Raw genomic sequence first — 72,089 nt, 5'->3', positions numbered from 1 at the left:
AAGAGAAACAAAGTTAGGAAGCTTTTTATAACGAAGGTGGATTTTGCTCTAGATACAGGCAACTTACACTACTTGTAGTGCGCTGGATTCGCCTAAAGATGCGCTAAACAACGCATCAATTAGTTTGACAGATAAAACTTCGGAAGAAACTTCGGTTCGGAAGTCCCGATGTCCGAATTCTAATGTGGTGCTACGCCGACAATATCATGCTGTGTGGTTCGTCGTAGAGGGGTTAATCAATCAGAAACCAAGAAATATCTCTGAATTATGTCAAAATTGACGTGACAAAAAAAATGGATATTCAGAAACGATGAAAAATGACAACAAGTGAAGTTTTTATCCTTATAATGCTTGTTAAACGAGTGCTCAAAAGTATAATGCATTCAATAATGGCTTGGAAATATCCAAATTGGGTAAGCATAGACTTCAAATGTGGAGTCCCTTCTCAACGACATTTTGGTATCGAAAACAAAACCCTACGCTCCTTATTTATTAAATTTCCACCCAAAACTAAATCCGCATCGTTATGTAAATCCGCATCAAATCCGCGAGAATAGCAAAAACCGCGAAATCCTCGTAGTCGTAACAATCCTGCGCTTTATATACGGCGTTGCCTAAACGTATGCCCAAGCTTCGCTGTGTGGTCTGTCTGTGTGTCTCTCGATCCCGAAGTCCATGGTTCGAATCCACTCTGCCTTTCATAAGACGGCCTTGGAGCAATTTTTCAAACTTTATATATTTTGCTAACAGATTTACATTTGATTTGGTTGATGATAATGGTAGGTACAAATGAATTTTATTTTGAACTTTTTTTTACAAACGGTGGTGCGAAAATAGTGACTTTAGTGACCATTTTCCAAAAAATAGTGACTTTAGTGACTTTTGGATGCAAATAGTGACTTTTTAGTGACTAGGCTCAAAATAGTGACCAAGTCACTAAAAAGTGACTTGCTACCAGCCCTGCTATAAAAAGCTGTATGTATCCGCAAGTAGGCCCCACCAAATCGACCGTGTGCCGTTCAAAGCGCACAAGCACAAGTCCTGGTGTTAGGCGCGACGCTAAACAGCCCTGACACGACGGCCCTCCGACGAGACAGGAGGTTTGCGCAGGCCCAATAAGCCGCCTGGAATGAACAATATAAGAGATAATGCGACTCGATATAATCGGCAAAGACCTAGGCGACGAATAAAGGATCACGATTGGAAGCTTGGAACATGGAACTGCAAGTCGCTAGGTTTCGCAGGTTGCGACAGGATGATCTACGATGAATTACATCCCCGCAACTTCGACGTCGTGGCGCTGCAGGAGATTTGCTGGACAGGACAGAAAGTGTGGAAAAGCGGGCATCGAGCGGCTACCTTCTACCACAGCTGTGGCACCACCAACGAGCTGGGAACCGGCTTCATAGTGCTGGGTAAGATGCGCCAACGCGTGATTGAGTGGCAGCCCATCGACGCAAGGATGTGCAAGCTGAGGATTAAAGGCCCTTTCTTCAACTATAGCATCATCAACGTGCACTGCCCACACGAAGGGAGATCCGATGACGAAAAAGAAGCGTTCTACGCACAGCTGGAGCAGACATACGATGGATGCCCACTGCGAGACGTCAAAATCGTCATCGGTGACATGAACGCACAGGTAGGAAGGGAGGAAATGTATAGACCGGTCATCGGACTGGATAGTCTGCACACCGTATCGAATGACAACGGCCAACGATGCATAAACTTCGCAGCCTCCCGCGGAATGGTAGTTCGAAGCACCTTCTTTCCCCGCAAAAATATCCACAAGGCCACATGGAGATCACCTAACCAAGAAACGGAAAACCAAATCGACCACGTTCTAATCGACGTTAAATTCTTCTCCGACATCACGAACGTCCGGTCATTACCAAGATTTGGGAGGAGGAAGTTTTGCCGCAGGAGTGGATGGAAGGTGTCGTGTGTCCCATCTACAAAAAGGGCGATAAGCTGGATTGTAGCAACTAGCGCGCAATCACATTGCTGAACGCCGCCTACAAGGTACTCTCCCAAATGTTATGCCGTCGACTAGCACCAATTGCAAGGGAGTGGGGCAGTACCAGGCGGGTTTTATGGGCGAACGCTCCACTACGGACCAGGTGTTTGCCATTCGTCAAGTACTGCAGAAATGCCGCGAATACATTGTGCCCACACATCATCTATTCATCGACTTCAAAGCCGCATATGTTACAATCGATCGGGACCAGCTATGGCAGCTAATGCTCTTGGGTAGATTATAGAAGATTATTATTGATATGTCGGGTACTTATTCAAAAGGACGTATGTGATTTTGTAAACAAAGATTCAAACGTCGATTTGTCCAATCTGATAGCTCTGCCATGCAAACCATCACCACAGACAGGTTAGGGAAGTCTTCGGCTACCTGTTGGTGGTGTTGGTTTGCGTGGGAGTGCCATCAGACAAATCGACGTTTGAATCTTTGTTTACAAAACCACATACGTCCTTTCGAATAAGTACCCGAGATATATTGAACACAAAAATGAGAAACGAATCCAATACTCATTAATTGCTCTGTTTTTCGTGGTATGAATATCGGAGCTTTGAGATAAAGTCCAGGAGCAGTAACCCTACTTAATCTAAGAATTTTAGTAAACAATCATTTCTAAATTAGAGACTTAAATATATTAAATTTGCTTCCAGATTACTTTAATTCACAATTAATCAAAGCAAAGATTCTTACCAGAGGCCAAATAATCATTTTCAAACCTAAATAGTTTGTTTAGGTTTCCGAAATTCCTTAAAAAGAAGTATCTTCGGAGTATAAAATGGTAGCTCAAATTATTAAAAAAAAAATATTGAAAAATATTTGAAATTTCACAGTATTTTTAATTTTGAATATTTCACAAAATATATTCTTATTCTGATAATAAATAAAAAAAACTCACTTGTCATAAGACGAGTTTGTATAATCCCATTGAATTCCACCACTTAATTATATCTTGACAGATACGTATTTCGTCTAATTTCAAATATTTTGAAATTTTGAATTTGAACTACCATTTGATACTCCGAAGAAACTTCTTTTTAAGGAATTTTGGAAGCTTAAACAAATTATTTAGTTCATTTGAGGTGTTCCTTGCTCACTATTGATTTTTTTTAAACACCAGGAAATTCATGTAGAATTTAAAAAAATCAATTTTTAATAGTTCAATTGATTATGAAGTTTAATGTTTTTTTCAAAAAATTTAGACTAATAAAGTCTGCGTTAGGCTTAGAAATATGTATTTTTCCAAAAAAAAATTGTTCGATATTACACCAGATCTCGACGTTTCATGCATTTTTAAAACATTTGGCATCAAACAATTTTTTTAAATTTCGGTAATTTTTCTAAGTTCCAAAAATTTTCTAAGTCCCAAAAAACCAAATAAAAAAAAATTTTTTTTAGGCTACACCAGATCTCGACATTTCATGCATTTCTTAGACATTTGGCATAAAAAAAAATTTCGGTTTAGGTTGGGAAATTTTCGTGTTTCAAAATAGTCAAACTTTGACCGCTTTGGTCAACACTTAACGAAGTTCGATTGAGCTGAAATTTTGCATAGGGACTTTTCTCGAGGAGATGAAACTTTTGAGCATTTCCCCTTTTTTAGAAATTCGATGGTCAAATTTTTCCCATACATTCCATTGGCACCCTAGGCATGCAATCAGAGATGCATACGATGTGTGGTTTCGCGCGTGCTCAAACATGTGTAAATGTACACGTGCCACAACACGTATTTCAGGTACCTTTAATAATATGAAAGGGTGTTTTTCGACTGGATGGGATGTACTGTTCGGAGGATGGCTTTCTCAGTCTGAAGTATCAAAACGATGGTTTAGTTACTTGCCCGACGTTTCGGCCGATGGGTTGTAGCCTTTTTCAAGGGTCGTATAGTCTTGAAAAAGGCCACAACCCATCGGCCGAAACGTCGGGCAAGTAACTAAACCATCGTTTTGATACTTCAGACTGAGAAAGCCATCCTCCGAACAGTTTAATAATATGTGTTCGTTTTTCACGACAATCAATGAATTCTACACTACACAACCAAACGAATAATAAATCAGCCGAAAACTGAATGAAAGATCGATTCACTCATTGTACAATGTTCTGTGGAATGCACGGAAATAAAGTTTTTAACCCTCTTCCGCCCATGGTGTGTGTAGAGTACCATAAAATGTTGCACCTTCTAACCTTCATCAAATTGTTTCAACAACAAAAGCAATATTTGCCATATCTTTATAGTTCTTTTAGCCTGCAAATATAATCAATATTAAAAACAAATAATTAAACTATTGAAAACAATAAATTAACTTCAGTGTCGACCCGATTTTGTCACTCCCCCATTTTGTCTACCACCGATTTTGTCACGTTTTCGCCTCGATTTTATCACGTTCCGATTTTGTCACGTTTTCGACCAGATTTTGCCACCCCAAAAATTTTTGAAAATTTTAGTCGTTTTTTTCAATTTTTGTAAATAATACAGCAAACAACTTAGATTTTCATGAAAAAACTTTCACCGCCTGTGGTTTATTATAAATCATTTCTGAGTACCTGTCAAGGATTTTTAAGCCTTTTCGACAAGAAATAACGGGTGCCAATCACGCATTTTACCTTTCCAAGGCATAAACTGATTCATATTTGTGAAATTAATTTTTTTTTCGATCTTGTCACTATTGGTCCTATTTTATCACTCCAAAATTCACCAGGGGGGATGATAAAATCGGGATATTACTGTATTGATTTACAATCAAAAACTTTTTCTTTTCGTTTTCCACTAATTTAAGCAATGCCAAGTAACTTTTGTTCTAGCATTTTTCTCAAAGATGATTCCTTCCTATGGAAATCTATGAAAAAAGTCGTGGGCGGAAAAGGGTTAATAATAATTAATGTTCTGTGCAATTGTACCAGTTGCCTTTATTGCAATTTTTGCAACCTGTCGGTACAAATCTATAATCTGGGACTGGGAAGCAGAATAGCTACTGGAGCAGTGGAAGGAAGGGATCGTATGTCCCATCAACAAAAAAGGCGACAAATTAGAGTGAAAACTTCTAAGCGATCACCATTCTAAATGCCGGCTATAAAGTAATATCCCAGATAATCTTCCATCATCGTCTGCCACTAGTAGTGAGTTCGTGGGAAGTTATCAAGTTTGTGTATACGACTGGTACAAAACGGGGAGCGCATCTTTTGCCTTGAATTCTCCTTTGAGTTGTATTACTCTACATAGGAGAGATCGACTATGATGGTGATATTTGAGGTTATGGCTTTCAGTCTTCTTATGCTCAAAAACGGGTTTTACGTTTTTATCCGACGTTTCGGTTACATAAATTGTACCTTTATCAAGGAGTTAAGTCCCGTTTTATTGTTACATTGTCTTAGCATAGAACGTTTTGTCACAATTTTATGTTAAATCGCCCCTCTATTTTTCGGTAGGGGCTGCGAAATTTGAATTGATCCGGGCACCAGGAACTATCGTGTAGTACTTTTTTAGCGCCACTTCTATTCTGTATGTAAACGTAAAAACGTAAAACCCGTTTTTGAGCATAAAAAGACTGAAAGCCATAACCTCAAATATTACTCTACATATACACACAAAGACAAAATGCTAGAATTAATTTAGGTTGACAGTATTTTGTCGTTGAGCCAGCAAAAAAAAAACAGTCGTTTGCAAAACCATTTAAAAGAAATACATAACCTGTCCTAACCTTTCCGCCGTAAAACCGTTTCAATTTTTAAACACTGACTATGGCCTTCTAGTTTCAATTCTCTATTATTCTGGTCTTGTTAGTGACAATAGGATTTCGCGGTGTCAGGCCATTTGGCCGAACGCCATTTAATAGTGAGTAATGAGCAGTAGGAAGTCTGAGGTGAACCAACCCAGGGCTAAAAACCTCAATAATAAAGAAAAAAAGAAGTAAGAAGTGAGAAGTGAAAAGTGGAAAGAGAAAAGTAAACTGAGAACTGAGAACAAAGATCTTCTTTCTTCCTCCTCTCTCCTTCTTTCTTACTTCTTCTTCCCTCTTCATTGTTGCTTCTTTCTTCCTTTTCCTTCCTTCTTCTTTGTTTATTCTACATTCAGTCACTGCTGTGTACTGCTTGCTACTCGCTATCTAACTTATCACTCCTCACCTATCACATCTCTCTTCTTACCAATAGCTTCAGACTAATCATTTCTCATTTGTCACTTCTCACTTCTTGCTTCCCACTACAAACCCTTCTTACTTCTCACTACTCACTTCACACACTTAATAAGGAAACGTATTTCAACTCCTTAGCCGCCCTTCTTAGGGCCCTCCTTAGCCGTGCGGTAAGACGCGCGGCCACGCAGCAAGACCATGTCTAGGCATTTTTCGAATTGGAAATTGTCTCGACTTCCCTGGGCATAAAAGTATCATCGTGTTAGCCTCATGATATACGAATGCAAAAATGGTAACTTGGCTTAGAAACCTCGCAGTTAAAAACTGTGAAAGAGCTTAATGAACACTAAGCTGCGAGGCGGCTCTGTCCCAGTGTGGGGTGTAATGCCAATAAGAAGAAGAAGATTTCAACTATTCGGCTAAACGGCATTCGACCAAATGGCGTTCGGCCAAATTGCGCTTTCGGCCAAATGGCATTCGGCCAAACAACATTCGACCAAATTACCCTAAACCGATTTCGCTTTGCTGAAAATTTCGATTTATGGATTTTTTATGGTAAATACACGCACACTGCCTGGTTTGCAATCATCTACACATTCGTTGTACTAAAATCGGCTTCCCTTTTCCTAACAAAGTTGTATTGCACTACCGCTCATATGTACGCCCTTTGATGCACATTGCTTACCCTAACAAGCCGCGTGCCAACAGCTTCCGCGTTGGTAGACGAAATAGTTCTTATTATTATGTTCGGAAAGCAGACACGCGCTTACTCCAGCAGCCAATAACTTCTCGCTCATTATGGCCGAACGGTCTTGTTTTTCCCAGTGATTTACAACCGGGAAAATTGCTGCTGGTGAACGCTGCTAAGCGAACGCAATGAATCTGACGTTTTATTAGTCGTTTCGTAGTCAGATGGGACGGTAATAAGAGTTCGGAAAGAACAAACGACCCGAGTTGTTCCATGAAAATAATGGTTTTATTGGAACATTGATGCGTAAACAAATTTCATGGATTGAAAACATCGAAAACGGGTAGCGTTACCTGTGGGATGGCCAATAAAGCTTTCGGGACCGGAAAATTTTCAATTAGAAAAAAAGCGGTATGCAGTTATTGTATTCAGATGGCTTTTCCACATATGGTGAACGCCCAACTTGTTCATCTTCAAAACATGTACTGTGCATAAGGGAGTGTCCACAAATGACGTAACGCTTGAAGGGTGAGGGGGGTTGAGCGAAGTGTTACGATCCATACAAAATTTTCAGATGTTTCATACAAAAAGTGTGACATAGGGGAAGGGAAGTTGAAAATTTTTGACCAATTTTTGCGTTACGAAATTATTGGATCTCCCCTTAGTACAGCCAATGTTATTAATACGCCAACATGCAGTTACAAAGACGACTGATCGATTGATATGAATTTTAATGACCTTATTCTCATATGGCAATTCTCATTCCAACCTGACACAATTTGTCATAGCTATTACCCACCATTAGGTCAGCTCTTTCCCATTCAAAGTACCCATTATCGATTAGATTAGATCATACCGTGAGACAACGAAAGAGTGAACATTCAATAGTATCCGAAGAAATTACAAAACAAGATCCATAACCATATACAACACATCCATCCGTGTTTTACAATGTATCTGCTTGTGATTCGGCAATAATAATTGCTATTGATTCGAATGTATCTCTAGGATCGGAGCAGATTCCGCCGACCATAAACAAAACGTGAATTGTTCCGGGCGCATTTTCCTTTCTCGATCAATCATATCAAAGCCTGTGGTGGTGCAGTATTCAATTTCCATACCTCTTCATTCGATGTAGAAGAGTGTGGTTAAGATGCACTCATTGGGGATTCAAATATGTATAAAGTGACTAATCCTAACTCATAAAACTCCTCAAATTTGATGAATTACATTTTTTTCGAAACTATCTTTTTTACAACTCACTAAAATCAGTCAATCTGTTAGTATAATCACTAACGCACACAAAGCTCTAAATCATTTAATGACTTCCTAATAAAATCACTCTGCTTGTGCTACCTGCGTCAGTGAATGTTCAATAAAACCACATATAGTTCGATTTATTTCGCTCTCCCCAATGCATGTAACACATGTTACCTTTGTTGAATTAGACAGCAAGTCTCTGTTGAGTTTTATATTCAGGCTGCTCTTTTGCATCTCGTCTGTTCCTTGTTTTTCGATTACAACGGCAGTATTGAGGCAGGTAAGGTAAGTGTCTAGCTGAACAAAAGTGAAATAGGTATCGGAGGAACGCGACGAAGCATCACCCAAGACTAGAGTGAGCTTTTCCTTTTGGAACTACTGTTGCTTTCTTTTTCACCGAACCAAATGTTGAGTGTTGCGGAAGCGTTACCAGGCGGGATAGGGATTTCGTGCCGAGCTTTTTCATAGCAAGCGAGAAAAAAACATCAAAGATAAAAGTAATCAGCCTTTCGAGCGCACGCGAAAAGGATTATGAAGCAACAACGCCGGAACCGGACCTGGAGACTCGTCGAGACATGTGCATTGTTAGTGGGCACAAAAGATTTCAGTTTGAAAGAGAACAGGTTTGCTCTCATAGGTCGGGGTCTTCGGTTATGTGGCAACCATATTTTGTTGGATAAGTTTTTTTGTTACCGCTAATGATACTAGGGCACCAATGTTTATAATGAACTAGCAGAACGAACATTGCGTGGCTCGGATTGAATTTGGAGCTCGAAATGGCAAGCAATGAATTGTTTGCGATGCCGCATTCTAGATCAATTTTTGAACGATTGCATTGAGTTTCCGGAATTCGTGGAGGAACTTTCAGTGCAATTTCTGGAGGTATTTCTAGAAAAATTCCTGGGTGAATTTCCAAAGAATGCCTGGAGGAATTTCCGACGGAATTCTTGGAGGAGCTTCTAGAGGAATTCCTGAAGGAACTTCCAGAGAATGCCTGGAGAAACTTCCGGCGGAATTCCTGGAGGAACTTCCGGTGGAATTCCTGGAGGAACTTCCGGCACAATTCTTGGATGACCTTCCGGTGAAATTCATGGAAGATCTTCCAACGGAATTCCTGGAGGATCTTCCGGCGGAATTCCTGGGGAAACTTCTGGAGGAATTCCTGGAAGAACTTTCGGAGGATTTCCTGGAGGAGCTTCTCGGAGCTATTTCCGGAGGAATTACTGGAGGAACTTCTGGAGGAATTACTGGAGGAAATTCCGGAGGAATTCCTGGAGGAACTTCCGGAAGAATTCCTGGAGGAATTTTCGGAAGAATTCTTCAAGGAACCTTCTGATGAATTCTTGGAGGAACATCCGGAGGAATTCCCGAAGGAACCTCCGGAGGAATTTCTGGTGGAGGAGGAATTCTTGGAGGTACTTCCGAAAGAATTACTGGAGGAATTACTGAAGATACTTCCGGAGGGATTCTTGGAGGAACTTCCGGAAGAATTCCTGGAAGAACTTTCGGAGGATATCATGGAGGAGCTTCCGGAGCAATTCTTGGAGGTATTTCCGGAGGAACTTCTGGAGGAATTACTGGAGGAACTTCCGGAGGAATTCCTGTAGGAACTTCTAGCACAATTCTTGGATGAACTTCCGGTGAAATTCATGGAAGATTATCCGGCGGAATTCATGGAGAAACTCCTGGAGGAACTTTCGTAGGATTTCATAGAGGAGCTTCCGGAGGAATTCCTGGAGGTACTTCCGAAAGAATTACTGGAGAACTTCTGGAGGAATTACTAAAGATACTTCTGGAGGGATTCTTGGAAGAACTTTCGGAAGAATTCCTGGAGGAATTTTCGGAGGAATTCCCGTAGGAACTTCCGGAGGAATTCTTGGAGGAACTTCCGGAGAAAATTCATGGAAGATCTTTCGGCGGAATTCCTGGAGAAACTTCTGGAGGAATTCCTGGAGGAACTTTCGCAGGATTTCATGAAGGAGCTTCCGGAGGAATTCTTGGAGGTACTTCCAAAAGAATTACTGGAGAGCCTCTGGAGGAATTACTGAAGATACTTCTGGAAGGAATTCTTGGAGGAACTTCCGGAAGAATTCCTGGAGGATCTTCCGGGGGAATTCCTGGAGTAACTTCCGGGGGAATTCCTGGAGGAACTTCCGGAGGAATTCCCGGAGGAACTTCCGGAGGAATTCCTGAAGGAGATTCCGGAGGAACTCCCGGAGGAACATCCGGAGGAATTCCCAGAGGAACTTCCGGAGGAATTCCCGGAGGAACTTCCGGAGGAATTCCCGGATTAACTTCCGGAGGAATTCCCGGAGGAACTTCCGGAGAAATTCCCGGAGGAACTCCTGGAGGAACTTTCCTGGAGGATTCCTGGAGGAACTTCCGGAGGAATTCCTGGAGGAACTTCCGGAGGAATTCCCGGAGGAACTTCCGGAGGAATTCCCGGAGGAACTTCCGGAGGAATTCCCGGAGGAACTTCCGGAGGAATTCCCGGAGGAACTTCCGGAGGAGATTTCGGAGGGACTTCCGGAGGAATTTTTGGAGGAACTTCCGGAGGAATTCCCGGAAGATTTACCGCAGGAACTTCCCGAGGAATTCCCGGAGGAATTACCGCAGGAACTTCCGGAGGAATTCCCGGAGGAACCTCCGGAGGAATTCCCGGAGGAACTTCGGAGGAATTCGGAGGAAATTCCGGAGGAATTCGGAGGAACTTCCGGAGGAATTCCCGGAGGAACTTCCGGAGGAATTCGGAGGAACTTCCGGAGGAATTCGGAGGAACTTCCGGAGGAATTCCCGGAGGAACTTCCGGAGGAATTCGGAGGAACTTCGGAGGAATTCCGGAGGAACTTCCGGAGGAATTCCCGGAGGAACTTCCGGAGGAATTCGGAGGAACTTCCGGAGGAATTCCCGGAGGAACTTCCGGAGGAATTCGGAGGAACTTCCGGAGGAATTCCGGAGGAACTTCCGGAGGAATTCCCGGAGGAACTTCCGGAGGAATTCGGAGGAACTTCCGGAGGAATTCGGAGGAACTTCCGGAGGAATTCCCGGAGGAACTTCCGGAGGAATTCGGAGGAACTGCCGGAGGAATTCCTGGAGGAACTTCCGGAGGAATTCCTGGAGGAACTTCCGGAGGATTTCCTGGAGGATTTTCCGGAGGAATTCCCGGAGGATTTTCCGGAGGAATTCCCGGAGGATTTTCCGGAGGAATTCTCGGAGGAACTTCCAGAGGAGTTCCCGGAGGAACTTCCAGAGGAGTTCCCGGAGGAACTTCCAGAGGAACTTCCGGAGGGATTCCCGGAGGAACTTCCGGGAGAATTCCCGGAAGAACTTCCGGAGGAATTCCTGGAGGAACTTCCGGAGGAATTCCTGGAGGAACATCCGGGAGAACTTCCGAAGGAATTCCCGGAGGAACTTTCGGAGCAATTCCCGGAGGAACTTCCGGAGGAATTCCTGGAGGAACTTCCGGAGGAATTCCCGGAGGAACTTCCGGAGGAATTCTCGGAGGAACTTCCGGAGGAATTTCCGGAGGAACTTCCGGAGGAATTCCCGGAGGAACTTCCGGAGGAATTCCCGGAGGAACTTCCGGAGGAATTCCCGGAGGAACTTCCGGAGGAACTTCCGGAGGAATTCCCGGAGGAACTTCCGGAGGAACTTCCGGAGGAATTCCCGGAGGAACTTCCGGAGGAATTCCCGGAGGAACTTCCGGAGGAATTCCTGGAAGAATCTCCGGAGGAATTCCTGGAAGAACTTCCGGAGGAATACCTGGAAGAACTTCCGGAGCAATTCCCGGAGGAACTTCCGGAGGAATTCCTGGAGGAACTTCCGGAGGAATTCCTGGAGGAACTTCCGGAAGAACTTCCGGAGGAATTCCTGGAGGAACTTCGAAGGAATTCCTGGAGGAACTTCGAAGGAATTCCTGGAGGAACTTCCGAAGGAATTTCTGGAGGAACTTCCGGAGGAATTTCTGGAGGAACTTCAGGAGGAATTTCTGGAGGAACTTCCGGAGGAATTCCTGGAAGAACCTCCGGAGGAATGCCTGGAAGAACTTCCGGAGGAATACCTGGAAGAGCTTCCGGAAGAAATCCTGGAGGAACTTACGGAGGAAATCCTGGAGGAACTTCCGGAGGAATTCTTGGAGGAACTTCCGGAGGAATACTTGGATTAATTTCTGGAGGAACTTCCGGAGGAATTCCAGTAGGAACTTCCGGAGGAATTCCAGTAGGAACTTCCGGAGGAATTCCAGTAGGAACTTCCGGAGGAATTCCAGTAGGAACTTCCGGAGGAATTCCAGTAGGAACTTCCGGAGGAATTCCAGTAGGAACTTCCGGAGGAATTCCTGGAAGAACTTCCGCATAACAATTTATTATTCACTTGTTATTAAAATACCTAATGCTATGCCTGAAGTATTTTGCAAATTTTTGGTATTATTTTTTGGTATTTTACCTCTTATGCGATGCCAGTTCATACCAACTTCTGTTATCGAGTTTGTCGCTCCTGCTCGGTCTTTGACAGTGGGCTGTGATAAACTTATTTTAAAAAAAAACTGCAGAGCAGACTCCCCCAAAGCGGCCGCTCAAAGCGCAATAGCCTAAGTCCTGTCCTAGTGTTTATTGGGAAACAGACCTGACATGACGGCCCTCCGACGAGACAGGAGCTTTGCGCAGACCCAATAAGCCACCTGTAAAACCGATTTGACAGGCTCTATAAGGCGAGGTGTGCAGCAAGCAAAATGGATCGATTAGCTGTAGAAAGATTTGCGGACCCTCCATAGCCTGCATGTTTGGCAACGTACTGCCATTGACCGTGCAGAGTGTCTAAAAGCCTTAGTCTAAAATAAATAAATAAGTACAAAGTCATTGAAAGTACATGAAAATTCTTGCGTACCAAAGAAGATTTTTGGAAACTTTGTCGCCAACATTTCAAAAAGGCGAAAATGCTTTTGAAAACAAAAGCTTCTTCCGTCGCTACTGGGCTAATTTGTGGCCAATTTAATGAAAAAATAGAATTTGCTGCTCCCATCAATGGGGTTGGATTGTGTGAGTGGGCTCAAATTAGCTCACCAGCGACAGGAGAAGCTTTTGTTTACGAAATCAGTTACGCTCTTTTGAAAATTTCAAAATTTCAAAAAAAATCTAGAGTTCCGTTCGAAATCCTGGAAGTGTGTAAGCATTTCTATAAATTCGTAAGTTAAACTCTGATCGGATTTCTGAAAGTTTGGTAATTTGTGATAATTACCATGAAAAGGGTTGAAAAGTATTTTTCTGTAGTGCAGTGTAAATCTTTCATTCATAAAATAGAGAAAGTGAATCTCTGAATTTGTGATTTGGATTATAGATTCGAAAATAATTCAAAATATTAAAATTGGTGGAATTTCCATAAAAAAAACAATAAAAGACAATTTTTGACGATTCTTTTTGCTTACATGCGGGCGCACTGCAGAAAAATTTTAAAACCAGAAACGACTGCAATGGATTTCCATTTTTTTTTATTAGAGAGGGTAACTCGTTGTTACGTCAGTTCTTTATTAGATAGCTAGCTACTTCGTTGTTTAATTAGTTAATTCACTAATTTGTTAATTTTTGAATGTGTTAATTGTTGATTCGTTTATTCTCGTTAATTTGTGAACCTAAAATCATTTATTCGTTTTTCAAAGAAGTGTTAATAAACGAATTGACAATTTAATAATTCGTTAATTTCAAACTAGAGATTTTGAAATCGGCGGGAATCCTACATTTATACATACATTTTGGGAATATCAGGTTGATTGTACCAAAGATATACTTTGGTGCTATTGAGTTGATTTTCCACAAAACTATTTTTCTACCCAGCAAAATTGAAGATGGGAGTTTTTTTGCGTTGATTTAAATCGTCAATACCATTGACCTAGAAACATTATTAGCATAATTCTTTTGTGATACATCTTGGGGAATCAAATCACGCTCCCATAAACTCAAATCAAACTGTGCTGTGTGCGTGGGTTTCGAAATTAAATTGCGAATCAATTAGAATACGTAGTGCCTCAGATGCAATAAAGTAAATAAAAGGTAAATAAATAAATAAAGCAAAAACCTACTGACCCGATGACAAGTCGGTGACTGACTGCGGGGATGCTGCTGCTGCCGTGGGCAGCGATCCCGACGAAGGCGGCGTCGGTGAAGTCGACGCAAATCCACTAGAAGGTGACAGCGAGGACAGCGACGGGGACGGAGCCGGCGATATCGTCCGCTGTAGGTACGAAGTAGACTTAGCGACCGTAAGTCTTGGAGGTGGCGTCCCGGTGGACGGACGATCCGGACTACTCTCGGCGATACTGGCAGCTATCAACGAAGGGGAGGTTAGAACCGACGTTGAATAGGCCGGCTTGAGACGTCCATTCAGGTACTGCCGATACTGGCCCGGGTGATGGTAACCGTTTTGCGTTAGGATACTGGACTGTCTTGGTTTCTTGCTGTTGTAGACTATGAACTTTTGGTTAAGTAAACTTTTCCCGTTATGCCCGCGAGTGTTCAGAAAAGATATCGTGAATTGATCATCCGATTCGGCACTACTGTTATAATATGTGGAACCGGCAGCGTCCACTGTATCCGACCCATCCGAACTTCCACTGAACTTTTGCAACCGAGGGAGCACTTCTTCCGACTGATACCGTCTTCTTGAAATTTTCGGAAAATTATTATTACTATCACTGAAAGCAACTCTTGGATCCAAACTATTATTGTTATTTCTGTCTCGATCCACCCGGTCTTTAACAATATTTGTAAACGATCGACTCATTTGATGATCCTCGTGGCCACCGCTCGAGGAGCTGCCGTGATCACTGCCCGGTCCACCGAATTCCCCACCACGGGATAGCGAACTACTATTGCTACCGGACGAATTGCCACCCGGTTCGGACGACGCTGACTGTTGGCGGCTGTGGAGATGTGCACCGATGCCGCCGCCCCCGCCGTTTGCCAGATACGAATTGGACTGGATAAACACTCCGTCGCCGGTGATCTTGATTGTCGTCACCATATTAGTATTCACTCGCGCGCTTGCACCACTACTGCGTCGACACCGTCGAGCAGCTTCTTTCGCCTACGGGGATAATTACTCATCAATAATCGGTTTGTTTTATTTTTCGTTGCGACTTGGATAATGATTATTCGACGATACACGTGATCACGGTTGTTGTTTACACAATTGGCACTCCTGGCGCACTAATAATTGCACGATCTGTTAGTGTTTGTCATATTTCACCATTCGTTGCAGCGTGCTCCTGGAACCTAGATAATGTACACTTGAAAAGGTATGCACTGCATATTAGAAACAGTCAGTCAGAACGTGAATACATGCAAAAATACGACGTGAGTGATTATCGCAGCGCGACGAAGCGAGTGAGGAATGCCTGCGATCACGTTGCACGCGGTCGAGGGCTGCGCTAAGCCTAGAGCGGTGAAGATGATCTCGTCAGTGATCGAGGTTAGCGGTGTCGGATTGTAGACGGTTTGCGAAATGTAGTCTTGAGAGTGATGAGTGATGACCATATGTTAACGATTGGGGCTTTAGCTGAGCTGTGAACTGCAGATGGAACTGGCTCTCGAATACGGCGAAAATGTAGTTATAGCGATGAACACAAATTAATCAGATCAGAATTTAGTATCAACATTCGATTGAAATTCTTAGTAAATTTGAAAAATAAACTTAGATATGTCTTTACAAGTCTGTAAGACGAGTTGATATTATTTCATTTTACACTTATTACATTTTGGCTAAATTGAATTGAAAAATTTAAGGAAAAAAAGAAAATGCCTTATATTACAATCGTGACGAACATAATGTGAAATTTTATAGAAATCAAGACAATTTTTTGTCAAAAATTATGTTTACACGTTGAAACTAATCGCTCATAATTAACTATTTATGCACACGACTAAGAATCTACTTATAAATCAGCAAAAATCGCGAAAAAAATAATCCTGTAGCACGGAAATAAACGATCGATTATCGATTTCCCATAATATATTCCAAATTTTTGTTTAAAATTGGCTTTATTTGCGAATTTTATCATATCCAATATCCATATACTAAAACAGATAAGCAGAATAGTCATAAATGGACAATGATTTCTTTTAATCCAGACGTAACTGCGTGACGATAGGATTGACATGACCACATCAACCTATCACGGAAGCCAATAAATCCGGCACACATTTGACACATCCCCGTTGTGTTCACCCAAAGCCCATAAAGTGACGGTTTTGTACAGAAAGACTAATAAATCTAACAGCCAAATAATCAATTCATTCTGTGTGTCATCCTCTTGCTAGCCGATGGTCGTCATCCGCATATTTTTCCTTGTTACGAGCGACACTTGAGTAAAGGTTGTTTTTGGACATACATATGTCAGCTTTGTTAGTTTTGGCGGGTATGGTGAGTCATCAACATTGTCCAGGTGATAATTTTAATTCACCGCGACGAATGTGACCTCTCCTTATAGTCCTTGTTTATTTTCACAATCGATACAGGAGAAAAAAATGTGCAATTTACTGAAGAACACTTCTGTTTTCGCGAAATAATGAGCAAACTGAGTGCTCACCGACTGCGACTTGCTCGCATTCTGCATACGATTGATGATTGATGGCAACTCGGTGTTGCTTCTTCTCGTCATTGTCGCTGTCGTTGTTGCGGCATTAATTTTCTGCTTGACGAACTGTGAAAACAAATGCTCAGAATGGAGTCATGTGTGTTCTGTGCCTATATAATGAACCTTTTTTTCGATAGGGGATAAAGGACAACACATAGACAACGAAGACTGACTTAGCGGTTCTTCCGAAATTATGATTTTTTCAAGATTGTAGTTGCACATTAAAGAAAATTTGGTCAACAAACCCTCCTGACAATAATAGAACAAAACCTGTCAAAGCCGTCATTTCCCCTAACTAATAAATAATACCAAGTGAGAAAATAAACACTGTGAAAAAATGTATATTTTGTATATATGAAAAATAAAGCTTTTGTCTCTTTTTTCGATATGTTTAATGATGTGTAACGTATTTATTTTTTGCAGTTCGGGTTTTTAAAATAAGTTGGACTTATTCCCCTACACTGCGCTTACTCATAGTTTTTCAAGACGGCGACGATGCGTCGCTTCTGGAGCGCCTCTTCCCTTCTATGTCGTGTTAGAAGCTGTTATGCCGCCAGCTGATTTGAATGTGCTGTCGCTGGAAGCGTGGCTTCCCAACGCAAACCTATCTTGAGAACAGGCCGCTTCGCACATTAGGAGGTTAGTGGTTGCGTCGTCGGTAGAAGTTTGAAACGGCGATGATGACTAATGGAAACGGACAAAACCTCTAAGGAACGAACGCGCCAACAACAGCGCGGTCTTCACACCGCATAATGAAGACGACGTTAATAGTTGGTACGTACGTAGTAGATGATTCCATTCAATTATACTCCTACGCTGCATCGAAGGAGCTGTGCCAACAAGGGAGGGATTGGTATCGCCACAAGATATGCGTTGGTTTGCGGCAAGCGCTTGTTCTGGTGATTGCGCGTTGTTGCGATAATTACTTTCAGGTTTCATCAGACCGCATCGTGCTTTCGTGCTGTGCGGTTCTTTCTCTCTTTGCGGAAGGAAGTTTTTAATACTACCCGAAGCTATTTTAATTTCAACGGTGCTTCTTAGCGCTATTTGTACCCACTGATCCCGTTACGATCTTTGCAAGGACCCGTGCCTTCGTTTTACGTTGGACCCGTTTGCGGAAGTAAAATTCCGACAAGCGGTGGTAATCCTGCAGGGACACCGTTCTGGGAAAAACCTCTTAGAAGGTCACGTCTCCACGCTCAGCAATGAGTATTAACAAAAACAAGAGGAAGGGGGAGTCTCTGAATTCTCCACTTCCTTCAAAGAAACAAGGTTTCAAGACCGTCCTGCCCAAGCGCGAAGGAAGCTGGAGAATTCAGATATTCCTTCTAACTCTAATATCGGAAATAATTCTTCTCCAATCGAACTGAGCAATCAGTTCGATTTGATTAATGATGAAATTGAGCAAATCGAATCTACCTCTAGCCCAGGTGATTCGATTCATGCGAAAAAGCAAAGGATTCCGCCAATTGTGGTATCTGTTGCCGAGTTTTCTGGCTTCCGGAATGAGATTTTGAGTAACCTTCAGGGGATCAAGGTTTCATTTCAGATTGCTAGGAAGGGTGACTGCCGCGTTTTGCCGGGATCCTTTGACGATCGCAAACGTCTTCTTCACTATTTAACTGAGAAGCGCCATAAATTCTTCACATACGACGACAAAACTGAGCGATTGTTCAAAGTCGTCTTGAAGGTCTCCCCAGTGATGACAAATCACTGGATGAGATTAAAATTGAAATTTCTCAATTACTTGGATTTTCACCAGTCCAAGTAATTAAGATGAAAAGAAATCCCATTCTGGTACTTCCCAGAGGGCATTTCTCAAGAATTTTATTTAGTTCATTTTAACAAAAGTGAACTAAATAATATGAAAAGTTTGGAAAAGGCCTGTATTATGTCTCATGTCCGTGTTACATGGGAACATTTCCGCAGGCCTGGGGGAAATTTCCAAAACCCTACCCAGTGCCGTAAGTGCCAAAAGTGGGGTCATGGGACCAAACATTGTCACATGGATGCTAAATGCATGATTTGTGGTGGAACCTCTCACGCCAAGGACGCATGTCCTGTGAGAGAAGATTCCAATAAATTTAAGTGCGCAAACTGTGGGGGTAATCATAAATCCAATTTCTGGGAATGCCCTTCACGCAAAAAAGTTTTGAATTCCCGTGCAAAATTGATGACGGGAAATTCCAATCGGATCCCAGATTCGACGGGTAGAAATTTTTCAAACGCTCAAATTTCGAAACCGGTTATCGGTCGAGCAATTCATACCCACCACAATTCACAAACAAATTTTGCCGCTCGTCAACGGGTAGCAAGCACTTCAGTAAATTCCAATTTTTCCAATGTACCTACGTATGCAAACATCGCTGCTGGTAGACAAAATTTCTCTTCTCAAAATGAGGTTTATACCCATGTCCCAACGGAAAATAACGGTCATGTTGCCGATTCAGGTAGCATGACTGCTTCCGATTTTGATTTTTTAACTGAACAATTGCATCACATGATTGATGCAATGTTCAAAGCAAATACCATTCCTGAAGCTGTTCAGGTTGGTATAAAGTACACACAAAAATTGTTATCGGACTCCGTTTCAATGGATCCAAATAATTGTGTGAAAGTTCTAAATTGGAATGCCCGCTCTCTAAAGGGTAAGGAAGATGAATTATTCAACTTCCTTTCAGTTCATAATGTGCATATTGCCATTATAACTGAAACGTATTTAAAACCAGGACTCTCCATTAAAAGAGATCCAAACTATTTTATCTACAGAAATGATCGTCTTGACAGCGCCTGTGGTGGGGTCGCCATTGTCATTAATAGACGTATCAAACATAAATTATTTTCTTCGTTTGAAACCAAAGTTTTTGAAACCTTGGGAGTTTCTGTTGAAACAAATTTTGGTCAATTTTCCTTCATTGCAGCCTACTTGCCTTTTCAATGCAATGGGCAGCAAAAGAATTTGTTGAAAGCTGATCTTCAAATTCTGACTCGCAACAAATCAAAATTCTTCATAATTGGTGACTTCAATGCCAAACACCGTTCATGGAATAATGCTCAAAGCAATTCCAATGGTAAAATTTTATTTGAAGATTGTTCTGCGGGATATTATACTATTCAATATCCCAATGGACCAACTTGTTTTTCTTCCAGTCGAAATCCTTCTACAATTGATTTAGTTTTAACGGATTCAAGTCAGCTGTGTGGCCAATTGGTAACTCATGCTGATTTTGACTCTGATCACCTTCCTGTGACATTTGAAATCTCACAAGAAGCCATTTATAATCCAATCAGCTCTACTTTTTAATTATCATAGAGCTGATTGGGATTTATATAAAACGTATATCGAAAGGAATTTTGATGTTGATATTCCTCTCGATACCAAAAGTGATATTGATAATGCTCTCGTATCTTTGACAAATTTAATTGTCGAAGCCAGAGGCATTGCAATTCCTGAAATGTGAAGTTAAATTCAACTCCATTATTATTGACGACGATCTTCAGCTACTGATCCGTCTTAAAAATGTGAGAAGAAGGCAATACCAAAGAACTCGCGATCCCGCGTTGAAAGTTATTTGGCGAGATTTGCAAAATGAAATTAAAAAACGTTTCGCTATTCTGAGAAATACCAACTTTGAGAATAATGTCTCGAAGTTGGATCCCAGTTCGAAACCCTTTTGAAATTAACAAAATTCTTAAAAACCTCAAAAGCCAATTCCAGCGCTTAAAGAGGGAAATAAAATTTTATTAACAAATGGCGAAAAGGCTCAAAAACTTGCTCAGCAGTTCGAGAGTGCCCATAATTTTAGTCTAGGTCTCGCTAGTCCAATTGAGGATCAGGTTACACGGAGCTTCGAAGACATTCTCAATCAAGAGAATTTTTTCACCCTTCGTTGGGAACTAATTTGAATGAAGTGAGATCTATTACTAGACAATTTGGGTGATGATGGTATTTTCTACATACTTATCAAAAAACTTCCTGAGAGCTCTTTATCCTTTTTGGTTAATTTATTTAACAAATGTTTTCAATTGGCATACTTTCCAGATAAATGGAAAAACGCCAAAGTTGTTCCAATTTTGAAGCCGGACAAAAATCCAGCTGAGGCTTCTAGTTATCGCCCAATCAGTTTGCTTTCTTCAATAAGCAAACTGTTTGAAAAGATTATTTTAAATAGAATGATGGTTCATATTAATGACAATTCTATTTTTGCTGATGAGCAATTTGGTTTTCGACATGGGCATTCAACCACTCATCAGTTATTAAGAGTTACGAACTTAATTCGGCTCAACAAATCTGAAGGATATTCGACTGGAGTTGCTCTTCTTGATATAGAGAAAGCATTTGACAGTGTTTGGCATGAAGGTTTGATTGTAAAATTGATGAATTTTAATTTTCCTCTGTACATCATTAAACTGATCCAAAATTATTTATCAGATCGCTCACTGCAGGTAAACTATCAGAATTCTAAATCTGATAGATTACCTATAAGGGCTGGTGTCCCCCAAGGCAGCATACTGGGGCCCATTTTGTATAACATTTTTACTTCTGACTTACCTGATTTACCACCAGGGTGTCAAAAATCTTTGTTTGCAGATGACACGGGCCTTTCAGCCAAAGGGCGAAGCCTTCGTGTCATTTGTAGTAGATTGCAAAAAAGTTTGGATATTTTCTCCACTTACTTGCAAAAATGGAAAATTTCCGAATGCTTCCAAAACTCAGCTTATAATTTTCCCACATAAGCCGAGAGCTTCTTATTTGAAACCTTCTAGCAGACATATTGTCACTATGAATGGGGTTCCAATTAATTGGTCTAGCGAAGCTAAATATTTAGGACTTCTGCTAGATCAAAATTAACTTTTAAAAATCACATTGAAGGCCTTCAAGCCAAATGTAAGAAATATATTAAGTGTCTATATCCACTCATAAACAGAAAATCAAAACTTTGTCTTAAGAACAAACTTTTGATTTACAAACAAATTTTAGACCTGCCATGTTGTATGCTGTGCCAATATGGACTAGTTGCTGCAATACCAGAAAGAAGGCACTTCAGAGGATTCAAAATAAAATTCTGAAAATGATTCTGAAGTTGCCTCCGTGGTATAGTACCAATGAACTTCATAGAATTTCTAATATTGAGACATTGCAACAAATGTCCAACAAAATAATTTTCAATTTTAGACAAAAATCGTTGCAATCTTCTATTGCAACGATTAACTCCTTGTACCCTTAGTATAAAATAGGTTAAGTTTAGTTTAAGTAGAAAACATTGTAATTCCTACATGGTTCAATTCAACCAGAGGAAAAAATTCTAACTGCTAGAGGCAATTGAAATGTATTAATAATAACTAAAAGCGTAACATAGCAAATAAGGATGATAGTGTTAAGAAAACACGGAACACCTAGTCTAAGAGATGAATGCATGTATTAGATAATTAGCAAATAAAAATAGTTAAAAAAAAAAAAAAAAAAAAAAAAAAAAAAAACTTTCAAGTTTCATTCAATTGAATTAAGTTGTGTAGTCACCGAGATTAGCATGATTGTTTCAATCCGATTGTATATGGCTAGGTACGACCGGATGCATTTGACTCACTTTCTGGCTAAGCCTCATTATTGCTCTGAGATGTGAGTTATTGTTTGCTAATAAAGTAACGATGTTTCGATGTAAGTATGCCATATTGTTCCATAATATTTGCAAAGTTCCACCCATACTTCACACTCATGTTCGGACATTTTATCTGTTCATGTGGAACACGAATAATTAAGCTTATTCTGAAATGAGAATTGTCGATAACTCCCATTTGAATTGCACGCTTTTCTCACGTGATAATAGTTGAAATCAATAATAAAGAACTGTTCTGTAGCCATTAAGTAGACTAATCACAAATGTAGCAGCATGTTAAAAATAATGAAACATTAAGATATCTGTTCTTGGGTAAATTTTTTATTTGTACCAAGCTGGTTAAGCATCATTCATCCTTCGCGTAATTAACAACCGCCATCAAATAGATACATCATCGCAATTCACCCGTGCGCTGCCGATCGTTTTCTCTTCACTGTCATCTGGCAACGAATCGATCATCAACCGCGCACACGCCGGGTCGCGATCTTCGATCGACCTTTGAATGCGTTTACTGACACTTCTTCCTGCTTCTTCATCATGGGGAGTCAGGCCAAGTTTTTTTTTCAACCATTGTCGTCATTGAATGTCGTTGACGCCAAGAGACAACTCAAATCAGAAACTCATCTAATTGATGCTATTATACGGTTTCAATTATTTGTTTTCTTGCAAATTCGGGGAATAAAACAAAACAAACGGAATGGTACCAAATCTTTTGATTCCTTCGATACAGATCAATAGCTTTGATGCAGTAAGATGCGCGGCTACAAAGCAAGACCATGCTGAAGGTGACTGGGTTCGATTCCTGGTGCGGTCTAGAAAATTTTCGTGTTGGAGGTTTTTTCGACTTCCCTGGGCATAAAAGTATCATCGTGTTAGCCTCATGATCTACGAATTCAAAAATGATAATTTGGCTTAGAAACATCGCAGTTAATAACTGTGGAAGTGCTTAATGAACACTAAGCTTCGAGGCGGTAAAGTCCTAATGGGGAATGTAATGCCAATAAGAAGAAGAAGAAGATCAGCAGTTTTACACAAACTAATTTGTCTGCAATGAAACAATTTCTCTATTTTTAAATTGCATGCGAATGAAAAAAATCTCAAACAAACAAAAACTGTTCATTACCTGCATTGTATGCATGAGTTGTTCGCCAGAATACCAAAAAATGTCACATATACAGTTTCTTAAACAAAAGATTCATTTATAGATCAATTACAAGCAATCTTAATTTCAACTTAAATTGCTTTAATTTCCTTTCATTGGCAAATTATTCCCTCCATTGCACGGTAATTTATTGAAGCATTTACCGGAGCTCCGTAAACCGTCGGTATAGTAAAGCCCACACCCGAAAAGACGGGATCGGAAGACAGGAGAACGTCGAATCATAAACAGATCCGAATCTATGGTCAGTGCGCGTAGGCGGCATGCTCAACTGTATACAATTACCTATTTAAAAGCTACCGCTTTTGAAGGCCAGTAGGAGAAACTCAGCAGCAGACCGGGTCGTGAGCCCATCTGAAGTATGATGGTTACTTTCGATTCAGAAATGTCTTGTTTTCAAAAAAAATCTTTCATAATGACGCTCTTTATTTGTATTCTCACAGATTGTATTTTAGAGACTGATTTGCTTGGTTTTTAACTTTTTAGTAAAAGTTTTTCGAAAAACTTATAACGCCTCTTAAATTAATTAATTGTCTTAATCTTAATAATGATAAATCAAATGATGGATTTTCAGAAAAAGTTTTAAAGTTCAGCTATCGAGAGAGAGTGGGCTTGTTCGTGGCAAATCCCTTTGAACAATTAGGCAGCTAAAAATAGATGTGAAAACGAGACCTCGATGATTGTTGTGAAGTTTTACAAAGTTGCAAGTCATAAAGTGTAGGATGAGTGGTTAGCGTTACAGTCTCGTTAGCGATTCAAATTAGAAGCAGTGGATTTGAAATACTGTCTGTTTGGAGTGTCGTCCTAAGAATCATGACCAAAGCTCAAAAATCAATTCCGTTCAACCGTTGAGTAAAACACGGTGGCCGGCTCGGAATCCACAACACAACATACGGCAGAAAATAGCATTCTGGAAGAAAACACATAATGACTGAAAATGATTTTCCGTCGCTTAGGCTAGAATTATCGTGCCGACACATATTAAACTAAATATTTTTGTTACAAATCCGTGGGAACATTTTTTTTATTTCTTCGAACACTGATGTTAGACAAAACTCGGTGCGTCTCCGAGGCAGCCAAGTTGGTTGCGACGAGACGGACGCAATGAGAAAACAGAACTGTGCAACAAAAATCCTATTCGACTAAATGCTGATGTCATATTAGAAATTTGGAGACAGTACTCGTCGATAGCAAATCCTTCCGCACGCGATGGCATATGAGCAAGTCAAACCACCTTCCTTTTGCCAGTGGAGATATATCAGCTTCCACACTGATATTCTTCCCTCCCCCTTCATACGGGAGCTTGGCAGAAGGAAGGTCGTGCGATATGTGCCATCACAAATATTGCCCTCCGCTCGCTTTCAAATCGACTTCTATAAAAACATTCTTCATGCCTGCCGTATCCTAACGGAACTATCAATTCTATACTTTCGCCTCTAATGCTATCATGAACATGTACGTCCAAGTTTGGAAGATGATATTAGCATTTCCATATCGTTCAACCTACTGTTCCCGAAACATCAATTTGTTCGAGAATCCGATAATGAAAGAATACGGACTGATTTTACGGCGACGACTCTTAGCGCGAAACAACGGACAAGAATAGGAACATGGAACGTTTTAACCCTAGCCCAGCAGGGTAAATTGGCACAACTTGCCAATGAGGCACGCCGCATGAAGCTTGAGATCCTGGGACTGAGTGAAGTCCGTTGGCCAAACTTTGGAGAACACAGAACGCCGTCGGGACAAGTTCTGCTATACTCTGGTTTACGAGGTGAACACGCTCCCCGGCAACGCGGAGTTGGCTTCCTACTAAGCGCTCAGGCACACTCTGCGCTTATGAAATGGGAACCTGTAAGTGAAAGGATAATCGTTGCCAGATTTAGAACACGGGTCCGAAACCTTACTATAATCCAATGTTATGCGCCAACCGATGCTGCCGATCTGCAAGACAAAGAGAACTTCTACAGTCAACTCAATGCCGTCGTAGATAGAATTCCGAAGGGTGATATCAAGATCTGTTTGGGCGACTTCAATGCGAAGATCGGATCCGACAACTCGAACCATGAGCGCATTATGGGACGCCATGGTCTCGGAGAAATGAGCGAAAACGGAGAGCTGTTCGCAGAATTTTGTGGTAATAACGACATGGTGATCGCGGGATCGCTCTTCCCTCATCGACCGGTTCACAAGGTCACGTGGGTCTCCCGTGACGGCTTTACAGAAAATCAAATCGACCACATCTGCATCAGCCGAAAATGGAAACGGAGCCTTCTTGATGTACGGAATAAACGTAGTGCCGATATCGCGTCTGATCATCACCTCCTCATCGGCGAAATACGCCTGCGCATTGCGCGGATTCGTCGGCAGGAGGAAAGAGTTGGACGACAATTCAACACACGCCGACTAGAAGATGCCACGATGAAACGGTCCTTCGTTGAAGAACTGGAGACGCGTGCTGCAGATATTCCGGAAGGTGGCAGCGTGGAAGACCAATGGACCGCCATCAAGAATGCCTTCATCACCACCAGCGAGAACAATCTGGGCGAACTACGCACCCAGAGAAAACAATGGATCACCGATGAGACCTGGAGAAAGATAGAGGAGCGAAGAGAAGCCAAAGCCGCGATAGAGCGATCTAAAACCAGAGGAGCCAAAGTCTTAGCCCGTCAACGATACGCGGCTCTTGAGAAGGAAGTAAAACGCTCATGTCGACGGGACAAGCGAGCGTGGGCAGACTCTCTGGCCGACGAAGGAGAGAGAGCCGCCGCAACCGGGGACATTCGCCTCCTCTACGATATCTCACGACGCTTAAGCGGGGCGAAGATGAATGCAACGGTGCCTGTGAAAGACGCGAATGATCAGTTATTGACCGACCCAACTGACCAGCTGAAACGCTGGTTCGAGCACTTCGAACAACTTTTTCAAGTGCCAGCCAGGCCATCACCTCCTCGGCATGATCTGCCTAGGATGCGACGTATAACACTCGTCAATACCGAAGCTCCATCACTGCTAGAGATTCAAACAGCCATCCAAAGCATGAAATCGAATAAAGCCCCAGGGGTTGACCGCATATCAGCCGAGATGCTCAAAGCTGACCCCATGACATCCGCTCAACTACTGCATCGTTTATTTCGTAATATCTGGGACACCGCAACTTTCCCGGTCGACTGGATGCAAGGTATCTTAGTGAAGGTGCCCAAAAAGGGTGACCTGACTGTATGCGATAACTGGCGAGGCATTATGTTGCTGTGTACCGTTCTCAAAGTTCTGTGCAAAATTATCCTAGCCCGGATTCAGGAGAAGATCGATGCGACTCTCCGGCGGCAGCAAGCCATTTTTGTCTATTTTGTGTTTTTTACACCAACTGCTTCTGGGAGCAAAGATTCAGTAAGGGAATAACGAAAAAGTGATTTTTGACAAATAAATCTGGAGATATGCACTTTTTATTTTATGGTATATATCACAATGGCAATTTCGTTGCCAGGAAAAGTGGTACATGTGCAGTTATACCCATTAAAAACAGGTTATTGAAAAAAAAATGGTACAGCATAGATGTTTCCGCAATAGATTTCAACCCTATTTTAAATTTCAAGATGGTTTACTGCCGTTTAAAATAATTTTAAAAATGTACATGTACCACTTTTACTGGCAACGATTTTAAGTTTCTGTTGCATTTTGCTCCCATTAATAGTGGTACATGTGCATTTTGTTCCAACAAACTTGAAACTTGCCAAGAAACTTTGCATATTTCTCATTACTACCTTTAAGCACATCCGTTGGTACAGTTGAGATGCAGAAAATTGCTAATTTGAATTTTATTTTCGAAGGTTTCGGAAAAATGCTTCTCCTGTAAAATTTACTCAATGTAACATGTACCACTTTCGCTGGCACCGGTTCATTTATTGACACGCAAAACAACTTGTGCAAAAGGTAAACTTGGAAGGTTAATAAACTTTTACTCTCGCATGTTGAAATGATTTATTATTTCATGTTTCATTTATTTAACGCATTGATTTGTATGGATTTGTATGATTGTGAAGTGAAATTGAATAATTATTTGATACATCAGTAAAATACTAGCGTTTTTTCGCTTACCCTATTTTATTTATTATTATTTATTATTTAATCAGACTAAGGCCGAAGTGGCCTGTGCGGTATATAAGAGTCTTCTCCATTCGGCTCGGTCCATGGCTACACGTCGCCAACCACGCAGTCTACGGAGGGTCCGCAAGTCACCTTCCACCTGATCGATCCACCTTGCCCGCTGCGCACCTCGCCTTCTTGTGCCCGTCGGATCGTTGTCGAGAACCATTTTCACCGGGTTACTGTCCGACATTCTGGCTACGTGCCCGGCCCATCGCAGTCGTCCGATTTTCGCGGTGTGAACGATGGATGGTTCTCCCAACAGCTGATGCAATTCGTGGTTCATTCGCCTCCTCCACGTACTGTCCGCCATCTGCACCCCACCATAGATGGTACGCAGCACTTTCCTTTCGAAAACTCCAAGTGCGCGTTGGTCCTCCACGAGCATCGTCCAGGTCTCGTGTCCGTAGGGGACTACCGGTCTAATTAGCGTTTTGTAGATTGTCAGTTTGGTACGGCGGCGAACTCTATTCGATCGGAGCGTCTTGCGGAGTCCAAAGTACGTACGATTTCCAGCCACTATGCGTCTCCGAATTTCTCTGCTGGTGTCATTTTCGGCAGTCACCAGTGAGCCCAAGTACACAAATTCTTCTACCACCACTATTTCGTCACCACTGATGCAAACTCGCGGTGGGTGGCTCACATTGTCTTCTCTTGAACCTCTTCCTATCATGTACTTCGTCTTCGACGTGTTGATGACTAGTCCGATCCGCTTAGCTTCCCTCTTCAGTCTGATGTAGGCTTCCTCCATCTTCTCAAAGTTACGTGCCATAATATCTATGTCGTCGGCGAAACCAAATAGCTGGACGGACTTATTGAAAATTGTACCACTCGTGTTAATACCTGCTCTTCGTATTACCCCTTCCAAAGCGATGTTGAATAGCAAACACGAAAGACCATCACCTTGCCGTAACCCTCTGCGGGTTTCGAAGGGACTCGAGAATGCCCCTGAAACTCGAACTACCCACATCACTCGATCCATCGTCGCTTTGATCAACCGTGTCAGTTTATCCGGAAAACCGTGTTCGTGCATTAGCTGCCATAGCTGGTCCCGATCGATTGTATCATATGCGGCTTTGAAGTCGATGAATAGATCATCATGTGGGCACGTTGTATTCGCGGCATTTCTGCAGTACTTGGCGAATGGCGAACACCTGGTCCGTGGTGGAGCGTTCGCCCATAAAACCCGCCTGGTACTGCCCCACGAACTCCCTTGCAGTTGGTGCTAGTCGACGGCATAAAATTTGGGCGAGTACCTTGTAGGCGGCGTTCAGCAATGTGATTGCGCGGTAGTTGCTACAATCCAGCTTATCGCCCTTTTTGTAGATGGGACACACGACACCTTCCATCCACTCCTGCGGCAAAACTTCCTCCTCCCAAATCTTGGTAATGACCCAGTGCAGCGCTCTAGCCAGTGCCTCACCACCGTGTTTAAATAGCTCTCCTGGTACCCTTCGCTTACCCTACTGTACCTTATATGGTATTTTTGATTATGTTTCATTAAATTGAAACATAACAAAATAAGACTGGCACCACGTTCCATTCCCAACAAATGTCGATAAACTTGAACACATTTTTAATCAACCTATCTAGCTAGTTAAGCGTAGCTACGACTCATCGTCACAGGAAGCGCATCAGAAAAGTATTGTCGAAAAGAAAAGATCTCACATCATTATCTATGATGAAAAAGCCTCTGCCTGACTGCACTACAATTCAAAGTTCCAAGATATGATGTCCGTTTGACGTCCGATGTAAAGCGGCACCAAACAAAAATAGTTAACACTTGATCTCGTGGCAAAAAAGTAGAAGGTTGTATCCGAGACACAACCGCCAATTGGATGTAGGATTACGCAAAATGTAAATATTCAATTTTAAAAATTCAATGTGTCTATTGTTTACTAAAGCTGATGGTAAGCAGCTGGGATCCTTACCATGCCATCATTGCGATAAACTGCAGTCACCAAGTAATTGTGGTTTGCATTTTGAAGAAAATTCTCCGATTCATTTTTAATCATGTGTTTTTTTCAATCATTAACAACAACCAAACCAAAATCTGAATTTTGAGCTCGATCTTGAGAGAAAAATTCACCTGACTGTTACTGACGGCAATATCAGCCACTCGTTGTCGTTGAAACGCGATAGACGCTATTTTGCAGCGTCTCTCAACGACGAGTGCTTGCATTGCTACTATCGCCATTAAAATCTGCAGTTTGGAAACTATTTGTCCCAGCTGAACCTTCCCTTGTACAAAAAGATGGTTCTGAAAAGAATCGATTTGTTTTCAGCGATGTGCCTTTCCAATCAAAAGCAGAAAAAAAACGAAACCACAGCCTAGAGAAAATTCCACTCGATGATTTGCCGCTAACATACGATAGACGCCATCCATGCGAATATTTTTGTTTGCAGCGTCTCCCTCCAACGAGCGCTTGAGCTGTTACAGATGGAAAATTTATGCCGTCGCCAAGCGATCATGATTTACACATTGAAAAACAAATATCTCGACTCAACCTTCTCTTGGTTCTAACATGAGTTAATTTGCTTTTTATAATGCGCCTTTCCAATCACAAAAAAGCAACAAAACCTGAATCAGAAGCTAGTGAAAATTTTACTTGACTGAAACTGACGCCAACATCAGGCACTCGATGATTTGAGACGTCATCCCTGCGAATACATTTTTGGAACATCTCACTCCACCGAGCGCTTGCGCTACTACCGACGAAGAATTTCTACCGTCGTCATGCGATTATGATTCTGACTCGATTTTTAATCCACAATGCACTTAATAACTCACGTAACCAAACGTTAGTCCGAACCTTTCGTAAAAATTTCACTTGACTGTTGCTTCAGGCCAACAGTCACTCGATGATGTTCCGCAAAGAATCGATTTTCTTTTCACAATGCACCTTTCTTAGCACTAACAGCAACCAAACGAAGGTCGGAACATTGCGTGAAAATTTCTCCTGAGTGCTGTTGCTGTTGACGACGGTCAATCGATGAATAAATCGCTCTCTCCGCTGAAACCGCTGCTACCGGCGTCATCTTGCGACAGCTGAGGATTAGAGTTCATCCCGTCAGTTGTACGATTATGATGTCTGTGCTTGCGATGCACGTACGGGATTGGTTGGTTCACCGATTTTCAACAGTGCTTGACGAAATTCAATTTTTCAATAGTTTAGCGCTTTCAAACCATTGTTTTCAATAGTTGCGCAAAATCTTAAAGAGTTTGTCAATCGATTGATACCAAAATCTCCAAAATCGGTTTAAAGACGTCTGGGTCATAAACCCATACATCCTGACCACTTTTCGTGACGGTCTCAAATTTGAATCTGCATAATGACCTCCCTTCCCGAAGGACGTAATCTTCCCGAAGGATGTAATCCTACATCAAAAAATCACGCTCGGTGGCTTTTGCATACTATAGAGGATCGCGCTCTTTTGATCGTTCCAACGCGCTCCACAGAAGTACGATCAGTTAACGTGCAAATCACAACAGCAAAAGCCAAATATTTTTCTAGCTCATTCATAGTTAGGACATCCTTCGTAGCTCGTCTGTAACAACACTAGTATACAACGAAGAAAACATTGTAAAATCTTATGAAATATTACAAACTTCGATGGGCTAGTCACTTAGTATGAATGACGGAAGAAGGGTGGCAAAAAAAAATGTCGGACATGAAATCGGATAGATCGCCTAAGAACGCGTTTATAGAAGTGCAACGACGCTGCGCTGTAGCCAACCAGGAAAATATATAATGAAAACGGGATTCATTTTAATTTAAGCTTTAATGCTATTATTTTAGGTTATTAATTAGTTATTTACACGTAAAATAAGACACCCTAACGATGGAAACGATTTTTCTGAATGAAAAAACCAGTTTGAGTGTGTCGATTACTTTTTGTGTGAGAGGTATTTGACATAATGGACATTGATGTTGTAAAAGAGCAATGAGCTAAGTACTGTTAAATGCTGTGTTGAACCTAATCTAGTATTAAAAAAACATAAATAAAAAAAAGTGCTATTAGCTTTTATAATATGACATTATTCTTTCTTTTCTTTGCCTGAAAGATACACTGATAGCAATCTTTGTTGTGGAAGTAAACACTAAGTGTAAGAAAAAAAAATGAATAGCAGTAATTTTCTCTGAATCTCAGTAATCTTAACAATCATCATGGAATTAAATGATTTCTTAAGAAATCTAAAAATAGCATCGAAATGCGAAGGATTTTTGACGCTTCAATCTCAAAATGAATCTTGTGAATGCATTTACCGTCCATATACGCAGTTTCTACATAACGATCTACGGCCATTATCCATACGTGGCTTGAATCATAAAACAACCCAATCGAATCCTAATCACAAACTCCTCTATCATTGTCCAAAACAACAACAATATCTCCCATGAACACCGCAGTGCCGCCGTACCGTGCCTGTCTGCTGTGATCACCCGAGAGGGGGTTTCGGCCATCAAACTCATTAACCGATCGCGGGGTTGCACAAGGTAATTGGATTTCCATACACAACGCACCGCATGCCGCCGGCGGTCATCGTCGTCGCGGCGTCGGCGGCTTCCTTCTTCGTGAAATTGAGACGTTGGAGTTAGCAGTCTGTTTGGAACTGCGTTGCATCGCACCGACACGACGAGCAGAGCCGCAATGAAATAGCAGAAGATTGGCTCATAATTAGCTATCGACCATCACTTCGTGAAGCAATCATAAAGCTAAACGTGCGCTTAGATGAGTGATATCTCATATTTCGGTCTAATTTTTATGGTGATGAATTTGGAAGCGAAGGAAAGTGACATGTCGATCTATATATTATGGAAGTACGTATACCTTGTGCGGTTCTCATGAAGATACTCTCTGAAACCCTAATAAACAAAATAGTAGAAATAGCTATGAAGCTACTAAACAAGAATGATTTTACTAGTTTAAAACAAAAGCTTACTCTATTCCAGAAATTTCCGGCTACTTTGGATATGAGACCCCCATAGAAGGAGAATCTCATATCATCTGCGACCCACTTGGTACAAAAGGCAGATTTTTAGAAATTGCTTAAAAATTAGTTCTAGTTTCATTATGTTAGCTAACATCCAAACAATTTATTATTGTATTGCTAAAGAACCGAGCTCTAGTTTATTCGGCAACCTGCGATTATTTGAAAGGAAACAAGATTGAAATAAAGCGAAGCTTGTTTGAATAAATAATGAATAAAATATGAATTGGTTTTTATGAATAACATAATCAAAAATCAGGCTGCATCGGATGCGCGGTAGATGATCATTGCCACATTATTTTCATGTTTGGATATCACTTGTTGCGAGTTGACTTTATCCAGGCGTTTACAAAAGAGGACAAATGAGTTATTATTGACAGCAATTTATTTTTACATTCGCCGGACAAGTTACAAAAAATTGTTGGACTGTCAATAAGTTAAACGTTCACATATTTAATGCGATATTGAGTTACACCATGCTTCTTTATGTTCAAGTATTTAAAACGGCAACGAGAACAAGGTTACCTCCGATTAGCTCATCTTGGACACATAAATTCGTTCGAAGATCATCTCCAGTGATTTCACTTTCGAACCTGCCAACCCAGCGACTCGGATCGCAGTTGAAACTCAGCGAACGAAACAAAGGGCAATTCTCCTCTACGCTCCAGTGATGACAACGAGGTTACCCTTGCTGCATTTCTCGGCATACGAATTGGTATGGCACCATCAACATCATCACCGGTCGGTAGGCAACGCTACCGGCTGGCGACTGCAACTATAGCAATAAACCCACTAGGAAAGAGTTTCTTGACTAACAGATTGGGCGCCTGGTATTTTTTATTACTATACTAGTGTCGTTGTCCACAGACCTACAGCAGCTGCTCAGTTAGATTCGCTTCGTTGGTACAGTTAGTGTGACGACGAAACCGCGACGAGTGCGCGACTTGTGACTGAAATTAGTAATGCAGCACTTTACCCCAACTTCCAACCAACCAACCAACTAGTCAGTGATGGCAACGACAGCAGCAACAACAGAAAATAGAAATATGTAGAGCTGACCCGATTTCGCTTTTCTTTGTCGCCGTCGTCACTGCTACCGTCACATCGAGTATAGTGGGGCCTCAGCCGATGTGGATCATCTTCCTATCCACGGTAGAAATGTTGCACTAAGCACTATTGTGACCTGCTCTGCCGGTGCCACCAATTGTTGCTAGCCTTTGGGGGGCGTGAGAGATCTCATGCCTGACAGGGCAGATAGATGCTGGTTCACTCGTACAGAAGAGATTGTAATCGGATTTCCAATTCGTAACGATTTCCGCGCGCCGCGCAGTCTTGGTTGACTGTAATCCACACCACACTAATGGCATCTTTTGCTGATCCATTTGCAGTGTGGCGCCGTGCGAGATCGTTCATCGTGCAAATTGGAAAGGAAGAGCCATGAACTGCCGCCGTTAGTCATCGTGGAACAGCATATTCTTTGTGGTGGCTTCTCTTCACAGGGCCCAAGAGTTCGAGATGTGTACGAGCAAGCTGGGGTCAAATCACGCTGTCAAGGCTGCCAACAACGGGGGCATGTTTGTGAGGGCTTTGGGGTGTGATCACCCGAACGGTGGTGCGCGATGGGATTTCAATCTTATAATGTTGACCGGTAAGTTGAAAAAATATCAAGCAGATACCAAGTAGTCAAGCATTTACGTTTAGCAAAATGAAAAATAACCTGTCTATAGGACAAGTTACTACTATTTCATTTAATTTCCCTACTTGATTGTTTCTTTACAAATCGTTTCCAGTGTATCGAGACAGTATTCTGTATTGATTTTTAAAAGAATTTAAAATTAAACTATGCTGAAAGACATGGTTCTCATTCATTCAACCGATCGAACGTTTTCAAGATCTTCTTCCCACATACCAATTGGCAACAAGTTTCCAAAGATAGTAGTGAGCCATTCTTCTAGTTTCCAGTTTCAACGACGCCAATAGAGCGAGGTTGCACTCATCAAGCAGAGTCGCTCCTCGGTGACTGCTATACAAATGAATTTGTTTGTCATTTCACCAACCAATAATAAGGATATGGTTTCTTTCATAGTTTAGTGTGTATGAATAAGTCCATGTCAAGTGTGATTGAGTTTCAAATAAGAACTTTTGAACATGGATTTATCTGCTACAAAATACAATATCTTTGACTAAAAAAAAACTGTGTGATAAAAACAGAAAAAAAATTCTAGAAAAGATTCCATCTAAGAAGACAACTCTGATACGTATATGGTGGGTTGCGTGGAACCTTTATACTTGATCCGGCTATAACAACAGCAGCAACAACCGGTGACAACGGTTTCCGTGAGTTAAAGCAATCAGCCCCGATGATGGGCGGTGGTTGTTGTTCGAGCAACAATAAATGTTCAATTAAGTGGCTTCCTATAAGCACCACTTCCTATTAGATTTAACATTCTCGTGTAAATAAGCATTTTCAAGGTGGCACCCGCGCTTGTTATGGAATGGATTGCGACGTGTGTCACTCCTTTGGCCCCATATGGCAGCTTTGATTGTTTGATAAATTATACAGCTATATGTGAAGCAGAAAATAAAGCCAGTGCAGTGTTGTCTCTAACATGCGGGTGAGTATATGGAGAACATTTTGTACAAATAATATCAATATAACGTTAGACACCATCCATGACATGTGCGGCAGGGAACACTTCGAATTGGACAGCTCTAAATGACTCATGCTAAATATTTAGGAGCCATACAAAACAACGTAACTTAATCAACGATAATGAGACATAAAGAAAACAGTTTAACAAACGTTGAATGTTTGCACCTAACAGTTGTGATAGATCGTCAACTATACATATTCGCATCGTGTACCGTGTTTAATTGAAAATATTACGACTGTTAGGTGCAAACATTTACCCCTTGTTGTTCTGTTTACATACTTAGGTAGTTTTCAAGAATCAAATTATAAGAACTGATAGAAAAATCATGTTCAATGTGCATGTACTGTCAACCCCTTGATGACAATTATAAAAGTACGATTCGATTCACTCGATCTACTGTAGATAACTACTTCTTTTTATTTGACATAATGCCAAACAATGTAATATTCCCCACTGAGATAATACAGCCTCAAAGATGAGTGTTTGTTAAGCTCTTTAACAGTTATTAACTTTAAGGTTTTAAGGCCGTGTAACCATTTTGGCATTCGCAGGGCTAGTAGCGACCAATGCCGCTCAAAATAGTGACTTTAGTGACCAAAGCTGACGAAAAATAGGGACCAAATAGTGACTTTCAGTTGCAGAAAAAGTGACCAAATAGTGACTTTTAGTTTCAGTTGTAAGTTTGATGAGATGAATTCAAGCGTTGTTGGGTCGAAAAAGAATCTTTTTTCGTAATTTGTGGCGGAGAACATATTTCACTCACCACTCTCTCATAACGATTCTAGCAGAGAAACAAAAATCGTGCAAGCTAACTTTTATCTACTCGAGTAGTGATCAGTTACTAAGTAAAACTGTATTGGCCGCTCTTTTTTTATCCCACTGAAACTAAATATCAGTAAAAATTATGAGTAGTCCTGCTAGCAAATCAAATGTTTGCGCCACGAAAGTGAACGAAACAAGGTTATCACTTAAGACCTTTGTTTCTTTTCCGAAAAATGATTTCTCGGCAAAAATCTGCGTGAAGAAATATTCTCTCCTCGTGAGAATGCGTGAAAATTACGATCACTGGATGAGCTGAATACCTACTTAAGAAAGATGTAGATTTGTCATATGTGCCAGGGAAATTTTTGGAAGTGTTAGTGCGAAAGAAACAACAGTACGAATCGTTTTGGTAGAAAACGAAACAACGAGCCTGGAATTAAATGCTCGACCTCCTGCTTATAATGCAGGACCATCGGGCTCGACTTCAGATTCAAAAGTTATCAAAAGCTAACAAATCTAACAAAATCTAAAAAAATCACAATATTTCATATTGGAAACTTTTACATTTATGCCATTTAAAATGTATAAATTATCATCATAATTGGAAAATTCTAAAATATTGAGCGAAATGGATATTGGGAGGAAAAAACGGCTTTAATTTTCTCATGTTCTTGCAGCAAAATTACTTTGGGGATCCCTTACATATTTAATGTATCTCCCCTCGATTGCAGTACAATCATAGATGCAAATATCATTATTTCGATTTAAAAACAAATATTCTTATTTTACCAAGATATCACGCGCTGAGAATCATAAGGGTATTATTAGTTTTCTCTTAATCGATTTTTTTCGTTAATAGCTCAACTGTTTCCAAAGTTACAATCGTGATTGTTGCGTCTGGTGCAAGATACAATCATCCTTTATCACACCAAACCATTCAATCTTCGGCAAACTACCGCAATTCGCTACATTGATAAAAAGATAACATCGACGAAGAGCAATGAATTAATGCAGTTACGGCCCTATAATTCTAAGCACGAGGTTTGTGATGAAACATTTTTTCTGTACTCTCCATGAAATGTATAATTTAGCTTCACGGATGCATGATGTTGTTGTTATGCAACTGTTGTTGTTATTGATACATAATTGATTTTTTGGAGTGCTTTCAAAAGTCGAATTTGAAAATATTCGGAGGGTATTGTTCCTTACCCAAGAACTTGCTTTAATGAAAGTAGAAAAGTGCTCTCTGAACTTTTAAATATTTTTCCTCCAAAATACGCAGATTTTTCAACTTGCTGTGCGTATTCATGAATGATTTTTGCTATGGAATTCGACAGCGCATGGAATCTTCAAAATTGGGGAGTCCTAATCCCCTTTAAATGATATCTACTCAATAAATATTTTTTCGAGCAAATCCTTCATTACATCTATATCTACAAAAAAAAAGTATCCGCTTTAGCACAATTTATATTTTCTTGAATTTTCTCGCCAATTGTATGTGCGAATAATGAGAGATCAAGTCTCCTCATATTGGGGCAACAACCAAAAATCCAAATATCCTGAAATTGTAATGGAATGCAGGATTTTTTATCAGTACGGACAATTTAGCATACTTATGGCTTTGTGCTGTAAAAAATGATAGCATTTGGTCATTGTTGGGAGGAGTTGTTCGAATTTTTCGTGGCCACTAAAAAATCTTCAGAAGCCACAAAACACAGTAAATAATAAAGTAAATAAGATTGTCAATCCAAAAAATAACTCGCCACATAACGATCATTTGTCTAGAGAATTTATTAGAAAAATACGCTCAAGTCTCCCAAGGGATCAAGTCTCTCAAGGAATCTAGTCTCCCACCTTCCATTACTGTAGAAAGCCTGATAGTTAAAAAAATCCAAATAGGCAGGTCTCCTGCTTGCATGACCATAGACCAATTTATAAATTCTGAAGGTGTTTTACTTCAATTAGCTACTGGTGAAATGTCACTAAGAGCAGTGAGTAAAATGGCTGGCGAAGTTTCAGAGCAATCATTTTCCCATGATCCGTAATTTCATTTCCGCCATGAACAAAGCATCATCCGACGGATACATAATGCTTCATTCAAAAATCATAAACAATAGTTTCAAAATAGTTGAAAATAGTTACTTTTTTCGAGAAAAAGTAACTTTAGTGACTTGAGGTCGAAAAAACAGACTTTTTAGTGACTTGCCCGAAAAAAGTGACCAAGTCACTAAAAAGTGACCCGCTACCAGGCCTGCATTCGTTTATCATAAGCTGGGCTGCAAAAAGGTGGGTTGATATCAAGGAAGGAGCATCCAACATAGCTCTGGTCCCCAAAAGTTCCTATACATATCACACTTCCATGGGTCGACCGATGAAAAAAGTCCGGTGGTCAGGTTTGGAAAGTTAGTACAATTTCGGGTTCTTGTCGGGTAGGGTCCCCGGGAGACTTGATCACCCCCTGCGTATTTTTTAGTAAAGATCCTCTAGACAAATGACCTTTATGTGGTGAGTTATTTTTTGAATTGACAACCTTATTTATTCTGTAGGGCGGATTGTATGTTTTGACCTCTCTAAAAAAAATTTGTATTGGTTACGCAAAATTTGAACCACTTTTCATAAAAATGACTAAATGCTTTCGTTTTTTCACAAGACAGAGCCATACATATACTTACTTAATGATCTATATTATTATTTATTCAGACTAAGGCCGAAGTGGCCTGTGCGGTATATAAGAGTCTTCTTCATTCGGCTCGGTCCATGGCTACATGTCGCCGACCACGCAGTCTACGGAGGGTCCGCAAGTCATGTTCCACCTGATCGATCCACCTTGCGCGCTACGCACCTCGCCTTCTTGTTCCCATCGGATATCTATCGATAACAATTTACACCGAGTTATTGTCCGACATTCTATCTACGTGCCCGGCCCACCGCAGTCGTTCGATTTTCGCGGTGTGAACGATGGATGGTTCTCCCAACAGCTGATGCAACTCGTGGTTCATTCGCCTCCTCCACGTACCGTCCGCCATCTGCACCCCACCATAGATGGTACGCAGCACTTTCCTTTCGAAAACTCCGAGTGCGCGTTGGTCCTCCACGAGCATTGTCCAGGTCTCGTGTCCGTAGAGGACTACCGGTCTAATGAGCGTTTTGTAGATTGTCAGTTTGGTACGGCGGCGAACTCTATTCGATCGGAGCGTCTTGCGGAGTCCAAAGTACGTACGATTTCTAGCCACTATGCGTCTCCGAATTTCTCTGCTGGTGTCATTTTCGGCAGTCACCAGTGAGCACAAGTACACCAATTCTTCTACCACCTCGATTTCGTCACCACCGATGCAAACTCGCGGTGGGTGGCTCACATTGTCTTCTCTTGAACCTCTTCCTATCATGTACTTTGTCTTCGACGTGTGCATGACTAGTCCGATCAGCTTAGCTTCCCTCTTCAGTCTGATGTAGGCTTCCTCCATCTTCTCAAAGTTACGTGTCATAATATATATGTCGTCGGCAAAGCCAAATAGCTGGACGGACTTATTGAAAATTGTACCACTCGTGTTAATCCCTGCTCTTCGTATTACACCTTTCAAAACGATGTTGAATAGCAGACACGAAAGACCATCACCTTGCTGTAACCCTCTGCGGGTTTCGAAGGGACTCGAGAATGCCCCTGAAACTCGAACTACGCACATCACCCGATCCATCGTCGCTTTGATCAACCGTGTCAGTTTATCCGGAAATCCGTGTTCGTGCATTAGCTGCCATAGCTGGTCTTGATCGATTGTATCATATGCGGCTTTGAAGTCGATGAATAGATGATGTAAGTACATATACGCACAGGAATTCAAAAAATCCGCGTATTTTGAAGGAAAGTTATTTAAAAAATATGAGGGCACCTTTCTAATTTTATCAATGCAAGTTCTTGGAGAGGGATCAATTTCCCCCGAATATTTTGAAGGTCGATTTTGACAGCACGCCAAAAAATCGATTGTGTATCAATAACAACAATAATTTAAGTACTGTCATACAGCAGTAAAGTTAAATACTATATTTCTTTGAGGGTCTGTGTGGACATCGCGCATGTTTATTTATTTTTTGCTGTGGTACATCGGAAATCAGAAAAGAGGATCAAGTCTCCCCTGTCTTCCCTACGGGTTTGAGAAAAAAAGTGCCGAATATGTTTCATTTGTTTCTGTTAATTTTTTAGGTATGTTCGTTGTTTGGGCCTGCACCCTTTTCGGTGTAAAGTGATATATGAAAATATCTTGAATGAGTTTCCCGGCAAAAAAATACCTCGGGTTCATGTATTTGAATAAATTCGGGTTCGGGTCGGATACGGGTTTACGAATATAAAAATTGTCGGGTAAGGGTCGGATTCGGGTTTAATCAGATTTTTCAATACGGGCTCGGGTCCGGTCCGGGTTTAAAAATAATTTATAAATCATGTTCAGGTTTGGCAGAATGTGAAACCCGACCATCTCAAACCGCCAGCTAAGGGTTACTTAGCATGTAATGCATCTTGGGCACTGTTGTCCTTCTGACATCAGCTAGAGTGAAAAGGTACGTCCCAAGCTTCTGTACACCAGAAAGAGGTGCTCAAACAGCGTCTGCCCGGTATTTAGCGGCTGATAAATGAAACGCTGTATCGCGTCAGCTATACCTAAGATGGGAGCCGCACTAGCGCAATGTATGTAACGCGACCCCGGTAAGGTAGCCTACTGAAGCCTCTCAAATACCACGAAAAATGAAGATAGAAGAAAAAGAAAACATTATTTTTGGCAATCGACCCGGCAACGAAATAAGGGCTATGATTGGAAAGTCGGTACCTGGAATGTCAGGATCCTAAATAAATCTGGCCAGGTGAGCCCTCTGGCTCGTGAACTGCAGAAGGTTGGAGTGGACGTGGCCAATATTCAAGAGTCCGATGGCCTAAATCCGGAAAACGTGAATTCAGAGCCGTGGACCCCACGACCAACACTGCGTTCAAGTATAACATCTATCACAGCAGATGGTTTCGTAGTAATGGACAAGCAGATAAAGCAAGTAATGAGGTGGACATCCATTAGCGAACGGATCTGTGTGTTAAGAATACGGGACAAATTCTTCAGTAACAGCCTAATCTACGTTCAAGCACCGACAAACGATAAATCCGACGACGTGAAGGACACGTTACATGAATGTCTTGATAAAGCCTATGGAGAGTGCCCAAAGCATGACGTGAAAATTGTTGTCGGAGATGCTAACGCTCAGGTCGGTAGAGAGGACTTTTTCCGTCCCGTAATCGGTAGGGTGAGCCTTCACTCCGCTACCAATGACAACGACCTACGACTAGTAAATTTCGCTGCTGCCAAAGAGATGGTTATCAGTAGCACCTACTTTGGACGAAAGAACATCCGACAGCACACCTGGAAAGTGGAGACACCCAAATGGTGAAACTTGCAACCAGATAGACCATGTTCTGATGGATGGGCGCCATCTCAGATGTTATCGATGTGTGGGCATTCAGAGGTCCGAACATTGACTCTGATCACTACCTCGTTGTCAGTAAAATTCGATCACGGTTGTCAACTGAATCGAACGAAAGATCACTGCGAACGATGCGTTACAATCAGAGCATAACATTTTCATCTTCATGAAGCAATTTCAGTCCGAATTTTGACAAACATCGCATGATTATTCAAAACATAGAATGACATAGTCAGACGACTACTCCACCAACTCATTCAGTCGGCTGTCACTGAATGTGCCTACTATGTGCAGGAAAAAACATAATTAGCATTGTTTATATTGATGTTTACCGTTGAAAGTGCCTCGTGGATGAAAATTGGATTCAGTTCTATGTGATAAACTACTTTACTCGTTTAAAACTTGTTCAGATTTCAGATAATTTATCAATTTGTAGAACGTACATAAATATTCAATGACTAATATTCAATCGAATATTGACAGTCCAGAGCCGACTATGAATGTGTCTGGAAGTGAACTGACAAGTGAAGAGAGGTGGACGTCACAAAAATTTTTCGATTATTTTACTCTCTGGTTACAATATCGAGCGATTGTCAGCGGCATCGGCTGAATACCGCTAGAAGCTCGGCGAATGGAATAATGTTTTTATCGCGGCCTTTTTCACGGTCCTCACTCCTTTACCGACCTCCCCGTGGTGCCAGCCGGGGTAAGGGCAACCTTAGAGAAGTGAGGATTTGCTCATCTCTGGTGTGTCCTCCATGTTAGGAGCGGCTCATAACAGCTTATTTTCTTGCAGATGCTATAAATATGACCATCAGCAGTACATGTTTCGCACGAAATAATCTCCACAAACACACCTGTCAATATCCTATTGGCGACACTTGCTCACGTGCTGCGCGACGGATCGTTTATCTTAGGAGTTACAGATCTAAAGTCTTTTAGATGCCCAAACATTGACTCGGAAACGAGTTTGCTCGATGATTGTGATTTGTGAATGATTTTACCAACACTGGGGAGAATATCCACGAAACTGTGACGGGCTGCTCATTTCGATGCGGTAACATAAATGTGAGTGGCCCATTTAAACGCGTGGTGAATTTTTGTCATTTGCTGGTTGAATGTGTACATTTTACTGGTGGTATTTCATATTTGTGATGCACTGGGTGATGTGATTTCTGTTGTTTACTCTTCTCCCTCTTCGGGAATGTGAAACCCGATTTCAAGGAAGGAAGAAAATAAAAAAATGATATCAAAAAACATCATCTTCGCCCAGTGCTGCCGAATATTGACAACCCTGCTGTAACTACAACTGCTCAGGAAGTGTATTAGGCACTACACAGCGATGCCAACGAAATGACGGACGAGAAAAATGCTACCAAGTGTCGGATGCTATAGTGATGGATCCCGATTCAACGAGAATCGAATCCACCACAGAAAGAACGAGCTTCGCCATGAGAGTGTGATAGCTGAAGCGCAGGAGAACATGGATAGAAACGATATGCAGCGGTTTGAAGCGACTGTCAATGGTGCGCGGTATAAGACTGCGCCAGTGCCCGCCACGTACAATGACCGAGAGGAGAATTTGCTGACAGACACGACTATGGTGGCAGCCAGGAGGAAGGTGCACTTTGAAGATTTGCTCAACGGTGTTCAGCTCAAGGAGCAGGATGGACAAAGTAGACGATGGTCAAGCTGTGGAACCACCGCAACGCTGGATGAGGTTAAGGTGATTATACAATCAATCCATGTGGTGAATTTCAAATTCACCACACGGTTTTCTACTCATATTATCAAAAGTTCAAATCTAACGTAATAATGTTCTTACAATGCTGAAATTAAAGTCGATTGTTTAGCACAAGTAAACAAACGATCTACGGATGATTCATCCCCATGGGCGTAGTGGTTCTCTCAATTCGTGCTCTTGAAAAATCACAAGAAAAAGCACGTGGTTTCCAAGATGGCCGATTTGTGGCTTTGTTGTTTAACCACCTTAAAATGGCTCTGAATGAGCTGAACACAGTAAAATTGCTGGAAAGGGTGAGATCCTGGTCGAGATTCTCAAACTTGGAAGTATCAATCGATCCGCCACATGAACCCAAAAATATGGGAGAATGAAGAATTGCCTACTAACTGGATGAATGGGCTCATATGTCAGGTCTATAAGAAATGGAACGGACTATAGTGTGCCAACTTCAGAGAGAATACTCTTCTCAACTCAGTGTACACAAGTCTGTCGCGTATTCGAGACTTGTCCTGAGATCGCTTGAGGAGTCCGTCGGATGATCCCTGATAAATTCCGGGAGTACAACCTACAGACTCACCATGAACTGTACATTAATTTCAAAGCAGCATACGGGTCAACGAAAAGAAAAGAGCTGGGGCAGATAATATTTGGGCATGGTTTTTCGGCGAAACTGATAAGGTTGATACTCAAACGCTCAATGGCTCGAAACAAAATATTCGGATTGCAGACAAAGTGTTTGTATTCTAAGATGGATTGGAGCAGGGTAATGCTCTTTCGAATTTACTGTTCAACATATTTTTCATGAAAATATGGAAGAATTTGCCGTGAAAATTTCGAACAATTTCCAGAGAAAATTTCGAAAAATTTCCCAGGAAAACTCCAAGGGCTTTTTGTGGGGAAATTCTGACATTACAATTCCCGTGGACATTACAGAAATTTGGAAAGATTTCGAATGGATCCTATAAAATTTCCAGCATAAATTCTTAAAAATTCTTACTGGGACATCCGAAAAGTTGTTCGTGGATTGGGAATAATTTATCATGAGAATAATGAAAAATGTGTGGAAAAATCTCTAACGAATGTTCCGTAGATATTCGAAAAACTGAGTAAATGTCTCTACTGCGTTTCATATAGAAGGACATGACCGATTCAATAGCAACAGATTTCATTCGACGCAGAAACGTTCCTAGTTGGAAATTATTGTTTTTGAAGAACAAATACATAGGGTAAGCCACTACTTGCTTGATAGCTTGATTGAAAATTTTCTATTCACTACGGATTTTGTTAAAAATTTATAAAAAGTTAAATTGCAATAAACATTTCGATCAACGAAACGCTTTGTAGATTTTGACGACCCTTCAAATGATTGGGGAATAAGATCTACTCAAAGATCCAAAAAATACGATATACAATAAAAGTAGAGTAAAGTAATAGCATTTGAAAAAGTCATGAACGCACTTTTCTACTGAGATACAAATTTTTCATTGAAATAAAAACAAAAACTTTCTTGAACTTCCGTTCTACGAACAAAAAACGCGCGATTCATCGTCCGTCGGATACATATGGTTTCGTGCTCCACTTCCGCTTTGCATCCATCTACTTTATGCACAGAACGACAAACGCAAGAACGGAAATGCATCTTAAGTAAATAAAACTACAACAAAAAGCACATCACTCTAACGACCTTCCACGTTTAATGCTCTCACTCTGTTGTGTGCCTCTGCCGGCTCTGCTGCTCCGAGAAGGTGGGTTTGGCATTCTTCGCAGAAATAAAAGGCACAACAACCAGATTTCCTTTCATTCCGCTTAATTACGCGATGAAAATTGGTCTACATTTTTTTTGTGCGCATAAAACTTCAAGTTCTTCCGCTTCCACTATGCACGGGTCCGGGATTTGAGATTCTATCCCGGTGCTAAATTCGAGCAAACAACACAGAGAAGCACGGTCAGTCGAGTGAAATCAGCAGCGCATGTCTACAATTGGAAGCTATGGGAAAATTCGATTGCTGCAGATGCAGAATAGCAAAAAAATAACTTTTTCTTATGGATGCCGCTCGTCCATCAACGAAGTCGTCCAATGATGGTTTAAATGCGAAATGGTACAGAAAATGTTGTGTATTACAAAAGAAAAACATTTATTGTTCAAGAGAACATAGTATATGCAACTACAGCCGCTTTTCAGCACTCCTAAATCTCTTCTAACTGGTCATAAATTTAACATGGGAACTTCTTCCAAAACAATAAACATAAAAGAACTGATGACTTTGATTAGCGATTTTGTACATGTGGAATCTTGTGGTCAAGAATCGCATAAGATCAAGTTGATCGACAACAACAATTTAGAGCGAAGATTTATTATTTTGAAAATCAACGGACACAAATAAATTTGTTTTCAGTACATTCCAAGGCCATTTACGAACTATAAATTGAGCCACATAATAGCCTACATAGCGCGCATGCAAGTCAGAAACACCCATAATGACTAATTACGAATGACATAGTACCGTTCGTTGTAACGCTCATCACTACCGATCCATCGGTGACGGAGAGCAAACGGCAGTCATAAAATTCCTTCCCTTCGCCTATGCGAGCGGGCCCAAACACTTAACGATGACACAACATCACACCAACGAACGGAACATGCTAAGCAAAACACCATATAATTGAGCCAATTCACTACAACAGAAAATCACAGTCATCACAGCATCAGCCCATCGAAAGACGACAGCAGGCCACGCGCGTTCATCACTTTCAGTTTTCTAACCATCTGTTGTTGCTGAGTCAGTTCCCAGTTCTGAAAAGATAGGCTGGTTCAAAAAATCGAAGTTGCTCCGCACTTCTTCTCATGCGGTTTACATCGGATTACAGAACTTCCAATAAGGTCAAGTAATTGTAATACAACTCGAATGATGAATATGCCGCAATTTCGATTTTTCGAACCACCCCAATGCAAGCATTGCTGTAGATAAACAACGCCAAAAGCGTCTGACGCACATATAGCCGCCAATGCTCCCCCAACTAACCTTCATAGATCTTAGTATAGGGACAACCACCAACACCGCAACCTCCACCGCGCTGCTGACAGAACCGCAGGAAGTACATTTCGATGCGATTACGTCTAACGTTTTCGACTCGAGTCAACGCCGCCCGGGTTCGGAAAATCTGGTTGATCACGACGACGCGACGGCAGGATAGCACAAACTGTGTATGTACCTAAATTGTATCAGGTTCGACGCACATCAACATCAACACCAGAATAACAACCCTCATCGCGAGAGCAAACAAGGTCGTGATCGACGCATCCTCAACTCGATTTGATCTTGATCACGATCGCCGCTTACAATGCGACGGATGCCATGTCGTGTCGTCTGCCACGCAATACACGCAACGTTGATTTTTTTTTCGCATGTAATCGCGATAGCTTTGTTCAATGAGTGTGTTCGAGCTCCCGGTTGCCTGAATATTGCTATTTTGTTTTTAAATTTTCCCGTTCTTTGTCATACTTTCTCATTTACGTTGGAACATCTGGTAGAAACCATATACCTGACCTTGGTGCACGTAACACAATGTTTGATGATTCTTAGAACTGTTTAGATAATCTGATCGGACATCATCCGGAAAATCTATAAGTTTCTAATTCATAATTAAAATTCCTAAATATTCATAGGGAAAGTAACGACTTTTACTCTATTATTACCAGGGGGATTTCGATAAGAAAATTATTCTAAGCTTTTAGTGGAATGTCTTTTGTACAATTTCATTTGTTGACTCGTCGAGACAAGTACGAGACACTGAAGACGGCCTTACTGTTGAGGTCGAAATACGTATCTGTCAAAGGTACAATCAAGTGGTGGAATGAAATGGAATTGTACAAACTCGTCTTATGACAAGTAAGGGGATTTCGTTGATCAATCTTTTTAAAATATTGTCTCGAGTAGCACGACTGTAGAATAGTCGCATGCGAGTAAATGCATTCTTTGAACAAAGGGTTCATATCTTTCTTTGCGTTAAACCAAGCAGATGGATGAATTGAAAGAAGAAGAAACTATATCATTCTTAGCTTTATAACAGGTAGTTGTATCATTTGAAAGAAGGGATAACATTTTTCTTGCACTAGGCGAGCAAATGCATTTAATTGAAAGGAAGAGTTATATCTTCCTTGGCCTTATGCCGGGCAAATACATCCTTTGGAGTAGGAAGCGTATACTTTCTTGACTTTTTTTGTACGACAAAGTGGAAATCGAAATAAAAAGTGTCGTTTGGCCAAAAGTAATTCGTTCGAAAGCCATTTGGCCGATTAACATTTAATGGAAAGACCGAAAATCTCATTTGACTGAAAAGGACACAGGACCAGGTTTGACAAAACTCCTCAAACTCGCTAGTGTTAAATAAAATCATCATCAGCAAAATGCTGTGTTCGCATCCTCACGAATGAGGGGATGCGTAAATGAAGTAGAGGCCCAAATAAGCAGAGTGAGTGAGTCACGCATCACAAGAAAACGATGAACGTCAAACTCCCTTTTGTTTTACGATGCACAAGCTCGGGTTGGATGATGCTCATTGTTGTGAGTTTTGATGCAAATATCTGCTGTACTGTACTGAGTACTGCAATCAAAAGCTTTCATGTTGTTCTGTTGATTGCGCTATTCAAATTCACGAAAAAAATGTTACTTAGGACCTTTTGAAAAGTTAAGCGAGATTTGCCCGATATAGTCGTTTCACCGAACAATCGTTTGGCCAAAAATGCCGCCATCGTCATTTGATCGAAAGGGTTTTTCGGCCACAAATGTTTTCTCCTTACATCTCATGACTTACTTCTCAGTTTGACTTTTCATCATTCTGTGTGCTGCATATTCGTTTGGATTAACTCGTTCGTACTGTGGAAACGGTAATCTGTGGAGGGGTGCACTTCAAATTCGTTCATTGATCGAATCTGATTAGAATGAATTGCACTGCTGCAACTGTGCTTCAAGCAAATCAAAACTTTGGATTTTTTTTTCCCCTTTGTTAGGTATTTCAATCACAGCGACCATTTGTCAGATCAATTGATATACATATGCCTCATTTGATATAGCTTTGTCTAGTTGACACATCATTGCTATGTAGAGCCATTTCATCACCTTGACTACCAGCATCTTTCCAGTGCTTTATTATGGTTCTGATGAATCGTTTGGGACTTGTTCTCCAAAATTCAGAGGGCTCTTTCAGCCCCCTTTTGAAGAACTCTTTTTGCCGGACAATGACATAACAGATGTTCCGAGTACTCTACATGTATGCCGCAGGAACGACATACATCCTCTTGAAGTTTTCCTAGCAGCTTCAAGTGATATCGGCTCGGGCAATGGCCTGTTATAAGACCTGTATATGTGTTAAGATCTTATTTTGGTGTGATGAAACGTTTAGACTGCCTCACAATTAAGGTGTTTTCCAGATGTCCTCATTTTTTGAATGCTCCCAAGATTTGAGTTCCATTTTAAGAGAACACGCAGGTACACCAAAAAATGGTTCGGGACCTTAGCATTGTCGAGATTAACCAAGTCTTGTCAGCATATCAGCTTGTTCATTGCCTTCAATGTCACAATGACCAGGAACCCAATGCAGTTCACTTTGCTACGACTACCCAAGTTTTGGAGCGACTGAACACATTCCCAAACGAGTTTAGATGTGCGTCTTGCTGATATCAGAGCATTCAATGATGCATGACAACAACTTAATTGTTCAGCTTTGAACCATCGGTGTAAAACACAATTGATCCTGGGCGAAGATTTGGTACACCATTTGTCCAAATCCCGGGTAGAGGTGAATAACAAATAAATAACATGATAATAACAAGTTTTGCTGTGACAGATTTTGATATTCCTTTATTATTCATGAATAACATATTCTGCTATTGGTTTGTTCTTAGAATGAATTAAAATCGTCCTATAACAAGTGAAGACATTCCACTAAAAAGCTCAAAATAATTTTCCTAACATATTTGTAACTTTGCTTAATGCTTCTTCAAGATGTAAGTTCCAATTCAGCTTACTGTCAAGTCAAACGCCAAGATGCTTGACTGAGTATGAAAGTTTGAAACGGCTCCTTCAGTTTAAAAGTAGGAAAAGAATAAATTCGTCTCCTTGTAAACGCCACTAATGCGGCCGTGGAAGGATTTATGTTTAATTCTTCTTTTTCACACCATAATGTCATCAAATTTATAGCAATTTGCATTCGATTAGAAATAATACAGTCATATTTTTTTCTAATCAATATAACTACCCAAGTACCATTTTAGTTTTGAAATGGTTTCAAGACACTCTTCACTCTTGTAGAGCATATAACGGTTTTGAAGAGCGTTATAAAATTAGAAATGTTACTTGGGTATATAATCCGCGAAGCCAATTATGTCGAAGACCCCGAGCCTCCAGTTGTTTAAGAAGATCGTCAACGATTTAAGACCACAATAGAGGTGAGTACGTCTCCCCGAGGACACCCTTTTACTGCCCTCACACTAATTGATGAGCTTCCAAGGTTTGCTGATATTTCTCTTTTTGATAACATCTCGCCAATCCCATCCACAATGTATACATTGAATTGAAACCTCGTTTCAACATAGCATTCTACATTGAACTGTGAGATGTGTTATCGAATGCAATTTTAATGTCAAGGAACGCTGCAAGTGAAATTTATTTTGCTTGTAAATTTTGAAGAATTTTCCGATGAGAAGCCAAAAAATCCCTCGAAGAAAATCCGAAAAATTTCCCAACGAAAAAAAAAATCCAACGAATTTTCTAAAGAAATTCCAAACAAAATTGGAAATTCTGAAGAATTTTTCGAATAAATTTAGTTAAAAAAAATTCTAGCAATTATTACGGAAGTTTTCCGAAGAAATTCCAATGCATTTTTTCGATGGAATTCCGGAGAAATTATGAAGATCGTCTCAAGGAAATTATAAAGATTTTTTGGAGGAAATTCAATCGAAAAAAATATAAACAATTTCACGAGAAAATTCCGGGGTAATACCAAAGATTTTACCAAGGGAAATCCAAGGAAATTTTCCGAGCAAATTTAGGATAATTTCCAAAAAAAAATCATTACAATTTATCAGGAAAATCATAAAGTATTTTGTGAGAAAATTCCGAAATATTTTCTGAGGAATTTTCCATAGAATCTTCCCATAGGATTCCGTGGAATTTCTCGTGGAAACTGGGAAGAATTTTTCTAAGAAATTCAGGAAAATTTCCCGATGAAATTTAAAAGAAATTTCCAAGGTAATCCCAAAGACTTCCCTGAGGGAATTCCGAAGAATTTCCTCAAAAATTTCAAAGAAAATGTTTATTTTCTTAAATTTTCAGATTTCGGCGATCAAATGCAATAAAATATTGTCACGCGATTCACGCCTCCGCTACCGTTGCACAATGGGAAAAATATGTTCCTAACGCGAATAAATTCAATATCTCGGTTCAGTATGGGCGGATTGCTTTAAAATTTTGACACAAATCGTAGGACTTTCTGAGGAATCGTGCAACAATTGTTGAGTTTACTACACGAAGCTGGAAGACCCCGTTTCACTCTAATGTCCCTTATTTGTCATGCAATTCATGAATGTCGGAGTAACAAATAATCGACAAAAATTAAGCCTCAATTTTTGTCAAAATCGTGTTATGTGAGCTCTGTTTACTGCACGATGTTGGGAATTGAGTCTTGCTGATTTAACCCCACGTTCTCATATTCATCACAATATTAGTCTGATCTAGAATTTTCCAGGAAATCGAATGGAGTTCTTTTTGCCCACCGCACGACCTAAGAAACTAAAATATTGCTCATTTACTCCCATTATAAAATGATTTTTTAATAATTATACAGAAACCACATAACATATAGGCATCTTCGCCCTGGAATGTGGTCCTTCCATGATTTTGAAACGCTAGCGAACCTAGCGGTGGAAGTCAAGCTTTACTGAAAAACGTACATAAGACAGAGCAGCATCGCATGCTTCGATGTATCTTTCTTTCACCTTTGTATATATGGGAGTGCCGTTCGTCGATTGTTGATACGCAACGAGCCTACTTTGAAAATTGCAGTTTGATCTATCATGCCTATCAGTTTTGTGCAGAAACCCAAGGTCTTCCGCATGATAAGGGGCAATGGGGTGAAACGAGGTCTTGCAACTTCGCACCGTGATCCTAATTATTTTTGCACTATTCGCCAGAAAGTTATACGATTTATGACAAAATTTCAACGCAATCGGCATACGTCGTATTAGATACCGACCATGCGACGAGCAGCTGTGAAGACTCGTCGCTATTGTGGCATTTCGGGCTGCGACGATGACTTTAGTCAGCACTGGTTGTGACTTCACGGAAATTCGAATGTCGTGAGATAACTTTGGTTTTCAACTGAAACTGAATTATCCAGAATGCCATCGGAACATCATGGAAAACCCGAGGAAATTAATCATTAAATGATAACACGAGTGGAAAAGTAATTCAATCAGACTCATACGGCCTAGCAGCACTGAAGACCCAGTGAAGACTAGGAAAGTGTTAAGTCTATTTTATCCCGACGCAGCGATGAAGGCTTCCTTCTTCGGATGCTTCGAAGGCTTTCTTCCAAAAAATGATTGAATGTCTTGGACTATACGTTTAGAAGGTCCGTAAAGCAACGAATCGATAAACAACATGGTGGCGAAAGCCTTCGGGTTTAACGTTTCCATATCACGATTGGCTGCTTCTGAGAAGGTAGAAGGAGAAGAATCGACAAATTCGACAAAAAGTTCTGAGTTTAGAAGGCCTTCAATAGCAAATTTATCCAAACGGATGCCTCTAAAAAGTGAGACGCTTTTGGCCGAATGTGACATTCTATCAACCGATGTACATTGTACATATGCATGACCGGTGATAAATTGGTTTAAAAACAATAATGCCAATAGAATGTCATATTCTACTTGAATTTTTTTTTTCCAAAACGTTTTATCCTTATTAAGAAATTATCCAATACCGTGAATTTTCTATGCCAAATTCACACACACACTGATTTGCTCATCTTTATGATTCCAGCTGATAGTAAAGAATAAGCTGAACAAAGTTATTTTAAACAATTTTAAAATTAATTAGAGCCTTCAGCACTACTGATCTTTGGGAAATAAGACCTTGAATAAGTTTTTATCCTGAATTCTATTAAGAGCTGCCTATGAGGCAACCATCAAATTGAAAAATAATGCTACGTTTTATTGGGAACATTCACCGCAATCTATTGGTATGACTAACATTAGCTTTTGAATACGTCTGTGAACAGTGAACACTCATTGAACAAAACTATGACTCGCAATTAAAAATGCGTTTGTTATATTTTTTTTCGATCCACTCACTATGCAAGCAATTGTCTTCACTGCATCTTTGCCCTCGAAAACTCGCAGAACTCTCTCCCTCCAGTATCCGAAATTCCCAACGCCGAAAACCACTTATCAATTCATCACACACGATCCGATGACGAGGATGATTACACACAGCGATCCTTCACAGCGTCGGAGTCGATGGTGTCACTTTCTCGAAAGTTGTTGAACCTTTACACTTTTGCCCGTTGGCAGCAGCAACAGTACAGGAATCCGGTTTTTCGCACCAACAACTTCACCTCCCAAGCGGTAATCTTCCTTTTTTACACAATCAGATACTCGTTCGATGCAGGCAAAAAGCAGCTCCAATGCCAACTGACTGCACGCACTTTCCGGTATTTCTTAATCACTATATGTGCTGCACTTCTCTTCATCCCCTTGAAGTTAAACAGCGGGTACTACAGCAAGACCGACGTTTGGTCCTTCCTTGGCCCGTCGTTCATCACCATTTCCCAGAATTCGTTCGGACGAATTCTCTACCCCACTTGATCCCTTTACACTTAGCACGCGCGCGCGACCTTTTTCTATTTCCATCTAAAATTCAACGGCGATCATCATGATCAATCATTCCGCAATCTCTTCACTTTATTCTTAGTTTCTTCACGGGGGAGCTTTCGTATTCAACCACCACCAAAACAACACTGATCGTACTTCACTTTGGGCGCGATCTGCTTGTGGTGGATTTACGTCTAGTTGAACCACGCCGGAATTGAACAAAAAAATAAACACATTAAGCTCTCTCAAAATCGCGACTCTCGCGTTTAGCGATACACGTTTCAGTGGAAACTCTTTTCCAGTTTTGTTTGCGTCGCAGCGCAGCGCAATGGGCCGTCGTTGTCGATCGCGATAGAGGAACTAACTCGCACCGTGGTACAGGTCGAAATGGCGAGCCGCACGACCGCGGAGCGGTTTGATCCGGAAGGTTGTCAAGTGGATGGGGTGGGTTGTTGGTTGATGGAATTGGTTGGAGCTTTTTTTTTGTTTTTTCAGCCTCGGAGGAGTAACTCGCGTTCTCTCCTTTCGATCATCTCTCGCTTTTGGTTCGGTTCACGAGTTACGTAGTTGGATGTTCTCCGACCTCTGTGATGCTTTTCAGTTTGCTTAGGTCGGTGCCAGCGAACAGCACGATATGTGACTGACCATTGTGGAGGTGTAGGCACTCACTTGAGCGGAGTGGGAGTTCTCAAGTGTGGAAGCAGGGATAGGGTTGATCGAAAAACTCATCCAATTAGTCACCTATCACAATTGATTGCATTCCATCGAATATTATTTGTCGATCGGTCGTTGACCAAGGCTGGATTAATATAAACTCGGAACAAAATTTTCAAGTTCATGTTAATGCCACACAATTAGTCATATCACAATATGCTTCTAGAATCCTGGTATGATGTAAAATAATGCAATAGTTATGCATTGCCTCGCTTTTCCACGAGGCGGTTAGATTAAAAAATAAAATAGTAGCTTCTTTCTATAGGTCCGTTTTTCTTGCGCTCATTTTGCGCTGCCATCAAAAACAGTCGGACAAGTAGACTTTTTCATGCCCTATACAATATATATTTTTTTACAAGAAGCCTAGCAATTTTGAACATTAGTATTCGTAATTGAATGTCACCATCAAACGCTCATCAATGCCATTTTGTATGAAAATTGGCCTTTTGCTGATATTATTCTGAACACAGGTGCATATGTCATGCTAGAAAACAAATGTTCCCAGTTAAAATAAAATAAATTGACGGAAATCTTTTACTACGAAGTATGATTGAGATGTTTCTTTTGTTTGTGGATTATTCGTAGAATTGAGTGTGATGCAACGTTTCGACAACCTATTAGCACGTTGTTCTTATGTTATGTCTACTTACTTCAAACCGTAATTCAACTGAACATGATAATGCTTTGAAAGCCGTACCTAGAATAGAGAAAAAAAGACGAATGATTAGTCAAAGTTGATTTTCAATTTCAATAGGGTAGAATACGACTTTGGCAGGGTGCGACAGTTGTTGGCACCCTCAACAATATTTGCGTTTTCCAGCAAACATACACTATTTATGAACATAATTTTGATTCAATCACACAATTTCAAGTCTAAGCTTTCATTTAAATAAGTTGTTTGTGTAGAAGTAACAAGATTTGATGTGTTAATCACCGAAACAAATTTGCACCTACGAAATCCTTGCCATTATTGCATTGCCAAAGAAAGCAGCGCATGAAAAGCAAACTGTTACTTACTTTTTTGGATCGCCTGTTTCTCCTCTTTATTGCGTATGACACGACAAATTAGGTACGTAAACTACTTTTTACACTTTATCACCACTTGATTATCACCACAAAGAGCAAATTTATGCAATATTTGCTCTATGTTTCACTAAATAAAATCGAGACTGTTCGTTTTCTTTGGCAGCAGCACACTTCGGAATAGAGCGGGAGAATGTGTTTGTGAGCATATCAAACACACGCTAAAAAGATACCACGCACAATTCTTTGTGATTTGATTTTAGGAAAAATACGAACAAAAAGTCCGGCAATGGCATTTATTTAAAAAAAAGTGTTAACATACAAATGCTTCTATTCAGATTTTTACGCAGACCATGAATTATATCAAAAGTGATAGCAACACCGTAGTATTTTTACCCTTATGTGGCTGACAGAATCGTTTTCCTTTTGCAACTTCAATACTTTCCAAGCTCATAAAAAAAATCATAACCATCCCCGTTCCTACATAGCGCATTTCAACAATGAATAATTGCCTACTTTTAGGGTATTATCTATTATTCAACTGTGAAACGTAGTGTAAGAATGGGGTGGCTTTAGCGGCTGGATAGGACAGTGCTGTCCATTATTCAACATCAACATGTCGTGAGTCATGGAATATATTGTTAATATACTATACTATTAGAACCGACGAGCTTCGTTTCACTTAAAACTAATTAATTATATTCATTCATTTATTTAGTTAACATCTAAACAGATAACACTGAATCAACAATTTGACGCCACAATGCACGGTTCGAGGCCGCATCTCTCCATCCTCGGATACGCCCCACGCTCGCCAAGTCGTTCTGCACCTGGTCTGCCCATCTCGCTCGCTGCGCTCCACGCCGTCTCGTACCTGCCAGATCGGAAGCGAACACCATCTTTGCAGGGTTGCTGTCCGGCATTCTTGCAACATGTCCTGCCCATCGTACCCTTCCGGCTTTAGCTACCTTCTGGATACTGGGTTCGCCGTAGAGTTGGGCGAGCTCATGGTTCAATCTTCGCCGCCACACACCGTCTTCTTGCACACCGCCAAAGATGTTCCGCACCCGTCTCTCGAATACTCCGAGTGCTTGCAAGTCCTCCTCGAGCATTGTCCATGTTTCATGTCCGTAGAGGACAACCGGTCTTATAAGCGTCTTGTACATGACACATTTGGTGCGGTGGCGAATCCTTTTCGACCGCAGTTTCTTCTGGAGCCCGTAGTAGGCCCGACTTCCACAGATGATGCGCCTTCGTATTTCACGACTAACGTTGTTGTCAGCCGTTAGCAAGGATCCGAGGTAGACGAATTCCTCGACCACATCGAAGGTATCCCCGTCTATCGTAACACTGCTTCCCAGGCGGGCCCTGTCGCGCTCGGTTCCGCCCACAAGCATGTACTTTGTCTTTGACGCATTCACCACCAGTCCAACTTTTGTTGCTTCACGTTTCAGGCGGGTGTACAGTTCTGCCACCTTTGCAAATGTTCGGCCGACAATGTCCATGTCATCCGCGAAGCAAATAAATTGACTGGATCTGTTGAAAATCGTACCCCGGCTGTTACACCCGGCTCTCCGCATGACACCTTCTAGCGCAATGTTGAACAACAGGCACGAAAGTCACCTTGTCTTAGTCCCCGGCGCGATTCGAACGAACTGGAGTGTTCGCCCGAAATCTTCACACAGTTTTGCACACCATCCACCGTTGCTTTGATCAGTCTGGTAAGCTTCGCAGGGAAGCTGTTCTCGTCCATAATTTTCCATAGCTCTACGCGGTCTATACTGTCGTATGCCGCCTTGAAATCAACGAACAGATGGTGCGTTGGGACCTGGTATTCACGGCATTTTGAAGGATTTGCCGTACAGTAAAGATCTGGTCCGTTGTCGAGCGGCCGTCAACGAAGCCGGCTTGATAACTTCCCACGAACTCGTTCACTAATGGTGACAGACGACGGAAGATGATCTGGGATATCACTTTGTAGGCGGCATTAAGGATGGTGATCGCTCGAAAGTTCTCACACTCCAGTTTGTCGCCTTTCTTGTAGATGGGGCATATCACCCCTTCCTTCCACTCCTCCGGTAGCTGTTCGGTTTCCCAGATTCTGACTATCAGTTTGTGCAGGCAAGTGGCCAGCTTTTCCGGGCCCATCTTGATGAGCTCAGCTCCGATACCATCCTTACCAGCTGCTTTATTGGTCTTTAGCTGTTGAATGGCATCCTTAACTTCCCTCAAGGTGGGGGCTGATTGGCTTCCATTGTCCGCTGAACTGACGTAGTCATCTCCTCCGCTGCCTTGACTTTCACTGCCTGTACTCTCAGCGCCATTCAGATGTTCCTCGTAGTGCTGCTTCCACCTTTCGATCACCACACGTTCGTCCGTCAAGATGCTCCCATCCTTATCCCGGCACATTTCGGCTCGCGGCACGAAGCCTTTGCGGGATGCGTTGAGCTTCTGATAGAACTTGCGTGTATCTTGAGAACGGCACAGCTGTTCCATCTCCTCGCACTCCGCTTCTTCCAGGCGGCGTTTCTTCTCCTGAAAAAGGCGGGTCTGCTGTCTCCGCTTCCGTCTATAACGTTCCACGTTCTGCCGGGTACCTTGCTGCAGCGCGACCGCCCGCGCTGCGTCCTTCTCCTCCAGAAACTGTCTGCACTCTTCGTCGAACCAATCGTTCCGTCGACTTCGACCCATATACCCGACGTTGTTCTCCGCTGCGTCGTTAATGGCTGCTTTAACTGTACTCCAGCAGTCCTCAAGAGGGGCCCCATCGAGCTCACCCTCTTCCGGCAACGCTGCCTCGAGATGCTGCGCGTATGCAGTGGCGACATCAGGTTGCTTCAGTCGCTCTAGGTCGTACCGCGGCGGTCGTCGGTACCGAACATTGTTGATGACGGATAGTTTTGGGCGCAGTTTAACCATCACCAGATAGTGGTCCGAGTCGATGTTAGCGCCACGATATGTCCTGACGTCGATAATGTCGGAGAAGTGCCGTCCATCAATCAGAACGTGGTCGATTTGTGATTCTGTCTGCAGTGGTGATCTCCAGGTGTACCGATACGGGAGGCTGTGTTGGAAGTAGGTGCTACGAATGGCCATATTCTTGGAGGCGGCGAAATCAATTAGTCGTAGGCCGTTTTCGTTCGTCAGCCGGTGAGCGCTGAACTTTCCAATAGTCGGTCTAAACTCCTCCTCTTGGCCAACCTGAGCGTTCAAATCTCCTATGATGATTTTGACGTCGTGGCTTGGGCAGCTGTCGTACTCACGTTCCAGCTGCGCGTAGAATGCGTCCTTATCATCATCAGTGCTTCCGGAGTGTGGGCTATGGACGTTGATTATGCTGAAGTTGAAGAACCGGCCTTTGATCCTCAACCTGCACATTCTTTCATTGATCGGCCACCACCCGATCACGCGCCTTTGCATATCGCCCATCACTATGAAAGCTGTTCCCAGCTCGTGTGTGTTGCCGCAGCTCTGGTAGATGGTATGATTACCTCTAAACGTTCGCACCATTGATCCCTTCCAACAAACCTCCTGCAGCGCTACGATGCCGAATCCACGGTCCTTGAGCACATCGGCGAGTATGCGTGTGCTCCCGATGAAGTTGAGAGATTTGCAGTTCCACGAACCGAGTTTCCAATCGCTAGTCCCTTTTCGTCGCAGTGGTCTTCGCCGATGGTTCCGGTCCGTACTCTCTTGTTGATTGTTCGTTGCTTATGATTTTTAAAGGCTGGCTTGCAGGGCCTGACACCAAACCCCCTAAATTTCCGGAGGACCATTCCTTCTTATTCCCGGTGGACCATGGTGCACAGTTTCACTTAGAGTCCCTCGCTGGCTCTCGGACGATGATCAGCCGCCCCTGACATGGAGAACAGACGCTGTTGTGAGCCGATCCTGACATGGAGAACAGACGCTCAGTAAGATTTGCACCTCCGGAGAGGAGCAAACCCCCCCTCCCTGTCAGCATACGATCATAGTTCCCACCGAGGTTGGTTACCCGGTCTTCCCTAAGGTTGCTCGTATCCAGGCCAGCACCACGGGAGGTAGGGATAGGAGTTGCTGGGTAAGAGGCTAAGGACCGCAAGATGGGGTCTATTTTATTCCTTCTGCTTCAGGTACGCGAAGTACCAATGGTACGCTTTACCCAGCATTTACCCAGCATATTTGTTACATTATTTAAAAGACGGTTAAGTATTCGAAATTCGCAAATTTGGATTCCATTTTTTAGATTAATTTTCGATTAAAGCAGAAATTTGTACTTCATTTGTATGGGAGTCTCTCTTCCAGGGGTAGGGGTCTAATACCATCATAAGAATCTTCATCGTTTCCAAAAACCTTTACATACAAATGTTCATGCCGTTTCCTAGTCTATAAGGGCAGACAGACAAAAATTCATTCTTATGTGTATAGATTTGGTTTTACGTAGTTATGTCGAGCGGTCGTGTCTTGTACACAACCACCATGATTTTTTTTTATGAAACAAACATATCATGTAAGGACCGCAAAGAGCAAGTTGTTTATTTGAAACTGGTTGATAGACTTTTGGCATTACAAAACTCTAAGACTCTAAGGCATTACAAAAGACAAAAAATGTAAATCTTGGCAGCGAACAAAAAGCATATAAGTTCCCTTCTCTAAAATGGCCAACATTAAATAGGCTGAAAATGGTAAAAGTTATGAAACGGTCAATATCTGGGTACACGGGTGCCCTATCTGGCATTCACGTCTGTTTTTTGTTGGCCGCATAAAGGCTAAATTTGTTTTACAATGTGTTTAAATGCTTTTGCCTATCTGTCTACATGAGATAAAATTGATGCCAAGGCTAAAAATTCATGTTTTGCTTTAAATTAGTTTTGATAAACAATAAAGTTTGTTCCAAAATTGAGTGAAGCGAGATGAGCGTGCGGCCGATTAATATGAATGAATTTTACTACTGGAGAATATAAACAACCAGCATTTGGCACCAATACATTACCAGTTTTCTACTTCCATGTCTAGTTGCTAAAGGGAGCAAACTCATTGCTGATAATAGAAATTGCTATGCCAACAGAAGAAACGTTAACCTGTTACTTTATATTAAATTTACTGAGTTTGGGGTAAAAGATGTTATATTTAGTGAACACCAACCATCAAAGAAAGAGCATACAAATGTATACCAGTTAAACTGGACCTGTGTTTTAGTGTAATTATTCATTATTTTTATCATTCAATTTGGCGAATGTCTTAGACTGCCAAGAATAGGTATTTTCCCCTAACTGAAGAGCTATAACGCTTGACTTTTGCTGAAGATCTCTTTCTCCAAAATTTAATGAAAAGCAATTGCATATTTATTCAGGATGATGCCATTACAAAGAAAAAAAACCTCTCAATTCAATCGAAATCCCATCCAAAGACAAAATTAATCGCATCCGGCGGTTTATGGTCTGTCCATAGAAGACATTGTTGCGCATACGACCGATGATGGGAGCAATTCACCACCGCTCTGCCGCCACCACCACCGGTCAGATTGAACTCAAAAGGATCTACGGCTGGTTGGTTTTCATGATCGTCCTTGACCGCGCGCGTCGAACATACAGCAGACTGCGCGCGCTGACAAGAGCCGACCCACCAAACGGCGAGAACTACCGACCGAAGACAAGGCAGTAAAACCGTAAACGTGCGACTTTGAATGGAATGTGGCCGTGCGAGAGTGTGGTGAACGGCTGTACTACATAGATCCAATTCACTATAGAAATCGCTACCGGAGAACTCTATGCAAGTGGTCCAATCGAACGGTAAAGTAGGTGAGGTAAGGTTTCGGCCATGCCGGCTATCAGTATGCAGAACGACATAGTGCGGAGCAGGGACGGGAATGGTTGACATTTCTTTTTAATATTCCTTCTTCTATGCAAAAAAATAAAAACAAAACCACGGCAGCTACAGCAGCAGCCACGCCAAGCAGATGACAGTCAGCACATGCTTTTACCATTTTCTCTCCCCACAATTAATGTTTTCGTACAATAATTTCACAGCGTATAACCGTTTTTGGTGGGAAATATTCATTTCATTACTACTTGCTTGATTTAGAGACAAGAACGAATAAATCAGTACCTACGGATAGCACTCCTTCTAGGCTTTGCGCCACAGGTAATTGAACTCGATTCTGTGCTGTTTGCGCTGCGCACGAGCCGAAACAAAAAATCTCACGCAAATGTTGACCGCGCGCCGGCACGACTCTAACGTAGCAGCAAGCAAACAGTTTGCTTCATCGGAAAAATAAATTTGTCGATGTCGCGTACATTTTTTTTGGCAAACTGTTTCGGCTTGTTTGGCGCAAGAAATTTGACTGAAAAAAAGATAAACATTCGCATAATCAAAGTGTTTTAATGTACATTTCCCAACACTGGTGCGGAGTGCCACAACAATGGATTGATTGGTAGTGGCTGTGGGGTGGACTATCGAATGAAATAAATACCTTTCGTGTCATTATTGGCGTTTTTATATTGTAGGTGGTCAAATTTAGGTAAAAATTTGGAATACCTACTAACATTACAAACTTAAAACGACGTACACTCCCGGCCGAAAGTTTGTGTTCACCCGCGAAAAATATAGGCAAAAGTTATTGTTCATATTTCAGCCGTCTTAAATCTGATGATTTTGAGTATTATTGAGATTGATTCTCTGGACTGGATAGACTGGACTTGGACTAGGATGTTTTCGGGTGAGAAACATTCTCGACTTCCTGGACATAGTGTATACATTGTACTTGCCACACAAGATACAAACTCATGAAATGACGAGGATAGAACAGCTTTCAATGTTCAATCAATAACAGAGGAAATGCTAATAGAATACTAAGCTGGAAAGCAGGCCAAGTTCCAGTTTGCCATTGAAGAAGATTATGAACAGATTTTGCATCGAACAATTTTTAATTTTTAATCTACTGAAATATAACTTTAACATACACATAATCTTAAAATTCTTATTGTAAAACCAAATTTTAATCATTTTTGAGAGGCAAGTTTGGGTTCACCCACTATATAGTTGATCGGTCATAGGTGGGGATCACTCATAGGATACGAATTTAAATTCTATTTTCGACGAATTATGTCTAGAGTACAGTTCTTGAGATTTTATTTGAATGCACAAATTTTTCAATATGTATATTGGTCGAATTTGAAATGTTTACTTAAATTGTTATATCAAGTTTAATCTTCCTACAGTGCTAAAAAAAACTATTACCTTGGGCGTTCGGATCATCTTGACCCGGATTTGACTTATCAATATCTCAGTGATTTCCCAGCCAAATTTACGTGCCTTGTCTATATACCCAACCAAATTGTCAGCTCATAAATTTTTCGAAACTGACCTCAAATTGATGATTGGCCACACCTACATTCTGTAATCGACGATAGAAGGATCGACAGTTGGTCACCATTATATGGCCGAAAATAGCACGATTTTTTTAACTGTTTTCTTTTTTCGAAAATGTGCTAAAACTATTTCACAAACGATAATAAACGTAATGCAGCCAATGTTTTGCAGATGTTCTAGGTTCTCCTAATCATCAACTACGCGCGGTACAAAACCAACAGCAACCATTTTTTACTTAGACATGACAAAATACGATGATCTTCTTCTTATTATTGGCATTACATCCCCACACTGGGACAGAGCCGCCTCGCAGCTTTATTAACTGCGAGGTTTCTAAGCCAGGTTACCATTTTTGCATTCGTATATCATGAGGCTAACACGATGATACTTTTATGACCAGGGAAGTCGAGACAATTTCCAAACCGAAAATTGCCTAGACCGGCACCGGGAATCCTCAGCATGGTCTTGATTTGAGCCGAGCGTCTTACCGCACGGCTAAGGAGGGTCCCGATGATCTAAGTTTTTCGAATCATTCTGGAGTTTAGACCATTTGATCTACTCGGTCAATTAGGCTTATGTCATGTCCCTCTTATGTCCCCTCGAGGCCATGTGTTTGATTTACGATTTATATTGGTCCAGGTTAAGGGCCTTACTTAGTCGTGCGGTAAGTTGCGCGGCTACAAAGCAAAACCATGATTAAGGTGGCTGGGTTCGATTCCCTGTCTGGTCTAGGAAACTTTCGGGTTGGAAATTTTCTCGACTGCCCTGGGCATAAATGTACCATCGTGTTAGCCTCATGATATACAAATGCAAAAATGGCTCGGCTTAGAAACCTCGTTGTTAACAACTGTGGAAGTGCATTATGAACACTAAGCTCCCAGTGGGGGATTTATTGCCAATAAGAAGAAGAAGATAGGTCCAGGTCATTGAGTAGACCAATTGGTATGAACTCCAGAATGATTTGGAGAACTTGAAACATTGTATTTGGACATATCGAAATCGTAAAACATCCACATACATTCCGGCATTCTCATCCGGGATTCGTGGAGAACCCTATCCGGGATTCGTGGAAAACCCCATCCGGGATTCGTGGAGAACCTCATCTGATATTCGTGGAGAATTCCATTCGGGATTGATGGAGAATCCCATCCGGGATTCATGGAGAATCCCGTCCGGGATTCGTGGGAATTCCCAACCAATACTCGTGGAGAATCCCATTCGGGATTCGTAATATAGAATCCCATTCGGGATTCGTAGAGAATCCCAATCAGGATACGTATAAATCCCATTCGGGATTCATGTAGAATCTCACCCGGGATTCGTGTAGAGTCTCATCTGAGATTCGTGTAGAATCCCATCCGAGATTCGTGTAGAATCCCATCCGGGATTCGTGTAGAATCCCATCCGGGATTCGTGTAGAATCCCATCCGGGATTCGTGGAGAATCCCATCCGGGATTCGTGTAGAATTCCATCCGGGATTCGTGTAGAATCCTATCCGGGATTCGTGTAGAATCCATCCGGGATTCATGTAGAATCCCATCCGGGATTCATGTGGAATCCCATCTGGGATTCGTGTGGAATCCCATCCTGGATTCGTGTAGAATCCCATCCGGGATTCGTGTAGAATCCCATCCGGGATTCGTGTAGAATCCCATCCGGGATTCGTGTAGAATCCCATCCGGGATTCGTGTAGAATCCCATCCGGGATTCGTGTAGAATCCCATCCGGGATTCGTGTAGAATCCCATCCGGGATTCGTGTAGAATCCCATCCGGGATTCGTGTAGAATCCCATCCGGGATTCGTGTAGAATTCCATCCGGGATTCGTGTAGAATCTCATCCGGGATACGTGTAGAATCCCATCCGGGATTCGTGTAGAAGTGCATCCGGAATTCGTGTAGAATCCCATCCTGGATTCGTGAAGAATCTCATCCGGAATTCGTGGAGAATACTATCCGGAATTTGTGAAGAATCCTGTTCGGGATTCATGGAGAACCCCATCCGGGATTCGTGGAGAATCCCATCCGGGATTCGTGGAGAATCCCATCAGGGATTCGTGATGAATCCCATCAGGGATTCGTGAAGAATCCCATCAGGGATTCGTGGAGAATCCCATCAGGGATTCGTGATGAATCCCATCAGGGATACGTGGAGAATCTCATCCGGAATTCGTGGAGAATACTATCCGGAATATGTGAAGAATCCTGTCCGGGATTCGTGGAGAATCCCATCCGGGATTCGTGGAGAATCCTATCCGGGATTCGTGTTGAATCCCATCCGGGATTCGTGTTGAATCCCATCCGGGATTCGTGTGGAATCCCATCCGGGATTCGAGTAGAATCCCATTCGGGATTCGAGTAGAATCCCATTCGGGATTCGAGTAGAATCCCATCAGGGATTCGTGTAGAATCTCATCCGGGATTCATGTAGAATCCCATCCGGGGTTCGTGTAGAATCCCATCCAGGGTTCGTGTAGAATCCCATACGAGATTTGTGTAGAATCGCATCCGGGGTTCGTGTAGAATCCCATCCGGGGTTCGTGTAGAATCCCATCCGGGGTTCGTGTAAAATCCCAACCGGAATTCTGTGAAATCCCATCCGGGATTCTGTGAAATCCCATCCGGGATTCTGTCATATCCCATCCGGGATTCTGTCAAATCCCATCCGGGATTCGTGTAGAATCTCATCCGGGATTCGTGTAGAATCCCATCCGGGGTTCGTGTGGAATCCCATCCGGGGTTCGTGTAGAATCCCATCCGGGATTCGTGTAGAATCCCATCCAGGGTTCGTGTAGAATCCCATCCGGGATTCGCAGAATCCCATCCGGGATTCGTGTAGAATCCCATCCGGGATTCGTGTAGAATCCCATCCGGGATTCGTGTAGAATCCCATCCGGGATTCGTGTAGAATCCCATCCGGGATTCGTGTAGAATCCCATCCGGGATTCGTGTAGAATCCCATCCGGGATTCGTGTAGAATCCCATCCGGGATTCGTGTAGAATCCTATTCGTGTAGTATCCTATCCGGGATTCAAGAAGAATCCTATCCGGGATTCGTGAAGAATCCTATCCGGGATTCGTGAAGAATCCTATCCGGGCTTCGTGTAGAATCCCATCCGGGATTCGTGTAGATTTCCATCTGGGATTCGTGTAGAATCCCATCCGGGATTCGTGTAGAATTCCATCCGGGATTCGTGTAGAATCCCCTCCGGGATTCGTGTAGAATCCCATCCGGGATTCGTGCAGAATCCCATCCGGGATTCGTGTAGAATCCCATCCGGGATTCGTGTAGAATCCCATCCGGGATTCGTGTAGAATCCCATCCGGGATTCGTGTAGAATCCCATCCGGGATTCGTGTAGAATCCCATCCGGGATTCGTGTAGAATCCCATCCGGGATAAGTGTAGAATCCCATCCGGGATTTGTGTAGAATCCCATCCGGTATTCGTGTAGAATCCCATCCGGTATTCGTGTAGAATCCCAGACGAGAATAATGTAGAATCCCATCCGGGATTCGTGTAGAATCCCATCCGGGGTTCGTGTAAAATCCCATCCAGGGTTCGTGTAGAATCCCATCCGAGATTTGTGTAGAATCGCATCCGGGGTTCGTGTAGAATCCCATCCGGGGTTCGTGTAAAATGCCAACCAGAATTCTGTGAAATCCCATCCGGGATTCTGTGAAATCCCATCCGGGATTCTGTGAAATCCCATCCAGGATTCGTGTAGAATCTCATCCGGGATTTGTGTAGAATCCCATCCGGGATTCATGTAGAATCCTATCCGGGATTCGTTTAGAATCCTATCCGGGATTCGTTAAGAATCCTATCCGGGATTCGTTTAGAATCCTATCCGGGATTCGTTTAGAATCCTATCCGGGATTCGTGAAGAATCCTATCCGAGATTCGTGTAGAATCCTATCAGGGATTCGTGTGGATTTCCATCTGGGATTCGTGTAGAATAACATCCGGGATTCGTGTAGAATCCCATCCAGGATTCGTGGAGAATTCCATCTGGGATTCGTGTAGAATTTCATCCGGGACTCGAGCATATTCCCATCCGGGATTCGAGTAGTATCCCATCCGGGATTCGTGTAGAGTCCCATTCGGGATTCATGGAGAATCCCATCCTGGATTCGTGAAGAATCCCATCCGGGATTTGTGGAGAATCCTATCCAAGCTTCGTGTAGAATCTCATTCGAGATTCATGTAGAATCCTATCCGAGATTCATGGAAAAAGGTAGCATTTTTTTTTGTAGAATCTCATCTGGAATTCGTCGAGAATTCCATCCGGGTTACTTGGAAGTGGAAAGGAAATGTCGACGTAGTATTCAACAACGAAACACCTCCGCCTTAGTGACATCCTCACCACGGAGTTGAATAATGAAGGAGGAATTCGATGGTTCAGAATTCCCTTGAAGCTGACAATGTGTTCGTGGTACATTTTTCTCCGTAGTCTCGTTAGGCATAAAATGACCCAAAGAACAGCCTATGACATAAAGAAGGCAGAATTATGCCAAACGTCTATTATGCCTAACGTATATTATGCCTAGCGTCCGTTATGCCTATCCTCCATTATGCCTAACGTCGCGGACCCAGCGGGAACCCGTTTGTTTGGTTTGGTCGAGCCTTCCAATGGGTCGCATCATCTGACTTTTTTATTTTTCGGCTAATATCAGGATTTAGAACCAAGTTTTCCATATGTGTCACTAGATTATTCATACAATTGCATTCTAAGCATAAAATGCTAAAGAAAACATGAACATTATTTTGTCATACCAAAACAGAAACATTAAATGTAAATAATCGGACCACCGCGAAACGTCTCATAAAATAACTTATTATAGATGAATCAGTTTCAAAATGCAAATTCATGATCCGATTCTTTCGATAAAAGATACCATCAACACGTCACTTGTTCCGACGAAACTATCCTATGATGATTCATTTCAAACGGAAGTTTGTCTGCTGTGTAGCTTTAACAGACCGATGAGTCAGAACAGAAAATGCCATCATCGACCGCCGCACAGTGAAACGAATATGTATGAAACTGTTTGTTTATATTGCTTTAAATTGTCGAAAATATATTATTTTTCTGATTTTTTTTTATCAAAGATCAGATACACCCTGTTATTTTTTTTACACGGGTGGGTTTTAGTTGATTTCAACCTTTAGCGGTAATGAAACTATGAGTTAACTCCTTGAAAAAATTCACAAAAAATCAAAAAAAAAGGCCGGTGGTTGAAATACCAGCTGCGAAAAATCAGGTTAAACGGGAAATGGAAAAATACCAACCGTGTAAAAAATGGATGTATTGAGTTTAAGTCAATTTCATGATATTATTTCATTATTCTTACAGATCTTACAGACTTCAACTTCGCCCGTGATTCCCCTAGGAATGTGATTATGTTTTCAAGAATATGAAGATTATTCCCACTATGCACCGCTCGTAGACTCGCATGCTTTATGATAATGCGTAAAAACGGATTTTCTCAAAATTTAGTTCCAAATGTGCCATCTGATGATCACAGAAGTTCGGAGATTGCCTGCGATGATGACAGTAATGTCATCGAAACCGGTATGTTTATAAATAGCTGGCCCTCTGCACAAGCAACAGAACAGCAGCCATAATAATAACATCGGGCGACGACAATGAAGCGCGGCACAGAATTCCGAAAAGGGAAACAACTGAAGCGCACAGCGCATACGTGAATGAAAGATGAGCAAAAGAAGAAGCTTTATAAAAATAAGATATGATAAAAAAAGAACGCCTCCATAAAAGACAAACGTAGGGATAAATAACATTTCCGATGAAGCAAAAAACAAAAATACGGCTTCTCCAGTAGCATTAGGAGCACCACATATTTTTCGATTCCGCTGCCGGGTTGCCGTTGAGGACCTGTCATGTGGTGAGCGATTTTCGATTGGAATTCTTTTTAAAGTGTTTTTTTTTCTCTGTTTCGAATCTTGCTGCCATGTGGCATGTTCTGTTGTGCAGAAAGATATTGGGTTGTGATCTTGCTTCCGAGTCAACAAGATCACACGAGGAGTCCCTGTACTAAGTAGAGTGTATGGCGGTAGCTGTGTCCAATGCAGCAACGTATCTTCTTGGAAACGATTATAGTGACCTTGAGCATTTCTTATTCAACTATGTTCGTTCTACAAACGGCATGCTGTGCTTTGCCTGGGTCGCCTTAACGCGTGGCCTCACAGTTTTCGTTACGGGTGTCACGGGTGGTATTCATTACCATCTTTGTTGCCATGTTTTGGCGTTGAAAGGTAGCTTCCGGTTTGGATACTCTCTCCTTCTTTTTTTACAGATATGTTTGCGTATTGCCCCTGTATCAGTCAGTCGAACTAGAAAAGTTGTAGTTTCATAGAATGTAATAAAAAATCTAAAAACGATTTATGTAAGAAACGAAAAGGGTTAGGGAAAAAGCTAGCATTTTAAATTCCAGCGAATTCATTGCCGGACAATTCTACTGGTTAAGAATACTCATTTAACTGCAATGCTGTTAATTGAACAGAGAGTAGGCTCGGTTACCAATGTCATGAGATACCAGGGAGTAAAACGCAAAATATGTACCATTATTCTCTTCCACATTCTCCGCCTACATAAAATCAAGTCATATCCACCGGGAAACTCCTAAAAAAACAATTTTTCAACCATACATTGATGACGGCTTCGCTTCTCTCCAGGTGAAGGTTGGTATCGAGATTGATAGAAATTTATTTTTCATCCCAATGCCATTAATTCGATAGTATCCATATTGAAAAAAAATAAAATTTTAACTCATGCAACTCAAACGCGCGAGTCAGGCTCATCGACAGAGGAAAATGTGCACATTTTTACTCATAAGAATTGTTTCTTGCTCTTCATCATTATGAGTAAACAATACTCTGCACCTTGATTGATTATAAAGGCTATTCTGTTTTCCTTTCAAGTCGATATTGGCCTTAATGATTACACGGGAAAAAAAATCAGCGTAGTGGCTGCGCCACATTCCAAGCCGCAAGCATGCATGAGCGCGAGGGATTAGCGAAATCCCAAAAGGAGGACGCATCAAACTTGTTTTCGTTTTTTTTTTTCGAAAAATAAAAAGAATCTCGCAAAATGTCTACGTGCCAGAAATTTTCAAGTTCCTCTTTGTGGTTCAGTTTGATTTTTTCGAGCATGTGAACAGATGGGGCTCCCATCGTACAACAACTGAGGAAGGAAAAATACCTTACTCGGCATTCGAATTTACACTGCAACCAGCCTGGCGAGCAGACGATTGCAAATCACTCAAAAAAGATTTGTAGCGGATGAAGACTTCCTTGACGAATAAGAAAAACTTTGGTTTGTTGTTTCGTGAATTGTCTATTAACATATGAAAGATGAACGTCTAGAACTTAGAACCACCCTATTTCATCCGTCCAAAGTGAATTAAAATTCCATTCTTGTTCTTAAGAAAGCCGACCGGAGAAGACGCTTGAAATGGGGTATCCAATCTAAGCGTGGAATCCAAACCAAAATACTTTGCGGTCATTGAAAAGACATCCCGAGCGGTCAGTGACGTCATTGATGAGGTTGGAGTTTTAGGATGATATAAGTAATAGCCGTGAGAATTTACCAAGCTGGTGTTGCTCTCGCTTTTCAAATCAAGCCGAATTGGCGCACGGTGGATTCGTCATCAGTTGCTGTTGAGAGTGGGATTTCGCCCGGATTTTCCCACTTGGATGATGATTCGACAGTCGGGAGGATAAAATGGGAATTCTAAATATAGTTCGACTGAGTTTTAAATAACTGATTTTTTTTTAATGAGTTACTTCGCAAGAGTTGAAAGGAATAGGGCAGCGGTTCTCAACCTGGGGTACATGTACCCCTGGGGGTACCTTCGCTGGTCTTAGCGGCACCTTGAACAAAAATGCGTAATGGCGGACGCATTACAATTAGAATCGAAACTTATTAATAAAGTTTTGACAATTGGGTATTTTCCATTACAAAACTTCGTCTTGTACATAATATCCATTATTTCTTTTTATTTTTCAGACTAACGCCTGAGTAGTATGTGCAGTGCATAAAAGTGTTCTCCATTCAGTTCAGTCCATGGCTGCATGTCGCCAACCACCTTGGGTTCTTGTTCCCGTAGGATCGTTGTCACAAACCATTTTCACCAGATTATTACCCGTCATTCTGTCTACGTGCTCGGTCTACCGCAGTCTTCCGATATTCGCGGGGTGAACGATGGATGGTTATCCCAACAGATGATGCAACTCGTGGTTCATTCGCCTTCTCCACCATCTGCACCCCACCTAATGAGCGTTTTGTAAATAGTCAGTTTGGTAGGGCGGTGAAGTCTATTCGATCGGAGCGCTTTGCTTCTCGGAAGGATTCACCCAGACAGCTCGTAGGCCTCCTTCCAAGATGTTCAGAAGCCTTCTTTCGAGAGGCTTGGAAGCATCCTTTCAAGATGCTTGAAAATCTCCTTTCAAGAGGCTTGGAAGCCTCCTTTCAAGAGGCCTGCAAGCCTTCTTTCAAGAGGCTCGGAAGCCTCGCTTTGAAATACCCGGAATCCTCTTTTCAATAGGCTCGGAAGCCCCCTTTTAAGAAGGTCGGAAGCCTTCTTTCAAATAGCTCGGAAGACTCCTTTCAAGAGGCTCGAAAGGTTCTTTTCGAAAGGCTTGGATAACTACCTTCAAGATGCCGGAAACCTTGTTTTAAGATGCCCGGAAGTCTACTTTCAAGAGGCTCGGAAGTCGCCTTTTAAAAAGGTCGGAAGACTTCTTTCAAAAAGCTGGGATGGCTCCTTTCAAGAGGCTCGGGAAGCTACTATCAAGAGGCTCGGAAGCCTCCTTTCGAGAGGCCTGGAAGCCTCGCTTTGAGAGACCCGCTTCAAAAAGCTCAGAAGACTCCTTTCAAGAAACTTGGAAAGTTATTTTCAAAAGGCTTGGGAACCTCCTTTTAAGAGGCTCTTAAGCCTCTTTACAATAGGCTCACAAGCCTCTCTCCAGTAAGCTCGGAAACCTCCTTTCAAGAGACCTGAAAGCCGTCTTCCAAGAAGCCCGGAAGCCTGCTTTCAAGAGGCTGAGAAGCTTCTTTTCAACAGGCAGGGAAGTCTTGTTTTAAGACACCCGGAAGTCTACTTTCAAGAGGCTCGGAAGCCGCCTTTTAAAATGGTCGGATGCCTTCTTTCACAAAGTTCAGATGGCTCCTTTCGAGATGCTCGGGAAGCTCCTTTCAAAAGGCTTGTAAGCCTCCTTTTAACAGGCTCGGAAGCCTATTTTCAATAGTATCGCAAGCCTATTTTCAAAAGGCTCGGAAGCTTATTTTCAATAGGATCGAAAACCTACTTTCAAGTGGCTCGAAATCCTCCTTACAAGAGGCTTGTCTTCCAAGAATCCCGGAAGCCTGCTTTCAGAAAGCTGGGAAGCTTCTTTTCAAGAGGCCAGAAGCCTTGTTTTAAGGCGCCCGGAAGTATACTCTCAAGAGGCTTGTAAGACTCCTTTTAACAGGTTCGGAAGCCTGTTTTCAAGAGGCTCGCAAGCCTATTTTCAAGAGGCTCGCAAGCCTATTTTCAAGAGGCTCGCAAGCCTATTTCAAAGAGGCTCGAAAGCTTATTTTCAAGAGGCTTGGAAGCATACTTTCAAGAGGCTCAGAAGCGTCCTTTCGAGATGCAAAGGAAGCCTCCTTTTAAGTGGCTCGAAAGCCGCCATGCAAATGGTTCGAAAGCTATGCAGGAGGCTCAAAAGCCTCTTATCAAGGTGCGGAAGCCTATTTTTAAGAGATTCAAGGACTTGAAATTGTCCTCTCAAGAGACCTGGAAGTCTACTTTCAGGAAGGGGTACCTCAATTAATGCAATAGTTTGAAGGGGTACCTCTGAAGAAAAAGGTTT

The 72,089-nt window shown here is 41.7% G+C and overlaps 1 protein-coding gene across 1 annotated transcript; it reads right to left on the bottom strand.

Annotated features, from left to right (window-relative positions):
* Nucleotides 1-14,173: 14,173 nt before the first annotated feature.
* On the bottom strand, nucleotides 14,174-46,334 carry LOC134202337 (uncharacterized). The gene is made up of 2 exons (XM_062677365.1): nucleotides 46,287-46,334; nucleotides 14,174-15,181 (listed from the first exon to the last, which is right to left on the bottom strand). The coding sequence occupies exons 1-2, from the start codon at nucleotides 46,290-46,292 to the stop codon at nucleotides 14,174-14,176; spliced, it is 1,014 nt and encodes a 337-aa protein (XP_062533349.1). The 5' UTR covers nucleotides 46,293-46,334.
* Nucleotides 46,335-72,089: the final 25,755 nt, after the last annotated feature.

The sequence above is a fragment of the Armigeres subalbatus genome, unplaced genomic scaffold, assembly GCF_024139115.2.
Source record: "Armigeres subalbatus isolate Guangzhou_Male unplaced genomic scaffold, GZ_Asu_2 Contig1172, whole genome shotgun sequence".
NCBI classification, from domain to species: domain Eukaryota; kingdom Metazoa; phylum Arthropoda; class Insecta; order Diptera; family Culicidae; genus Armigeres; species Armigeres subalbatus.
This window is presented reverse-complemented; position numbering and strand designations above follow the sequence as displayed.